The following is a 72,089-nucleotide window of genomic DNA, read 5'->3' on the forward strand; positions in this document are numbered from 1 at the left end:
ATAAGTAGATTTTGGTATTTCTAAGTCTTAGTTATAATGGCATGTATAAGTGTTTTGGTTGATGTTTTAGCCATTTTGTTTTGGCTTGTAATTATGTTTTTTTTTGAATGATTGAAATGGTGGATATGTTGATATATGTATGTGGCCTTATGATGGAATTATGGTTGTGTTTGGTATATATATATGTATGGACTTATAATGGTTGATATCATGGCTTATTGTGCTTGATTGATGGAAGATGGAATGGTAGTCAAAAATGAATGCTATGGGTTGTCCTTTGATATGCTTGAATGTGGTTATTTGATATAGGAAATTTAGTTGACATTTATGGCTATTTGTGCTAATGCTTGTTAATGAACATTGAATGGAAAAATTGGTATAATGAGTGTGACTATAATATGTGAACATGGAGATAAATGTTGGCTTGAAATTGTTTACAAGTTAGTTGTTTTGTGCCTAAATCATGCATCTATAAAGTACTTGTTAGTTGTTGTGATTGAGGTGCCCTTTGGGCATATTGGTTGTATGAATATATGTCATACATGTTTTAAGTGAAACTTGAAGGCTTGTTTATATGTGGAAAATTGATTGTAGGTATGTGCATGAAAGAGTGAGAAGAATGGCTTAGAAATGACCTATTTTTCGTTCATACGGCCAGAGACATGGGCATGTGTCTTAGCCGTGTGTCAGACACAGTCAGGAAACACGACCATGTGTCCCTTGTAGCTTACTAAAGGGTTGCAAGTCAGGCAGTTACACGGCCTGGCACACGGGTGTGTGAGGCCATTTCGATGGGTACACGGCCTGGCACACGGGCGTGTGGCTTGGCCGTGTGACCCAAGTCAGAGAGTTATACAGGCATGGACACGGATTGAGACACGACCATGTGTCCTTACTTCGAATGTACACACGGCCTAAGACACGGGCGTGTGTCTCAGCTGTGTGACCCCTATAGTTTGAAAAATTTTCACCTTTTTTTGAAAGATTCTATATATTTTCGATTTAGTCTCGATTTGTTTCTATTGTGTTTTTAGGGCCTCGAGGGCTCGTTTAAGGGGAAATATGTATGTTATTAATGGAACTTGTCATGATTGATGTTATGAAGTAAATGATTTAAATTTTTGAGTATTTTGAAATGTAATCTCTAGTAATGCTCCGAAACCCTATTTTAGTGACAAATAAGGGTTAGGGGTATTACAGCAAGTACCAGAACCAAAAGTTGAAGCCACTTACCCGAATATAAGGTGCATAGATTTAAACAAAATAATGCAGATAATAGACTCAAGGCACAAAGGAACTCACCATAAATCTTCACTCAGAGGTTTTCCTATTCAATGGGTTATTTTCCTTTATCACTGGGACCTTCTCCCATTTCTTTGGCTAAAATAATCAAGTAAATTCTTTAAATATAAAAACAATCAAAACTTAATGAAATAACATGATTCGATGAACATGCAAATAATTTTTGGGTGGAAGTTTCTTCCTACCCAGTATTCAAATGAAATCCCTACAAACAGTTCTTGCAACTACTCTTTCTATTTGGTAAACTTAAAAAGGGATTTAAGAATTTATCAATAGACAGCTTAAGGAAAAAAGCTTCTATAAGCTTGACAGAAAGCTCTTTCGTTAGCGATGAAGAACACCTTTGGTTTTCTTTGATGATAACGAAGGCTAGCAGAGAAAATGAATTAAAAATATTCTCTCCACTACTAGATTGTCCTATTTATAGTTATCTCTAACCCAAATCCCACTCAGGGTTAAACTCTAATCAGTAATCATACTCACATGCTTCCACTAATTAATCACATCCTACGAGGCTCTTCAGGTGTCCTATTTATGGACATGTTATCTCCATTAGGATTCTAGATTACTTAAACATGTCCCACTACCCACTAAACTCTCATCTATGGCAACACAAAACACGGGTGGCAAACTTATTTGTAGGAGAGTCCGCCAAATACGATTATCTTCAAAACAAGAAACTTACCAATCCGTGAAGTGAGATTCCGTAATCTCGGTGAAGTTCAGTGAAATACTTCACCAGGAAGCTTACCAATGCTAACATATCTAAGTCTCGTGACTTAGGCAATCTAGCTAGCACAATCTCCCGAAATAGTACTAGCTCGCCAAATGAGGGTGTGACAGGATTGACTCAATCCTTTAAGATTACAAAATCAAATCTTCTAAGATTACTTTCCATATTTACCAAGGTAGCCCTAATTTTTCCCTAGTGCTTCACTAGGCCACAAAGGCTTCAAGTAGACAGACATCTCTACATATTTCACAAATCAGGCCAGTTCAAGTAGGTCGAATAAGCCCCTTTTAATTGGTTGACCTCCATGGGATGCTCTTTATGCAATCGTCATGAGCTTTGATCTGTGGCCTGTGACATAAGTACATGCCAAACTAAGGTTCAAAATTTATATACCAAAGGGCTTGAACTTGAACCTTGAGGAGTGATGCGATCCAAACTGAAGGAAAAATCTTTGAAGTTTCATTTCTTTTGTCTTTCACCTATGTGTTTAAAATAAACACATTAAGCTACGTGAATAGCTTGATAAGTACCTAATTGAATTCAGTATCTTACCAATTCATTTATTTAAGCATATTTTAAATGATTCAAATTATTTAAATTAAAACAAATTAATAAACTACTTATAGTATGAAATAACATAATCTTACTTATTTCATGCAACCTACTATTAAACTTACAAAGTATTTAGCTAATTTCATTATTAATTTATATTATTTGGTCATATAATTTCTTACATTGTCATTTACATGTCATATATCATTTTTATCGTTTACAGATCATGAACATTATCTTACATAATTCATGTATTTTAGTTTTCAATTTTATAGATCATTAAACTAAATTCATTATTTTTCTTTTATATATTCTCACAATATTTTACATTTTCACTTTATAGCTTATCATATCATATAAATTTTTATTTACATGTCACATGTTACTTATATCTTTTACAGATCATGATCACGACCGGAATATCGATAACATAACTCCTAGAGTCCTAGACCAAAATAGAACACCTGACCTTGAACAGAACTCTGATAACAGAAATCTAACATCCAACCTGTACACCATGTTCCAAAGAACATAAACATGACATATCCTACCATAGCCCCTGTTTCACCAACCCTATTCCCAACCGAACCCCCAACCCCTTATCACACCATAACCATATCATGTATCATTTCATTTATTCATTTTAGTTCCTTGACATTTAGCTTCATATATAATCATTTGCTAACTTTTCAATTTCCTTTCAATGCTTGTATATGTAAACATTTCATTTCAATTTCACATGCACTTTCTTTTCTCTCTTACATTAGTAACTTATTTCTATTTATGTGTTTACCATTAAATTCATTATACATATTCAAATACCAAAGATTTTATTCACTTTCATTCTTACTCACTTATAAATTTTGACATTTATAGCTTACTTCTATTCAAACATAACTATTACAATAATTTAACTTAATCACATAACTTCTAAACTTCATTCATCATATTATACTTTCAAATTAATATCTTATTTAGTTATTTCATACTAAATTTAAATACTTAAATATCTAAATTAAGTAAGCAAACATAAATTCAATTAAGTACTTACCTATTCATTTCACTTGAACTTAACCTCTCTCTTTTCAATTCAAAGCTTTCTTTTTTCCTTTGCCAACTTATTTCTCTTCATACATAAATACATGAAAATCTCTACATGATTTCATTTCCAAGTAACATGAAAATCTTAGGAAAACCATAAAATCACATATTTCTCCTTGACTTTCTCATCACTTTCCTAAGCTTTTCCTTCACTTTCTTCTTTAACTAAGTAGTTCCCATGATTGAAAATATTTCCATAGCACTCTATGATATGAAATTAAGTTATGGTTTAAAGGAAAAACTCAAGAAAAATGCATGAGAGATTTTCCTTTCTTTTTCTCTCTCTTTCTTTTTTCGTTTTTTTTCTTTTATTCTCCTTTTCTTTCTTTCCCTTTTTAATTTTTTGGCCCCAAGCTGCTTCTATTCAGCCTTTCAGTTGTGTAGAAAATTCTATATTTTTCTTTTTCTTTCAATTTCATCCTTATCTTATTAACTAATCACATTTCAACACATTCATGCTTAATTGCCAATAATTTCTCTCTTTTGTGTAACACTTGAAACCCAACCTAGACATTATAGTCGAATCTGAAGAGTTACAATAATACGTTGAAATATTTACTTTCCAAAACGTGACTTGATACAAAACAAAAAATTAAAGTTTTATAAAACTTGTAATTCTAAATAAAATTTTACAATAGAAATTCTAGAGTTGATAATTTGGAAACTGTGGTCTTGATAAGTGAAAGAGTATAGTTCGTCAATTGGGCATATTTTAAAACATTTGTTATAAAATTTCATAAAACCCATTTTAAATTTGCAGCGGCAAATCCTTAGCTTGTTTTAGTTTTGAAAACAGAATTCTAATTTGTTAGCTAGTATGATTTTACAGTTTACGTTAAAACTTCCAAAAAATGACAAACAAATCAAAACCCAAAAACGAAACCAAATTCAAAAAAACATAGTCCAAAACCAAATGTCTAGAAATCTTAATTAACATAAATCAAACCATATTATTTCAAAGACCAATCCAAGCTCCCACACACCATCCAGTCCTATGTCCTGAAATGTATCAAACAAACGAGTAAGCTAGAAGCTCAATGTGTGATTTAACCCACGTATAGAATTTTCTTACTGCAACCCGCACAATTGCAAAAATAAAAACAGAGTTTTATTTTTAGTAATCACATATGCAAAAACTATATCAGCAGGTCACATCTAGAAACATTTTTCAGATCGAAATGTCATATTTTCATAATCATATATTGAAACGGTATTCTTAATTTCAGAATCAAAATCTTAAACACATTCTCTTATACATAATCAGATGTATTTCATATTCAGATACAAATGCAATCAAAGATCCTACCTCCATCCGCTACACACCAACTCCGTCTAACCAATAACACCAAATAAGACTATAAGAGTCCATCCATCCAATCACACTGGGTCGTGGAGGTATGCCACTCATAATAGTGTAGTTGAGCTGCCAGACAGGTATTGCGGTTTAACTGCCAAAATTGCAGTAAAATTGCTAGAAAACACTTCCTCTATCATATCCAAAACCCACCCCAATGCACATGCACAATCATAATAACGTACATACATATCATATAAATGGTATGACATGCATACCTAATCATATATATATTTTTTACAGATCATAGCATATCATTTTACATAGTTGAATCGAATAGCTTATCAGAACATAATAGAATATGTAAAACATACATGGTTTACAAAATACTTATGCTTGACTTACGTGCTTGTTGATTGTAAAACATAACGCATTTTTATACTTATCAGAGCTTATTTAACAAACCTCCTACACTTACCCATGTTTGGTTACTGAAACTTATGCTTTTCTGGGCCTACATAATGCCCGCGGACCTAATTTTCGAGTCCCTTAATCGGGCCTCAAAGTTGGTCCAAAAGGCCCACATGACCCAAAAAACTAGCTCGTATGGTCCACATGGTCTGCATGATTTCACATGGTCTTGTGGTCCATCCGGTCTACCCACACTGTCTGCATGATTTCACACGGCTGTGTGGTGCTGGGAAGTTTCGAAGAACAACCCAGTTTCACGATTTTCTCGAGTTTCAAATGAGGTCTCGGGATAAAATTACACACCTGATAGCGAAAACAATCAACCATATAGCTAGGAACTCACGATACCTACATTCGTTTAATAAATTGTATTAACTAACCAAAAAAACACCCAACCACAAGACATCCTAGCACCGAATTTTCAGACCATTAATATCAAATTCAAGCACTTCTTCAAAACAACGATCAAACCCGAATTTAATCCGTAGGAGGGCTTCGATTTCCACCCGAATCGACTAACCAAGAACCACAAAATTACTAATCACAACATAGAATGTAAATTATACTAACAGAACTCCATCTTAATCAAAGAATGAACTAAGAATAGAATATCATAAAAAGATAATTTAATGAAACCTGCACTATGAACGACCACTAGCAGAAAATGGAATGGCAGCAAGCAAAAATCAAAGAAGAAGGAGAAAAAAAACAAAAGAAAGAAGAAGAGAGAAAAAAATAGAGAAAAGGGGGAAAGTAGGAGAAAAGAATGTGAGAGTGGGAAGTGGGAGAGATAATTTCATAACTACCCACAACCCACAACCCACAACCCACTATATCCCACTAATTAACCACCCACCAGATTCTCTCATAGCTCAAATCAAAAACAATTTTCATTTTGCACATAAGGGGACACAAACACAAGATCAAAGGATAAAATGAAGCCTTACTACTGAATCAACAAGCTCATTCTTGTCTACGATCAAGTGAAAATAATTTATAAACTAGAAGTTCAAATATAGAGGTTTAGGCAAAAAGCAGCAAAAATTCAAGGGAAGGGATTTAAACACTAGACCTCTCACACACAAACACTACACTTAACCACTAAACCAAATCAATTCACTTGTCATAATTTTCATAATATTAACTCAAAAGCCGGACGTAACTACTCATGGTGTCACTAACGCAGTTTCTTCTAACCTAGTTTTTGGGATGTGACACTTTGCACCTCATTGTATGGAAATTTTAATCCCACCATTATGTCTTCAAAAATCTATTAATAATGGTAAAGTTACGTCTAGGCCTCCACAGAATGGGAAAATTGCACTTACTCTATGTATTTTTCCACTTTATTCAATTTAGTCCATATTTTGATTTTCCAACTTCACATATCAATATGCCTTCATGTCACGTCCACAAAAAAAGATTTCTTAAAATTTCTCTCTTTTCTTAAAAGGGTAAATTTACACTTTTAATCCTCAAACTTTAAAAAATTCTCAATTTAATCCTTATTGAATTCATTATTCATACTTCCTCTCCAAATACTTATTTCACATTCAATCTACTTATTGTTTTCAAAAACCAAAATTTTGAAGGATTACAAGTATATTATTTTTAATTTGATATTTAATAATTTTATATATTTTTTAATTAAAATTTTAAACACATACAACTTAAAATATTTTTTTTAATATTTATGTTTTATTTTATACAAAAAGAGAAAACAAAAAACATTCTAATAATTCTTTTACCGTATGCATCCGTCTGAAGTAAAGGAACAAGACTTGCCAGTAGAGTATCTTAGAATGACGGAAATGTGTAAGTGTACACAATCGAAACAAGTAATAAAGTGACAAGTAAATGTCGATTTATTGTACCCACAGGGACTGTGAAAAGAATTATTTATGAATGCAATTTTAAAAACACTTTGATGTAGAAAAATATTTTGATTTGAAGAGGTGATTAAAAACTAGGATCTTAACAAAGTAAAATAAATAAAAATAAAATAAAAGTTCCAATGCACGATTTCAAAAGATGATTTTAATCAAGATGACATAATTGTGTTAGATTAATTACATTTCTTAACTTAGAATAATTAAACTCATGTTCATGTTGTTACGAATAAATTCACGGCAACTCGGTAATTTGCTAACTTATGAACATACTCACCTACCAAAATCCATTTATCTTTTGACTATATCTCTACATCGATTCAACCGATTAAATAAATTTTAATAAGCAAATGTGTTAATGCACATACATACTTATGAAATTAAAATAATCGCTTGTACATATCTCTATGCCAATTCAAACAATTAATTCAATCTCATAAGCACATAAAAGATTACGCGAGGTAACAATGTATTTCTACCTTGAAACAATTTAATCACAATAATCTTTCAAGTTATGCAAGACTAATGTATTGTTAGATACCGTTGCTAATTTAACCCTCAGCTACCTTAGATGATTAAACATGCACTGATTAAGTATCGTGTCAATTAATTACAATTTCAATCCATTTAAATAATTAATTCATTAGTTACCTTACAACTGTAATGCAAGAATAACTTAGTCATGGATTTACTTAATCAAACATCTTACCGAGGCCTATAACAACACAAACACAATTTAATAAATTAAGTAGAAAAAATGCAATCAACCTAACACAAATTAAATTTAAGCCATATTAATTAAATTAACATATCAACATCACAAATATTCATAGACATGTTCATCATAACGACAACAAAATTAAAAGGATAGGGAACAAGAATCAAATCCGGTGTTTCTCCGAGGCTTGACTAGTTTGCTCTGCTCCTCCTTCTTTGCTTGTTCTTATGGAACTGAGGTTTCCATGAACACTTGAATGCTGCTCCATATGGTGGTTTAATAAATATTTTTCAAGAGGTGAAATTGGAAAGGGAATGGGGGAAAAAAAAATGAAGAACGATAGAAGGGAATGAAGAGAGAAAAGTGAGAGAGAAATGAATAAATGAATGGGTTTGAGATATGTTTGAACTGAGCAGCCAAGGGGGTATTTATAGGTTGAGAAGACTGCTAAAATTAGAAAAAATCAGCAGCCATAGAGTCCCCCCATGGCCGGCCACACATGTGGCAAGTTTGAAGGTTTCAAACTTGCTATTTTAAGGTAGGGGCAAATCTAGAAAGGCATAAATAGTGGAGGGGTTTGAATGCAATTTGAAAGAGTCTTCAAGGGCTATTTTGAAAGCCAAATAATCAACCAAACAAGCTGATTGGGTCAGCGTGTGGGAAGGTTTTGGGCTGCCCAGTGCTCGGTTGCATCGATTTTCTCGGTTCAGCTCAACTGGGTCACTTTTCATAATTAATTAATAATAAATTATTTAACCTAAATTAAATTAGATTAAAATTAAAATAAATTATATTATGAATTTATACAAATAATTTGGATCATCTTAGGCTGAAAAATTATTTCATCTTGATGCTTCAAAATTGCTTCTCAATTTTGCGCTTCTAGTAGTGTCTGCCGAGCTGTTTTTCGCCCTTTGTGCATATCTGTCGAAAATAATCAAAATTAATAAAAATTTGATATAAAATTAATTAAAATTCAACATGTTAATAATTTAAGGACAAAATAATTATTTTATAATAATTATATACTTTTCGACAAGAATTTTATCGAAACTGCATGAATTTAAGTGAAAAAGAGCATGAAAAAGTGTGTACATTTTCGTGTTTCCGCACCCCAAACTTAATTCATTGCTCATCCCGAGTAATGCACAAATTGGAAAGAATTTTTTCAAAAACTCCTTTGAAAAATTCCTTCAGAACAACATTCTTCCAAAAATTATGAATTTGATATACTTATGCTCAAGAACAAAAAATTTGAGATTTACGCTACTTAAGTATACATATCATTCAAATTAATCTCAATTATTCTTATGATAGCAAAAATAGAGTAAATGCTTTCTAATAAAGACATGTTAAATCCTTACCAATTTGATTTTATTCCCTTATTCAAGATTAAGCTGTAATCATTAAGTTTAACTTATGGCTTCATGGTTCAAATATGAATCTGGAAACTCAGGCACAAAAATAAACGGGTCATTGTATATTTTCATAAGAGCGTTTCTCATTGATTCATCCCGTATTTTTAAATATCTCTAGTAAGCTTGTTGCTACCATTGCATATGTTGTATGATGTCCATTAACTTTAATAGCTCATCTCGAAGATCTGGGCGAGGTGATTGAGTCCTAAACATTGAAGTTGCGACGTCAAGTTCGGTTACTAGTTCCATTGGTTCTGACTTATCAGGGATTTCAGCTTACTGCATTGGTTCAATCTCTGTGAGATCTTCTTCTTCTTCTTCTTCGGGATCCTCACACTCTTCAACTCGTTATTGTAGAACAAAGTCTCCAGCTATTCGGTAGAGGTCCCAATTTGTGATTGTGCCCTGGCTATAACCTGTCTTCTTTACGTTTGCAGGAATTTTAACTTTCAAGCACAAAATTGTTATCGTAAAGGGAAAGTAAGCTGTGCCAGAATGTCTAGCGGCACAATTCCGTATTTTTCTCAAGATGATTTTTCCCACATCAATGGTATTTCCAGTTAAAATTGAGTAAAATAAGACCATTCTCTTTAATGAAATTGTAGCCCCATGTGAAATAGGCATAAGGCTGAATCAAATGAAATAGAACCATACCTTCACTAGTTGTAACACCCCAAACCTGACCTAGACGTTATGGTCGAATCTGGCGATGTCACATGGAAGGGATTTGAAGACAAGATTATCGAGTTTAAAAATTGTTATAGTAAGTTAGCTTTTATTTAATTCGAAAAAAAAATTAGTTGATTTGCTTTAAAACTTATCTCTTAGCGGAAGCTTTTGTAACCAATTAATTTAAGGAAAATCGTTTCTATTTACGAAAAACCTTAGTTTTTAAAAAAAACCCGTGTTTTGTAGAGTTGCAGTTTTAAAAAAAAATCCATAAAAACAATATAAAGTCCCAAATTTAAAGCCAACCAATCCATAGTCCAGAAGATACATAAAAAACCCCAAATAAGTAATAAATTCCAGGCATTAACTGAAAATAGTCTAAAATTTACGTGTGGCCACTATCGAGTCCTCCGTTGCACCGACCCATCAAGTCTGGGGATTACCTATACAGATTAAACAGAGAAAGGGTGAGTTTTCGTAAACTCAATGTGTAATCCCACGAAAACATGCATCTGAGATAATCAATGAATTGATTAGATACGCCCGGGTCCCGTGCCCATCACAGAATCAGTTTGAGCCTTAGCCCATTTAGATACAGTCTCAGAAATACATTAGAGCCTTAGCCCATATTAGATATAGAATGCAGATACAGTAAATCAAAATCCTACCCACCATCCTCTACCCACCATCTCCGTCCAACCCTACACACCATGTGTGGATTCAATCAACCCACCCATCCCTACACACCATGCTGTATCGAAATGCGGCACATAATCAGAAGGTTGCAGTTGAGCTTCCAGATAACAGGCTTAATAGCATTTCAGACACTTCCTCCAAATATCATCAACCCACCCCGATACAATGCAACATACAAAATATGTCATGCCATTATGCAATTAATAGTACGTACATTCAGATATCATAAGTCATGTTCGGTATAGAAACCAGACAGACAAATCATACATATAGGGGTCTAAGTAAAGCTTACCAACCCTACAGTAGGTCCACAGTCGACTTGGATGACCTGTGCAGCCTTACAGAACTTTTCAAAAAAATGGGCTCACACACCCATGTGGCCCACCCGACCCAAATTAACCTTGGCCACGTGATCCATTTTTTAATGTAACCTGTGCTAGTTAATTATTCATATACATTTTCACTATTTACTTATATGTTCCTTCAAAGCTGTCTACTTTAGTCACTGTCACTAAATTATTTATATCTTGAGATACAAAATTCCGAATTAAGATCTGCTTCATGTCTTTGAAACTAGACTCAAATACCTTTCTACCATAAAATTTTCCGAATTTTTGGTTCAGCCAATAAGTAAAGTAAAATCTTCAAGCTTACCCCTATTCTGCTATTTGACAGCTTTGTCCCTTCTTTGCTAAAAATTAATTATCTCTTTGTACAAAATTTGGATGATGTTTACATTTGTTTATATTGAAAATAGACTCATTAATAATTTAAACATGTAAATTTTAACCCCTAATTATTTTTCTCCAATTTTTGATGATTTTCCAAAGTCAGAACAAGGGAATCCGAATTCATTCTGACCTTGTCTAACAAAGTTTATTATACCTCACGATTTACAATTCCATTACTTACACTGTTTCTTCAACGATAAACTAGGCTCAATAAGATTTAATTTTATATTTTATTCATTCTCTAATTCAATTTCCAAAATTTATGGTGATCTTTCAAAGTTAACCTACTGCTGCTGTCCAAACAGTAAGAAATTTCGACTTTTCGCCGATTTTTTTTTTTGCGTTTCGGGACACACTTGATTTTGTTTGATGCTAAAACAGTCCTCGAGCACTCCAAAGCCTATAATCAAGACACTCAACATCAATTTAACAGATTTACAAGTGAATTGACAACCAAGAACGAACCGAAACCCAACTTACCACCAACGATAACCCTCCGTTTAACTATTGTTATGACGAGAACAGTAAATTCACCAGTCCGAGCCTCCCCCTACGCCCAAATCGCAGAGAAAAAACTTTACCATTGCAGCCATTAAGAGATTCATGAAAGAAATAAATAGAAACACTTACTGAAACTAAGCGAGCACTAACCGCGTGTGAAAACGAAGGAAAATAAATAGATTAGAGAAAAATCAAGAAGAAGAAAAAAAGAGAAAGATTGAAAAACTTAGAGAATTTGGGCAAGAGGATAGGGAGAAGAATAGACGGCATAATTTTTTTGGAAAAGAGAGTCAAAATTCAGTTATGGGAAAAAAATCCCGATAACCCCCAAAATCTCTTAATCTTCTCCCCTAATTCCCACTACGCATCCACTACTCAGAACCCCCTATTACACAACTCTATCCCAAAATCTGAGCAAAAAAATAATACCCTTGCCTGCATAGGGATTCGAACACAAAACCTCCACCATAATAACACACCATTTAACCACCAGACCAGCAGTCCCATTCTGATGTAATTTACCCAAAAATCAAATAAAAGCATACTAAACAAGAGTAAGACCTAATTCATTCAAAATGCCAAAAATTGCCTAAGGAAAGGCTTGAACTTGGGACCTTCCAAACACTCTCAAAACACATAACCACTAAAGCTGACAAATATTTGTGTCATATTTTCACAATAACAAAATTAGAAATTTTGGGGGGTTACACTAGTGGTGTCAAATATTCTCTACGACAAGTGTGAATTCTTTGCTTTGACATAGTCCACTTAGAACTTGGAACTGTAAGTTCCTTAAGAATTTCTTGCAGATTTGGAGACTCAATATTGCTCATCAAGGAAGAATATTCACCGTCTTCGAAGTCAGGTAATTTAAAGAATTCATTAATAGTGTTTTAGGTTATTAGTACCTTGATTCCGTAAACAGAAATTTTCGTCAATTCGCTTGAGGTCAAATTTGCGTAAAATTTACTAACTAACTCCTCATCTGCACTAGGTCTTTTATCACAATATAACTCCCAATTGAGAGCTTCTGCAATTTGTTGAATGCGCGCCATGAAATCAATATAGTTGCTTTCTTTCAGCATAAAACCTTTTTTTGGGTGCATCTGTTGGTTATTGAAAACGCTTTCGTATCTTGCTTTGGCTTCTTCACAGTGGAATTTGTTTTGTGATTCGTCAATTTGGACAGAGGCACGAGTTCTCTTGCAAGGCATGATTAACCTGAACATAAGATGGAAATAAATATTTTCTTAAAAATTTAATAAGTATAAAATATTAATAATTTAATAAATTGGAAAATTAAATAATTAAATAAAATTAAAGTTTAGGAGCAAAATTTGTCTTACCACTTTTTTATAAAAATTAAAAACTCAAAGAAAATAAATATAAAGCAAAAGGGGTTGGTTTAGGGATGGTTGTAGGGTGTCTTGATGGTGTAGTACGATAGGCAAGGGTGTAGGTGCGAGTAGCAAGGTGCGATGTAAGTAGATGTGCAGAAAACAGGTGACACTGTCAGGCGAACAGCATGGCTGGTGTGTTGGCGCGTGTGAGTGGGTGCGTTAGTGTGTGTCCGCACGAGCGGCAAGATGGCGTGTGAGTCTTGAGTGCGTGAGTGAGTTCTTGGCCGAATGGGGCTATTGCTAGGCGTGAGGGTGGCATGCGGAGCTAGACGGTGTTACAGCTAGAGAGTACGACACTAGGTGATTTGGTACTTGGTGGGTTTTGGATGCTAGGATTGATGGAGGGATGAGTGAAAGAAATGGCAAAGGTGGGTGAAATTTATAGTGAAAGGAGTAGGAGTTTAATTAGGATTCTTAGAACAAATTAATAATTAAGATATTCCAAGTTCTAATTCTACATTGAGTTAACAACAATTAATAATTAATATAATGCATATTAAATTATTATTTGCTATTAATTTATTAAAATTAAATACTTATTAAATAAAATATGATCAAATTTAAACTAATCATAATTTATGCAAAGTTGATAATAATTAATATATATTATAATTGATATAATTATATATTAATGATTATCATCTTATTTATTAAATTAAATTAAAACATTCATTCTAGATGCCTTTTGAAAATATTTATAAAAGAGACATCTAATTTTAATAATACAAAAGAGCAACCAAATTTTGAAAAATAATTCAATTAAGTACCTAGACTTAAGGAAAATTTGAAATTGAATTGCAATTAAAACTTGGATCAAAATTGACCCTTTTATTTGAAATACTAAAAATTTATTTTTCCATTTAGGGAATAATTTCCCAAAGATTATGTTAAAATCAATTCCCAGGAAAGATTGGAGGGGTCACAAACGATCCCGCTTAAGTTCCAATCTCCTAGACGAATTTATTTAAACATAATAATCACAAAAATTTACCCTAAATCATTTATTTAAAAAGAAAAACAAGAAAAAATAAAAAAATAAATATATGGTAAAATGAACGAGATTTGATCCCGTTCAAATTTATATCCCCAATAATGTTTTAAGCGCTGAGCATTGACTTGAAAATTACCTCATTGACTTTGAAGTTCGACAATTCTATATGGGTAAACTTCGCGAATTGTAAATAGACTGGACCAACGTGATTTTAACTTACCTGGAAAGAACCTTAATCTGGAATTGAATAACAAGACTTACTGACCTGCCTCAAATTCTTAAACCTGAATGTGCTTGTCATGCCATCTCTTAAGTCTTTCCTTGAGTAATTTGACATTCTCATATGAGAACATTCAGAACTCTTCTAACTCATTGAGTTGGAGCATTCGTTTCTCTTTAGCAAGCTTAAGATCCAAGTTGAGTTGTTGGAGAGCCCAGTAAACTTTGTGTTCTAACTCCAAGGGCAGATGATAGGCTTTCCCAAAGACCAACCTATAGGGTGACATCCCTAAAGGTGTCTTGTATGCTATCCTGTAGGCCCATTAGGCATCATCCAGTCTTTTCGACCAATCTCGTCGGTTTGGACAAACTACCTCCTCGAGTATGCCTTTGATCTCTTTGTTTGCCAGTTCAGCTTACCCATTCGTTTGCGGATGGTAAGCTGTGACAACCTTGTGCTTCACTCCATGTTTGTCGAGTAACCTTTTCAACCATTTGTTCAAAAAATGGGACCCTTCATCACTGATGATAGCTCTTGGGGATCGAAACCTTGTGAACACATGCTTCTACAAAAATTTCATCACAACCTTAGCATCGTTCGTCAGATATGCCTTGGCCTCAACCCATTTAGACACGTAGTCTATTGCTACCAATATGTACTTGTGACCAAATGACGAAGGGAAAGGATCAAGAAAGTCAATACCCCAAACATCGAGTAACTCTACCTCAATGATGTTTGTCTAGGGCATCTCATTTCTGTTGGTGTCGTTTCCAACCCTTTGACATCGATTACAAATCTTTACGTAAGCATACGCGTCTTTGAATAGTGTTGGCCAAAAGAATCTGGCTTGTAATACTTTGGCTACAATATGTGTACCTCCGAAGTGTCCCCCACTCAGAGTTAAGTGGCAATGATATAGAATCTTATGTACTTCATCTTCTACCACGCATCTCCTGATCAGTTGATTTGCACACTTTTTAAACAAGTATGGTTCTTCCCAGAAATAGTACTTCATATCGTGAAGAAACTTTTTCTTTTGATGATACGTCTTATCCATCGGCATCAAACCACAAGCTAAATAGTTAGCAATATCAACAAACCAAGGGGTATTATGGACATTGATTTACCTTCAGTATGTGTTCATCTGGAAATGTCTCCTGAATGGGTATAAGTGGAGAATTCCCTTCTTACAGCTCCAATCTGGACAAGTGATCTGCTACTTGGTTTTCTACTCCCTTTCAATCTTGAATTCTAGATCAAACTCTTGAAGTAGAAGTACCCATTAGATCAGTCTCGGCTTAGCTTATTTTTTGGCAAGTAAATACTTAATTATCGAATGGTCTGTATAGACAGTCACTTTAGTACCTACAAGATAGGATCGAAACTTGTCAAAAGCAAATACAATAGCAAGTAACTCTTTCTTTTTTTACTATATAATTCAGTTGAGCTCTTGTCAAAGTCCAACTTGCGTAGTAGATGGGATGAAAAGCTTTGTTCTTCCGCTGGCCCATGACAGCTTTTATCGTGAAGTCACTTGCGTAACACATCAATTCAAATGGAAAATCCTAGTATGGTGTGATGATTTTGGGTGCCGAAACTAACCGACTCTTCAAATCTTTGAAAGCTCTTAAGCACTCCTCATCAGATTTGAATGTCGTGTCCTTCTCCAATAATTTGCATAAGGGTTTAGCAATTTTGGAGAAGTCCTTGATAAATCTTTGATAGAAACCGGCGTGGCCCAAAAAGCTCCTAACACTCTTTACAGATATTGGAGGTGGAAGTTTCTCAATAACATCTACCTTTGTTTTATCTACCTCGATTCTATGTCTTGTTATTCGATGCCCTAGAACAATACCTTCTCGTACCATGAAATGACACTTTTCCCAATTGAGTTCGAGGTTTGTTTCTTCGCATCGCATTAGTACCTTGGCTAGATTGGCTAGACAATCATCATATGTATCTCCAAATACTGAAAAATCATCCATAAAGATTTCTAAGTATTTATCAACCATATCAGTAAAAATAGACATCATACATCTTTGAAATGTAGCAGGTACATTACATAAACCAAATGACACGCGTCTAAATGCAAATGTACCGTATGGGCAGGTGAGTGTTGTCTTCTGTTGATCTTCTAGTGCTACTGTAATCTGGTTATACCTCGAGTATCCATTGAGAAAATAGTAATAGTCTCGCCCTGTGAGTCTATCCAGCATCTGGTCCAAAAATGACAAAAGAAAGTGATCTTTCCTAGTCACCTTATTCAACTTTCGATAATCGATGCAAATTCTCCATCCTGTAACCGTTCTAGTCGGTATCAACTCATTATTCTTATTTTCAATGACTGTAATACCTTCTTTCTTTGGCACGCATTGGACTTACCCACGAACTGTCTGAGATGGGGTAAATTATACTCGCATCTAACCACTTGATGATTTCTTTCTTTACCACGTCCTTTATGATGGGGTTTAGTCTTCATTGTCGATCAATCATCCCTTTTTCGCCATCTTCCAGGATGATCTTGTGCATGCATACAGACAGACTAATGCCGTAAATATCGGCTATGGTCCATCTGATAGCCTTCTTGAATTGTTTCAATACTAGGATGATTTTCTCTTCTTGCTCAATGGTTAATTCCACTGAAACAATCACAGGCAAAGTAGAAGCGTTACCTAAATAAACATATTTTAAATGTGAGGAAGTACCTTCAGTTCTAATTTAGGAGACTCCTCGATTGACGGTTTTGGTTGGGCATAATCCCTATTCTCTAACTACAAAGATTCAAAACGAGATTGCGGATTAAATCCCCTTTGATTAGCTTCTAGCAAAGCTAAGTATTCATCCTCCTCTTCATCATTTGGAGGGTCTGATGTCAAAATTTGTTGGAATAGGTCCTCAACATATTTGAGTTCCTTTTTCATGATTAATTTGTCTAAATCGGACACTACAGAACAATCATCAATTGTGTGAGGAAATTGCATAGACTTAAAAACATTAAATGTTACCTGATCGTCCTGAACACATATAGTAAGGTCGCCCTTCTGCACATCAATAAGGGTCCTTCCAATTGCTAGGAAAGGCCATCCTAGGATGATTGACACTTTTTTTTCTTCTTCAAAGTCTAGAATAACAAAGTCAGTAGGAAAAATAAATTTGTCTACACATACCAACACGTACCAATAAATTGAACTGTAACCGTAGTAGGTCTAACTTCACCTATCCCCAACTTCCTAAATATTGACATGGGCATCAAGTTGATACTCGCACCAATATCACATATTGCCTTACCACAATATGCAGCTCAAATGTTGCAAGGTATTGTAAAACATCCAGGATCCTTCAACTTTGGGGGTAGTTTGTCTTGAAGATATGCACTTCATTCCTTTGTCAAGGATATCGTCTCAAATTCTCCAAGTCTTTATTTTTTTGACAGGATATCCTTCATGAATTTGACGTAGTTCAGCATTAGTTCAAGTGCTTCAACCAACGAAATATTGATATGAAGTTGCTTGAGTACGTTTAGGAACTTCTTGAATTGAACTTCCTGCTTCTACTTCTGAAGTCTTTGAGGGTAGGGTGGTGGAGGATTCTTTATTGGAACTGGTTGATTTGTCTTTTGTGTCAATTCTGCATCTAATAGAGTTGTTAGTTTATCAGAATTAGCTGGTTTAGAAGTTACCTTATCAAATTTTACAGATTCAAGTTCCGGTGAAATTTAAATTTCAACACTCGGTTGAACTTCTTTTGAGTCTTGAGCATCAGTTGGCTTATTTTCAACTTCGATAGTGTTGGGCTTTAATGTCTTTTCGCTCCTCAATGTCAATGCTTTACAATGTTCCTTCCCTGAATTCCTCGGATTCTCCATATCACTAGGTAAAGCACCTTGTGGTCGGCTTCTGAGTTCAGTTGCAAGCTGGCCCATTTGGTTTTCCAGGTTTTTCAATGTAACTATTTGGATTTGGATTAAGGCATCATTCTTGGCTATGTATGCCTTCAACAAGTTTTCCAAGCTATTGGATGGTTTAGCTTGAGGTTGTTTATGAACTTGTTGGGTGAAAATAGGTGGCTAGTCTGGTCTAGGTTGGGCGTATGTGTTACTGGGTCTAGCCCTTTGGTTACTCCAGGAGAAATTAGGGTGGTTTCGCCACGATGGGTTATAGGAATTGGATTGTAGTCCTTACCTTCCTTAGTTTTGGTTCTGGTTACCTACGTAATAAACGGATTCTTAGTTCAAAGGATATTCTTCGAACAGATGTCCTTCCTCACAATAGACACAGGCTATATTTTCAAATTGATTCAGTGGTTGTGGTGCAAAACTATTAAACCCATTAGTGGTAAAATTTTTAAGCATTGAGGAAATCGAGGATACCTGAGATGTGAGTGAAGTGAGAACGTCTACTTCATGTATTCCAGCGACTTGTCTTCCTGACGCTGCTCGATTGGTTGGTCATTAATAATTGTTACTGGCAATCCTCTCAATGATTTCATAAGCCTCATTGTAAGACTTAGAAAGGAGAGCACCATTAGTAGAAGCGTCCACTACCATCCTCGTGTGAGTATTGAGACCATTATAAAATATCTCAAGTTGGATATAATGTGGGATTCCTTGATGAGGGCGTTTCTGTAATAATTCTTTGTACCTTTCCCATGCCTCATACAAGAACTCATTATCCATTTGTTGGAAAGCAGTGATTTCGTTCCTCAACTTAGCATTCTTGCTAGGCGAGAAATACTTCATGAGGAATTTTTCTGCTAACTCTTGCCTTGTGGAAATTGAATTTGGTGGCAATGAGTTCAACTAGGTTCGAGCTCTGTCTCTTACCGAATATGGGAGCAGCTTCAATCGTAGTGCATCTTCGGGTACTCCGGCTAACTTGAAAGAATAACTCACCTACATGAACAGTCTTAAGTGCAGGTGAGGATCTTCGGTAGGCATTCTACTAAATTGGCTCGCTGTCTGAAGCATCTAGAACATGACTGGCTTCAGCTTGAACTATTGTGCCTCGATTTCGGGTCTCCTAATACCCAAATTAAAATCATGAAACACTGGCACGACATATTGTCTTAGAGCTCTATCCCTATCATCAACAATAAGGATAGGATTTTGAGCAGGGTTTGCTCCGTTTTGAAGTTCATCTCTTCGGTCATTCTCTGACTTGCTTGTCTTCTTTGCTATCAAAACGTTCTTTCAAACTCAGGGTCTATGGGGAGTAAATCGATGATTCGATCAATACTCATAAACACCTGAAATAAACACAGAAAAATTAATTAAGTTAAGATTGATAGAAAAATAAACCAAAATCCAAAATTAACAAAATCACAAATAATGACTTTTTAAAAAGTCCTCGGTAACGACGCCAAAAACTTGGAACGATGAAAATGTGCAAGTGTACACAATCGCAACAAGTAATAAAGTGACAAGTAAATGTCAAGTTATCGTACCCATAGGGATTGCGGAAAGAATTATTTATGAATGTAATTTTAAAAACACTTTGGTGAAGAAAAATATTTTGATTTGAAGAGGTGATTAAAAACTAGGATTTTAACAAAGAAAAATAAATAAAAATAAAATAAAAGTTTCAATGCATGATTTCAAAAGATGATTTTAATCAAGATGACATAATTGTGTTAGATTAATTATATTTCTTAAATTAGAATAATTAAACTCATGTTCATGTTGTTACGAATAAATTCACGGCAACTCGGTAATTTGCTAACTTATGAACATACTCACCTACCAAAATCCATTTATCTCTTGACTATATCTCTATGTCAATTCAACCGATTAAACAAATTTTAATAAGCAAATGTGTTAATGCCCATACATACTTATGAAATTAAAATAATCTCTTGTACATATCTCTATGCCAATTCAAACAACTAATTCAATCTCATAAGCACATAAAAGATTATGCGAGGTAACAACGTATTTCTACCTTGAAAAAGTTTAATCACAATAATCTTGCAAGTTATGCAAGGCTAATGTATCGTTAGATACCGTTGCTAATTTAACCCTCAGCTACCTTAGATGATTAAACATGCACTGATTAAGTATCGTGTCAGTTAATTACAATTTCAATCCGTTTAAATAATTAATTCATTAGTTACCTTACAATTGTAATTCAAGAATAACTTAGTCATGTGTTTACTTAATCAAAAATCTTACCGAGGCTTATAACAACACAAACACAATTTTAATAAATTAAGTATACAAAATGCAATCAACCTAACACAAATTAAATTTAAGCCATATTAATTAAATTAAACATATCAAAATCACAAATATTCATAGACATGTTCATCATAACAAGAACAAAATTAAAAGGATAGGAAACAATAATCAAATTCGGTGTTTCTCCAAGGTTTGACTAGTTTGCTCTGCTCCTCCTTCTCTGCTTGTTCTTGTTGAACCGAGGCTTCCACGAACACTTGAATGCTGCTCCAAATGGTGGTTTAATAACTCTTTTTCAAGAGGTGAAATCGACAAGGGAATGGGGGAAGAAAATGAAGAACGATGGAAGGGAATGAAGAGAGAAAAGTTAGAGAGAAGTGAAGAAATGAACTGATTTGAGATGTGTTTGAAGTGAGCAGTCAAGGGGGTATTTATAGGTTGAGAAAGCTACTAAAATTAGCAAAAATCAGTAGCCATAGAGTCTCCCTATGGCCGGCCACACATGTGGCAAGCTTGAAGGTTTCAAACTTGCTATTTTAAGGTAGGGGAAAATCTAAAAATGCATAAATAGCGGAGGGGTTTGAATACAATTGGAAAGAGTCTTCAAGGGCTATTTTGAAAGCCAAATAATCAGCTAAACAAGCTGATTGGGTCAGCATGTGAGACGGTTTTGGGTTGCCCAGTGCTCGGTTGGATCGATTTTCTTGGTTCAGCTCAACTGGGCCACTTTTCATAATTAATTAATAATAATTTATTTAACCCAAATTAAATTGGATTAAAATTAAAATTAATTATATTATGAATTAATACACATAATTTGGACCGTCTTAGGCTGAAAAATTAATTTGCCTTGATGCTTCAAAATTGCTTTTCGGTTTTGCGCTTCTAGCAATGTCTGCCGAGCCGTTTTTTGCCCTTTGTGCATATTTGTTGAAAATAATCAAAATTAATAAAAATTTGATATAAAATTAGTTAAAATTTAACATGTTAACAATTTAAGTACAAAATAATTATTTTATAATAATTATTTATTTTTCGACAATAATTTTACCGAAACCGTATGAATTTGAGTTAAAAAGGGTATGAAAAAGTGTGTACATTTTCGTATTTCCATATCTACAATCACTGATCCTAATTCTTTGCTCTGGACAAGGTTTGCGAGATGATGCACACATTTGTTAGTTTCCCTGAAAATAAGCTTGACCGCTTTCACCAATCCCTTAGCCATTATTCTCGAACAATCATGCATTAAAGAGGCTTAGTTTTAAAATGAACAATCGTTAATGCATCCATTTCCAAAATTAGAGGTTGAATAGATAAACATTTCACTAACTTTAAACCTTTGCGAATGCCCTTTTAACTTCTCTTGCAAATTATTCATTCTACTAATATTAATCATGAAGCCTATAACCTAATCTACTTTATTGTCTCTTATTAATATTTATATTATATCATTATATATTTAATTTCATATAATATAATTTACATAATATATAAAAATAAAAATAAAATAAATAATATGCTACAAAAGTATAAAATCGGTCGAGCTAGGCTCGAGCCTTGAATTTTAGAGCCTAAGCCTGACTCATATTTTAAACAGGTTTTTCTTTCCTAAACCCATTTCTCAATTCTCTTATTTTTTTTAAACCTTCTCATATTTCAAATTGACCTTCGAGCTTGAGTGTGTATCTCGACCCTTGAACAAGCCTAATCACAACTTATATACATGTATCATGAAATTTAGGTGACCTAAAATTAAGTTATGAATAAAGCCACATCAAATATTTGCGACATAATTAAATTTCAATATTAATTTTATTTACAAGTTAATTATCTTACACAACATTAACAATTAAAATACAAATAAATTATTCAACGAATCAAATAAACCTAATTAACAAATCATGAACACGACTGTATGTAAAAATTGTGGTAAATAGTATTATGTTTTATGTTTGAAATGTGTAATCAAGAGAGTGTTGTTCCTTTCATCTTTTAACTGGTGATCATATGAATACATAGCAGATAATATGCACTGTTGTAAAGATGAAATCGTAGTTAAACCAGTTAGACCACTATTTTTTTTCAATCGATTGAACTGTCGACTCAATCATGAAAGATAAAAATTCTAAAAAATTCATAAAATGATAAAGAAAAATAGAAAATTCTAAAAGAAAAGGAAAAAAATTAAGAGCAAAAATAAATAATAATAGAAAATAAACATTAATTTTATTATAACAAAAAAATTAAATTCTTAAACTAGCTTTAACTTGGTCCAATCGAATATTAGCATCGGTTTAATCGATTTTAGTAGTTTAATCAATTTTATGTTTTAAAAAAATATATTTGATGTATAAAATTTTCATTTCAAGAAATAATAGTATTTCAAGAAAAATAAGGAACAAGTAGTGTAACACCCCTCGCGTGACTCGATTGCTAGGTCCGAGTTACGAAATACTACATTTGTTGTCGTAGCAACTACAGTCAAATATATGGTAAAACTCTCATTTTCACATGCATTCAAACATCAATCAAGATTAAATTACAATAATACATAAATTTTGAGTTTTAATCGAGCTTACGAAAGCTCTTTTGTCAACCCAAACACTAAATAGGATCAAATTTCAAAAATTTTAAAATGTAAGGATCAATGTCGCGATTTCATCTTGTCCTCGTCACGATGTGGCCATTACAGTATGTCACGCTGCAACGACAAGTCCTAGCTCGTCATGATGTCACTCACTATAATGAACCATTTAGTACCTATATCATACTTACCAATTCAACCATTCAAAGATGCACCTAAATACCATTTCCAATCTAATAAAAAAAAACATAACAATTGAGTTAAATTATACAATTTCAACTTCAAACCAAACATTCCACACTTATTCATCAATTAGGTTTATAAATTTCAGGTCTTAAACAATATACCAATCAAACCATTCAATCACAAGACTTTACCTATGCTAATTCATATTGTAACATACCTTATCAATTCATTTTCATGCGCATAAGTATACATTATACATTAATGGCTTTTAAATCTTAAACATGAACTAATTCAACCATTCAAGATTTCACATCTCAAGTGTACCATTCAAACATACCAATTCAATGTATTTTTCAACTTAACCATATCATGACATTCCATATGCCATTCACATAACTATAAATCATCACCTCAATAAACATGAAATGCATATATATATATTTACCACCACATATGAATCAAAACATCAAGCCATCATAAGTTACTAAACACATCAAGATATATACAATAAGGTATATACCAAAAAAATTATATACATGCCACAATCCTTGACTCAAGATGAATAAAAATCTCCTGAAATGAAAATAGTGTGAGCTTCAGAACGATTCGACTTGACGTGTTTCGCAATGTGACAATCTACAGGGAAAAGGGAAAGTAAATTGAGTAATATAAAATGCTTAGTAAACTCATATGGTATTAAAATTTACCTTGACCATTTAAGCATAAAAAATTATTATATTATCTATGAAATTACTTTCCTTGGAAAATTAGTACATATCTTTACACGAAACATCACCATAAATCGAATACGTTAGTTATATTCTCGAATCCTAAATACTGTCAACATTTAAAAATAGATCCATATAAAAATCTATAAGTTAAGTATCATCAATACCATTTAATTTTTAATTCATGATTTAAACTCCATTTCCAATCATTGAACATCACCCGATAGAACTATAGTAAAATAGACTCGAATATACGAAAATGTTATGCTCCCATAAGCTGCCATTTTAACGGTATTGCTTACACAAGCTGACAACGTATCAATGTTACCTGTTCGAGCTAAACCAACGATACATATAATCAAGGAATTTGTAATAAATTCTATATCTCGTAAATTTATGTAAATCTTTGATCAATTACGTGTATAACCCTAATGACATGCCATACGTATCTTAACCTTCTACTAAGTTCACTCGGGCTTCATTTTCGTATAAATGACATTATCAATTTCTGTACCAAGCTTCATTTCTCATATGAAACATATATTCAATCTATATTCTCATCTGCATTCTGTTTTATTTTCATATAACCAATATTCTCATGAATTTACAATTTAGTTCCTTTTTAGTTATAAGTGTCAAATTTACTAATTCATTTCAATCTAACACATATATAAAATAGAACACAAAATCAACATAACATAAAATAAAATAGTAAGTTCCATATGAACTTACGGTTAAAACATCAAACAACCAAATCTTTAGGGACTAATCGACAATTTTGCTTTTCCCTATTAACTTCATTTGATCCAATTCTTGATCTATTTAATTAGTTTAGACAATTCATCAGTACCAAACATTTTTATATTATGTCATGATATGTATGAACCTATAAAATTTCATTTTTGATGCCCTTAAAGTTTTACATTTTATTCAATTTAGTCCCTAAAATCGAAATAGTCATAACTTTCAATTTAAGCTACGGTTTGAAAATTGACCTCAAATACATTCATTATAGACCCTCTACTATTTATTATTACTACAAAATCACCTCAATTTCACAAGTTATTCACTTTAGTCCTTATGTACAAAACTAACAACCAAACATTACAATGTAGTACTTTTTCATAATCTAAGTTTAAAATCTATCAATTTAACTCCAATTTTTCAAGAAATCAACAATGGAAACTTTAAAAACTTTAACTGTAATGTCTCAATTTCGGTATTGTCAAAAAATTACGGTTCTAAAATTTCATTTTGCAAAACTTGCTCGTAGATATTAATATTTGATATTTATGAGACTAGTATAGAAACATTTTAAAGTTGGTTTAGTAATTTTTAATTGATAGAAAATTAAGGTACACGTGTAATGATACTAAAGTTAGTGGAGTTGAAAATTGAGGTATCGGAACCTCGTTTTTGTAAACTAACTCGTAAATATTTTTATTACATAGTTAATTTTTAGGAAAATTGAATTTTTGTTATGTAATTTTGTATACTTAGTGCTCAATTTAAGTACATGGACTAAATTACATATGAGGTAAAAGTGCTATTATAAAAGGGCTATAGTTTGAAAATTATAAAAGGGCTAAATGGCAATTTAACCATTAAATTTCATTCGAAGCAGCAGAGAAAGGGGGAGATCGCATAGCCTAGGGCTCAAAAAAGTTTGAGCTAATATTGGTTAGTGCAATTTAGTTCTTTTCTTGCAATCTTTATGTTTTTGGAATCCTAGTACTATAAGCTAGTTGGCCCATGTTGTAATCTTTGTTATTGTTAAAATTTCAGGATGTTACTTTAGTTGAATGCTTGAAGTTTTGGTGTTAAATGGTTAACTTTTAAGCTTAGATTTGGAAAATGGACTAATTTCAAAATGGGTATGAATTTTCTATAATTATTGATAGTAGAGGGCTGTAATAAGATGTATTTGAAATCTTTTTAAAAATTGGTGCTCAAATTTGAAAGATATAACCATTTTGGCTTTAAGAACTAAATTGATTAAAATGTAAAATTTTAGGGGAATTGTGAAAATGTTAATAGGAAGAAATATGTATTATATTGAATGTTATAAGACATTTGGGATATTTGAGCTAATTGGGGAATAGTTAAGGAAAAGTCAATTTTTGGCAGGTTAGTCCTCAGCGTTTAGTGTGTCACTATTTTTGACAAGTAAGTTCATATGGGACTTACTTTATTAATTAATGATGCATTTTTATTATATTGTTTTGCTTACTATTTTAATTTTTATTTATATAATGGTTTTGACATCAAAGGAATAAATCGAAAAATATGAATTAAATGATTATGATATGAATAGCTCAAGTTTATTGTAAGCAAATTCTTGGTTTGATGTTTATTAAATTTGTGTGTTATGATATTTACATTATTTATTGTTGTAGTCCAATGCTAAGAAAGAATTGATTTAACTTAAAGTAGTTATATGGAATTGATTTAATTTATCTTGAAGTATTTATATGGAATTCATTTAAATAATAAATCAGATTGAGATTAAGCACGAGCATAGTAGTATCTTTGTAACATTTGATATGCTTTAAATGCTGGCAAAAGCATGTTTCAAATGCTGTCAAAGTAGGTTTTAAATGTTGTCCAAAATATGTTTTAAATGCCATCCAAAGCATATTTCAAGTGTAGTAGGGGTATCGATATTTGGGTTTAAATATCGATACCTGTAATGCCTCAAAATCTTAAACTTTTGTTTTGTGGAACTTTGTTATTAGTTAGCACTTGCTTTAGTGGTTCAGTGGCATTAGTGTGGGTGGAGGTCATTAGTTTGAATCGCTACAAGGGTGTGGGTTGGTTTTATTTTGTTAGTCTTTGGTCAGTTATTCAAATTGATGGTGTTGGATTGGAAGTCAAATACTGGGTGGTTTTCAGGTTGTCGGGTTAGTCTTGTTAAGGGAGTTTATTTTATTTTATTTTGAGACAAATCCTCTCCAAAATTTTTTTCAACCACCCATTATTTCATTTTTCTTTTCAAAATTCTTTTTGTTTTTTCACGTTTTGTTTGTTTCAATTTGGGGGTTCTGTTCCTTTTTTTTCTTCTTTATTCTTTCTTTTGTTTTTCAACTCTTTCTTCAATTCTTCTTCTATTCATTTTGTAATTGCTCATGCTTTGAGTTCCATTCTTGCTACGCGAAGTGGTTGGGTAGGTGTTCGTGATTTTTGGATTATTATTAGTGGTTTTAGAAGTGAGGGTTTTATTTTTTGGATTAATTATTTAATGTTCTGATAGGAGAGGTTGTTAAGGGGAACAATGTATTACAGAAAATTAGGTATTTTTTAGGACTGTTAACATCGTTTGGGTAAGTGATCGAACACCCGAGGGGTTAATTTTTGGCATTTTTAGTGTGTTTATTGGCGATTGTGAACTAGAGTGTTATCTGGATTTTAGTAATCGTTAATGGAATTAATCATTTTGATGGTTATTCAAGGTTTTGGGAGTATCTTGGGAGAAATCGCATCTAAAAATACCCAGGTGTGTATCGAGAAACACAAAAAATAGTGGACGGTGAAACCCGAAAAAAAATCATTCAGTCGATGCCATATGGATGTGTGCCAAGTTGTGTGGTATGTGTGTGGGGCAGTGTCTGACACACGGTCTGGGCCATTTTGGCCGTGTGAATCATAGTGGTGTGTGGGCCCAAAATCCTAAAATTTTCCCTAGGGCTGTTCACAAGGTCTCGATCGATTGTGGCCCTTCTGTCGGGTCTGTATGTGCATAAATGCACTGTAAAACATGAAATCTGGACATCTGTAAGTATAATATCTGCTAGTTGCAAGAGTAACTAAGATGTCGAATGATAAATAAACCCGTAAATTTTTGTTAAATATATGATTCATATATGATATGTTGTGCATGTAAAACTATAGCATGTATAATTTATCCTCTGAATAAGTATGTTATTTAGTATATTCTGTATCTGCATCTGGGTTGGGTTGTAAATAACATGTGGAGGAAGTCATTTTGTAAAAAGGCGATAAATCGCCTATTGATCAGGCAACTCAGCTGCAACTATTCTGTAAAGTGTCCTATTGACACTAAGTGGTGTGTAAGGATGGATGGGTGTTTTGTACCCATATGGTGTGTTGGGATGGTCGAAGATGGTGTGTAGTGGTTGGCGGTAGGATTATATGTCATATCTGTTCTGTTCTGTTATAAATCTGTTTAATATGCATTTAACTATTTTAAGTTATTCGTTATACACTGAGTTAAAACCTCACTCTTTGTTTGACTGATATTTCCAGGTAATACTCGGACTTAGGTGGGTCAGTGCAAATGGGGAGCTCGGTTAATGTTATAATCCATTTTAATTGATTTGTTTAAGTTTTGGTATTTTGGTTTTGTGAATTTTTAAACTCTCTCGACTTTTTTTTGGACTGTTTAGATTTTTAAATTTATTCCCGTATTTTGCTTAATACTTCTCAAATGTTTTAGTTGACAAAAGTTGCATCCCTACCAAATTAAAGATTTTCAAACAATGAGCTGTGTTTTTCTAATATCCCTTTCTAAGGAGTCTTACGCTACGAAATTTATAAATTTTAGAAATATAAACAAAACAACGGTTTTAGTAAATAGAACGATAATAAATCATTTTAGATCAAACTGGGATTTTGAAAGTTTATGACGATTTTCCATTTACTAAAAAAACAAGTTTTCAATTGTATTAAGTAACAACTCTAGATTTGACCATAACGTCTAGGCCGGGTTTGGGGTGTTACAATACCTCCATGATTTTTGAAACTGCAGGAAGACAGTATTGTGTTTTGGTATCGATACCCTATCTCGATTATCGATACTCGGGGTGGAATAATCAATACTTTGGTAGAGGTACCGATAATTTTTGAGGTTTTGGTTTTTAAGCGAGAAACAGTAAGCAGTTTTGGTACTGCTTTTCCAAGCGGTATCGATACCACTTGAGATTATTATCAATACCTCACCTTCAGTATTGATACCTACGTAGCTAGTTTTGAAATTTTTCTAAATGGATCTTATGCATGTTTAACTATTATTATCAAACGCTAGATAAATATTTAGCATGTGGTGATGATAGTTAAAGGGCATGTTGATTAAAACCTATACGAATGATAATAATAAAAAATCTGTAAGAATGAGCTCTTAATTGTTATGTAAGACATGAGACAGTGGCGTAGCATCCTGATATTTAGGTTCGGTGTTCGAGCCTGGTATAGGGTGTTACATTTAAATGCTAGCAAAAGTATGTTCAAATGCTATCAAAGTATGTTTCAAATCTTGTCCAAAATATGTTTTAAATGTCATCCAAAGCATGTTTTAAGTGTTGTCCAAGTTGGACATTTCTATTATGTTTATGTTAAATTAAATGTTAGGATTAAATAAGTGTTTATGTCGATTTTAATGCTAATATTATAGGTGGATAAGTGATTTTGCAAAGCTGGACATTTCTATTATGATTATGTTAAATTAAATGTTAGGATTAAATAAGTGTTTATGTCGATTTTAATGCTGATATTATAAGAAAATAAGTGTTTTCCAAAGCTGGACATTTCTATTATGTTTATGTTAAATTAAATGTTAGGATTAAATAAGTGTTTATGTCGATTTTAATGCTGATATTATAAGCAAATAAGTGTTTTTCCAATGCTGGACATTTCTATCATGTTTATGTTAAATTAAATGTTAGGATTAAATAAGTGTTTATGTCGATTTTAATGCTAATATTATAGGCGAATAAGTGTTTTCCAAAACAAACTATATCTGATATGCTTCATGCCGATTGAATGCTTTACTTGATTTTTTGTTATATTATCGTTCCAATGGGAGGGATAAACGAGTGTAATTCAAGGTTGTTTAAATATTGTTGTTTTAACACTATTCAATTCTTAAAATATTAATGTTATTCAAGTGTCCATTGATATTGTAGTCAGAATATTATAAAGTTGGTGAATGTTATAAACTATGTTGCATGTATGTTCGGTTATAATGTTCAAAGGTTGGTGTCTCAATAACCCGACTATTTCAATTATTGTTCTTATATATATATACACGTTACTTTGGCATGTAGAGAAAAGCCGACCATTCCCCCCAAATCCACCATTGGGAAATAGACATTGCTTCCTTAAGAGAAAAGCCAAGTGGAGCACCACCTAAAATACCTTTTCCCATATCCGTTGAAGGTCCAACAGAGATAGCATAGGTTGAGTTACCTAAAAACTATTTAAACAGATTCTATAGCTTCAAGTTGAGCTCTCCGCAAAAATCATCCTTCAGTTTCTTTAGACGGGCATTTAGTTTAGCATCCCACTGAGAAAGTTCAACTTGAAGCTTAGCGACTTCCTATTAAAGGTGGCCAAAATCCTTTTGCAATCGAGTGGTGACTCCTTCTCCAGCGATTTAGGATGTACAGCTTTGATACCTTTGATATGATTTGTTCCAGAAAAAAAAGAGAAGAAATCTAAGAGAGAGAGAAAAGAATGAGAAAATAAAGAGAACCAGAGAGAAGAAGAATTTCATTCCATTCATTTCATAACTGCGTCTCGTTACAACCTTTGCTAAAAAGGAAAGGAAAGTAATTACAAAAAAAAATTATTTAAGAAGCTGTTACATGACAACTGTGATCCTTAGCCCCAAAACTCACTGTTTCATTAAATAGAAAACACAACATTTTCGACGCTCCTCAGAAATGCATCGTTTTACTAACATTTTTAACCTAAACATAGCGTTGAACTAACTTAACGTCTTATTTCTTGCTACTAATTCAAGCCATAACAAAGGAGAGGAAGCTTTTTTATAGCTTTTTTGACCGACGACGGTGCCAGTACGCGATGGTAGTGATGGTGAAAAGCGGTTGCCCTAGGTTAAAGTAAGAAAAAAAAAGGGAGGATTTCAGGGATTTTGAAGGAAGGAGAAGAAAAGGCCTTGAACATGTTTCTTGGTCTTAAAAAAAGCGGGCAACAATGCAAGTGACAGTAGTGGTTGTGACAGCCATTAGGATTGAGGAAAAGAAAGTTCTTTTTTCAGAACTAGAATGTGTATTTTTTTTTGCTAGAAGAAGAATGTTTTTAGGGTTTTGTTTGTAAGATAACTTTTTTTATAATTTTTAATTATTTTACAAAATTTTTCATGTGTTTTTTCATTTTAAATTCCCCATTTTTTTATATATATTTTTAATAATTAAATTTTTAATATTTTATAGATTTTCCAAAACCACATCAGTGCCGACAGGGCATGACATGTCACAGATTAAGTAACTGAGGTGTCAAGCCACATAGGACAAAAGTGTTGACTATTAGTTAAGTAACAAATTTAGTCAACTATGGCCTTATTTGAAAACTTTTTACAACGTTGTGGGTGAGGTTGAAAAAAAAAAAAAAAGGAAGCTTAGGTGAAAACAAAACCCGAAATATTGAAGGTAAATTTTACAATTATACCTTTTTATTATTTTTTATACCTGCACTACTCATAATTGCTAAAAAGTTATTTTATACAATAATAATATTACTTTAATTTTAAGAAATATATTTCATTTCCATAATCACTAAAAATTTATTTTTATACAATAATCATAAATTTATTTTTATTTTTATTTTTAAAATATAATTATATGTTGCTTTATTAATCTCATTTAATTAATTTGTGTTATAAAATAAAGAGAGATAAAGAGAGTAAAGAACCAATAAAATATGGGAAGCAATATAGAATGTATTTTATTGATCAATGGGATAATTACAATGCTTCTTCAAAGTCTCTATTTATAGGCATAAGAAGTATAAATGAAGTAGACATCTAATTCTAATGACTATTAGAATTTAAAGTACATCAAAACTTACCTTGATCTTTATAGACATCCACTTAATAAGATAATCATAACACCCTTGGCTGTCCATTGGTAGATAATGTGCCTCATTAAAACCTTATTAGAAAAAACCCTATGGGATAAAAATCTAATGAAGGAAAAATAGTACACAATCTTCTATTACAAGCCGACTCGTTAAAAACCTTTACCAGGAAAACCCAATGAGACGAAACCTTAGTTAAACGAAAAGAGTACAACTTGTTTTTAAACTTCCCCCTATGACAATATTACATTACATCTTTGAGTCGACGCATTCCAATCTTGTGTAGTAGTTTTTCAAATATTGAAGTTGGCAATGCCTTGGTAAAAAGATCTGCTAAATTATCACTAGAACGAATTGTTGAACATTTATATCACCTCTTTTCTCAAGTCATGGGTAAAGAATAATTTTGCTGAAATATGTTTCGTTTTGTCACCATTGAGGTAACCACCCTTCAATTGAGTTATACATGCTGCATTATCTTCGTATAAGATAGTTGACATCTTTACCTATAAAGGCAAATTACATATCTTCTGGATATGTTGGATCAATAACCTTAGCCAAACACACTCTCGACTTGCCTCATGCATTGCAATTATTTCTGCATGATTTGAAGATGCGACAGCTAATGTCTGCTTTGTTGAACTTCATGATATGGCAATACCTCAACATGTAAAATGTCTGCTTTGTTGAACGTCATGATGTGGTAGTACCCCAACAAGTAAATAAATATCCCATTTGAGATCAAAATTTATGTGGATCCGGTAAATAACCAACATCAGCATAGCCAACTAATAGAGATTTTGAATCATTTGAATAAAATAATCTCATATCAATGGTCCTTCTGAGATATCCGAATACATGTTTAATTCCATTCTAATATCTACGTGTTGAAGAAGAACTAAATCTTGCTAACAAGTTTACAACGAAAGTTATACCAAGTCTTGTAAACTTGTTAGCAAGATTATCAATGCCATTTAGATATGGTACTTTAGGGTTTACAAGATTACAAGTTTACAAGATTTTCTTGGTATAACGAAAGTTATAACAAGTTTATCAATGCCATTTAGATATGGTACTTTAGGACCAAGAAAATCTTCATCATTCTCACAATGACAAAATTCAATCTAACGGTCAGACAACCATCGAGGTACTCAATGGATGCTCTTTATCCATGTAAAATTTCTTCAAGATCTTTTTCGTATAAATTGACTGATGGATATGAATTCCATCTTTTAAATGCTCAATTTGTAGGCCAAGACAAATTATTTTTCCAAGATCTTTCATCTCAAATTCTTTCTTTAAATAATTTATTGCATTTTGAAGCTCTTCAGAAGTTCCAATAATATTTAGATCATCAACATAAATAATAATTATCACAAAATCCAATCTAGACCATTTTTACAAACACATAGACAAATTGGATTTATAACATTCTTTCAACAAATATTCACTAAGACGATTGTACCACATACATCCAGATTGTTTTAATCCAATAAACTTTTCTTTAGTTTGATCAAGTAATTTTCCTGAGAAACTCTATATCCTTCTGAGATTTTAAATCCTTCAAAGGTTTTCATATAAATTTCATTATCAAGTGTACCATACAAATAGATGTAACAACATCCATTAAACGCATGTTAATTTTTTCACATACTGCCAAACTAATAAGGCCTCTAAACGTGATTGCACCCACCACAAAAGAATGTTTCTTTGTAATCAATGTCGGGCCTTTGTGAAAATACTTGTGTTACAAGTTGAGCTTTACATCTTACGACTTCATCAATTTCATTTCGTTTTCGCACAAATACCCATTTATATCCTACCAACTTTACATCTTCAGGTGTTTGGGATACATGTCCAAAAACCAAAAAACCTAAAATCCTCATGTTTAGAAACTGAATTCAATTTTGCTCGAATTGTGTCTTTCCATTTTGGTCATTCTTTTCCATTTTCACATTCCTTAAAAGATTTAAGCTCAGGATCCTCATTTTCTTTTGTTATTCAATGGCAACATTATAAGCAAAATTGATGTCGAAAACTACATTTTTTTTTTGGTTTCATCTTTTTCTCGTATTGACATAACTTATAGAGATCTCTTTATTTTCATCATTTTCATTTTCATTTTCACTTTTAGGTACCTGAATCTCTTCTTGAGTTTTATAATTAGTTATGTCATGGGTCTCTTTAGGAACCCCACCTCCACTATATGACCATTTTGAATGTTTGCTCATTTTCTTTTACGAGGATTTTTATCTTTGGAACAGACCAGTCTTCCACACTTCAGGCGTGGATTACTTTCTATTGCATTAACTATTTGCCCTATTAGGACATCAATTCGTATTGGAGCATTTTCAGCTGATATGTGAGATTTAATGAATCTGACAGTTGATTTGTAAAATGAATTATCTATTGAACTTCTGGTTTACATTGCTTTCTATGAGGATCTTAGACTTTGATAATTCATTTCAAGAACTTTATTAATCCAGTTTTTTATTCTCTCCCCCTAATAATGGGAAAACTAACAACTCATGTCATAACTAAATCTCGAATTAATAGCTCAAAAATATTTAATAATATAAGAAGACACATATAAATATACATTCCCAATCTCTTATAATGACCCATCTTTGTACTTTGTGGTGAAGCAATTGGAACATATACTGCACATCCAAAAATTGTAAGATGGGAAATATTTGGCTCTTGACCAAAAATCAATTGTAATGGAGAGTATTTATAATTTATTGCCTTGATGCGTACATGTAAATCAATATAATCTCATGCTGAAATAGGAAATTTTGTTCTCATAAGTAATGGTTTAGCTATTAGTTTGAGGCATATGATAACCGATTCAGCTAAATTGTTTTGTGTGAATATGAGCTACAAGATGTTCAGCTTTTATCCCAATTGACATACAATAATTATTGAAAGCTTGAGATATAAACTCACCAGCATTAGCAAGATGAATTGTTTTAATTGCGTAATCTAAAATTAATAATTTAAACAAACAATCTTGCAAACGACAAGTTGCGAGTTGATAACGCATGTAATTATTTTGTAGATGCATCTACCAAAATCATATAATATCAAAATCATCCACATGGTGGATGAATGAGTCCATATTCATTTCAGAAATGCAAGACATTAAATCTCAACTTTAGTCAATGAGTTTGTAATAATCAATTATCATTGAGAACAAGCAATACATGAGAATTCTTTAAATTAAAGAATCTTTTGGTTCTTTAATAAATGTCTATATGAATTCTCAATTAATTTTCGCATCATATATAATCCAAGATAGTCTAACTGGTTACTCCAAATGGTAAATGTATTTGTATCAATAAACTTCGCTTACTTTAACATGTTTTTCAATTGTACTAATAATGTCAATATAAATTTTGAAAATTGATAATTTTATCGTTATTCTTTTATTTTGTATCCACATATAAGCAATATTGTGACATTTACTTCGAAATGTCTACATCAATATGAAGTCCATAATGTTATTAACTCAATAAAAGAAATATAATTTGCAAACAATTATTTGCAATATTCACTTGAGGAATGTCAAAATCTTCAAATGTTCAAATTGACATTAATAATTGAAAGTGGTTATACAATATGTTATATTTATTGCAAACATTCACTTCAAAGAATGTGCAAAAAATTGAACAATAATGTAAGCATATATCATATTCCTTACCAATAAGATTATATAGATATCATTCGCTTCAAGGAATGATTAATTAGTAAGAATCATTGGTCATCTTGTTCTAAGAATGAACAATTAGCAACATTTCGAATCATCCATCTTCTTTTAATCTATTTGTCGATAATGACAAGAGGTTCCATTTTATAATTGTTATCTACTGCTACATTCACTTCAAGGAATGGAGCAGAATCAGTGGAACAAATAATTCATTATTTTGTTTGGCCTTAAGAATGCATTAGATCAATCTAAAATACTTTTAAATCCTTTTTTCACAAGAGTTTTTCATCATCATTTAACTAGAAAGAAATAACAAAGTCATGCATGGAGTTTATTGCAAATCAAATGTACGAATAAAACTGACATTAAAAATATCAAACCTGATATAATGCTAGTGCCAACAAAAAAAATTCACAACCCATTGCAGACATGTATGAAATTTACTTCAAAATCATACATCTCATTTTCACTAAAACTTTTCCATTTATAATAGCTCATATAATTTATCCAAATAATTAAAAATATAAAGTGTATGAACTACTTTTAATAACTTTACGAAAGTAACAAGTTTCCTGTGGTTGTATAGTAAGAAAATATAAGGCATTTATAAAATCAAACCACACGAGTTATTTTAATGCTTCTTATCAAACAACAATTGGTTAATACAAACGGGATTCATATAAATGCAAACGATCAAATTAATATAGTAATTCTCATTTTGAGTTTATGAAAATGTTTTCAACCAAAATAATTCAAGAATTAAAATGACAACACTTAAAGTTGAAATTCAATATTTGAACCAACCCAAAAATCAATTTAGACATTCCTCAAAATTTGTCTTTAGAAATATGCATGTATGAGTATTGAAAAATTCAAATTGTATAACAAAAATAATAAGAGACACTAAAGGGACGTAACTCATTTTCGAACTAAATCAAATCGAACAATCATAAATTCCATAGGTTTATCAACACAAATGTACATACTAATATGTTTTCAGCCAAATACATTATTTAATTATAAAACCTACTATAGAAATATAAACCATAATACATTATTTAATTATCAACACAAATGTACATACTAATATGTTTTTAGCCAAATACATTATTTAATTATAAAACCTACTATAGAAATATAAAAAGTCAATCAATATTCATTTTCATGAACAAATAAGATGTTTGAAACCATAAGTAACCCCATGGAACCAAAGCTTAAAATAAAATCATCTCAAATATTTAAACCATATATCAAATTAATTTAATATCTAAATATGCTATTATTGAGAAAAGTGTAAAGATAGAGATCTAATTAAGTTGATGTACCTTTCTTGCTCAACGAAGTCTTGATGATTTTACCAACAAGTAAGCAAATTTAGACTCTAGTAGTAGACTTTGAATCCAATCAAAATTTATCAATAACAAACTTTGAGAATGGATCTTATTTCACAATTTCATATAGATAGCTATATCAATTTCTTCACCATCCTTAATAACATAAAAATAAAATAAGTTAATCAAAATAATTATAATTCATCATGAATTAGCTAAAAATAATCAAATATGAAACTTAAATAAAAGAAACTTCCTGCGAAAATTTTGCATCTTGCCATCTAAGATCTTGGAAATCATGGAGAATAAATTTAATCGTCGATAAAAGGTTTTATCACTTTGAGCAAGAAAAATGTGATCGTCGATAAAAGGAAGTATCATTTTGAGCAAGATCGTTCTGATAACGTGTTATAAAATAAAGAGAGATAGAGAGAGTAAAGAACAAATAAAATATGAGAAGCAAAATAGAATGTATTTTATTTATCAATGGGATGGTTATAATGCTTCTTCAAAGTCTTTATTTATAGGCATAAGAAATATAAATGAAGAAGAGATCTAATTCTAATGACTATTAGAATTTAAAATACATCAAAACTTATATTGATCTTGATAGACATCCACTTAAAAAGATAATCATAACAATTTGGTAATTTTATTGACGTATGATAACTTTTCATACACTTTTTGATACATTATTGCCTACGCTATACATAATTTCTTCTCCCAATCCTTAAAGTAGAGAATATTACACGATTAAACTTGTTTGAGCTTACGTCCTCTAGGTTGTTGCAACAAAAACAATGCTAATTGAGTTAAGATTCAATCAAAAAATTTCATACACTTTGACCTGCTAAAAATTTAATTTAATTACATATTATTTATTATAAATTATTTATACTAATTTTAACTAAATTAAAAAAATTCCATATTAATATTTATACTTAACCATTGATTAATAGATATGACAAAGAATACATGTTTAATGCTAGAAAGGGAATAATGCATCAAATATGGAATGCCGAGTAATTAGATAAAATTGCAATGTTTTTTTTTATTGGTAATCATATTGTCGAATATTTTCTTATACTATCATATTACATATGATGATTCAATTTTAAGTTTTGTTACTTTGTTTAGAGAATTTTTTCTAAAATATTATTGATAGTTTTATAATAAGTAATATTCTTTTTATCTTAGATTTAAACTTATATAATTGTGTAATTACAATTTATAGTGCCAAACATGAGATAAAATATTACAATGTAATTACACCTAATCAGATAACAAAACACATAAATTAGAATGCCTAATAATTATAAGAGGGTTTATACTATCCTACTAATTACTATTGAACACTATAGATTAATTAGATGAACGTGTGATTAGTAGATTGAACCTTAAACGAAGAAAAAAAGTTTTCTAAGGCTTATTTTCCTCATTTATAAGATCAAAAATCGAAATTTTACTTAAAAGTGATAACAAACTTCTTATCCAACAACCTGTAGGGTGTAATCTACAAAGAAGTCCCAATAACAAATATGTATTTTTTATAATCTTTGCAATTGCAACTTGAGATTGGGTGAAGACTAGTTTTTTTTTTTTTTACATTGTTTGTCAAGGAAAGAGCTGAGATAGTAGAAGCAAGGAATAAGGACGTAACCACAGGAGGAGCTGGCAATCAAGAAACAGCCACCAAGGACAATTAAGAATTACGCAGAAGCTTGAGAGAGAGAAAGGCACCCCAGGCCTTAATCGATTTTGTCCACTTCTAAGGATCCTAAAGATTAAGCATATAAATAATAGAGAATGTAGAATGTGAAATCTATTTGTATTCCTTGGATATTTTTCGAACTTCTTAACCTACCATCTATTCTCCTTTCTATTCATATATTCTCTTTTTCTGGTTACTGACACATAACATTTTGGTGCTTTCATCGAGATTGGACAATATGATGAATAACACTGAATCCATAAAAACTTTGCAGGAGACGAGTGCCCGTCATGATCAAATTTTGGTCACTCTCCAATCTCAGGTAGTGGATCAAAAGCAATGGAATGCGACCACTTAGCAAACCTTTCATGATGTAGTTCGCCAGTTAACGGTGATTCCTGCATAGTTGAGAGCTATGGCAACCACTTTTTGTGATGGTGAAGGTACAATGGAAATCATGGTTAACTGGGGCAAGGCAAAGATAAGAGCTGAATCCAATGTTGTATTTCCCTTCTCACCAAAACCAGTTCAAGCAGAGTTACCCCTATTTAATGGGACAGACCTAGAAGAGTGGCTAGCATCCAAGAACGACTTCTTTGAGTTTACGGCACTAAAGACCACCATTAGGTAACCATGGTATCCTTCAGAATGGAAGGAACTACCAAGAAATGGTTCTGTTGGATACAACGACAACGTCAGCTGGCCGGTTGGCACCATTTGTTCGGAGTGATTCAACAGCGTTCTAAGCTTATCCAAACAACAACAATGGAAGATTATCAAACACGTTTTGAAGACTTTTTCTTACGCACAACCAACCTATCTAATGAATTCCTTATACAATGTTTTGTGTCTAGGATCCGTTCGAATATAAAAAATGAGGTCCTGGGCTATCGATCCAATTCTATGAACGAAGTACTTGCTCTGGCCCACTTTCATGAAGCCAAATCCAACGAGACACGGAAATCATTGGATCAGGTACTGAGTCTGAAACTACCACCTCTATTATTAACACCCACTATGTTTCCTATTGGGCCTAAAGCACAACCCGAACGCCCACCTTCATCAGACCATCACACGATCTCTCCTAACCCTATGCAATATCAAGCACAACGAGAGAGTTTTGTGTTATTACTGTGATGCTAAATTCGTTCTGGGTCATAAATGTAAGGATCCTCAGTTATTTCTACTGGATGATGAACTTGAGGATGAGCACCTAGTTACGGTGATAAGGACGATGGTGAATGAGGGCAACGAACTAGAGGTTTCAGACGACACCGTGCAAAAACAATCTCTGGTCTCCTTCAATGCCCTTGCGGGCTGCTTAACTCCTAATACCCTTCGTGTTCTGGGGGAGATTCAAGGCCATCAGGTACATATTTTGATTGACGGCAGTAGTACACATAACTTTATACAGTCCTGAGTAGCGAAACATTTAGGTTTGACGGTGACGACAATGTCAAATTTTAGTGTTTTGGTGGGTAACGAAGACAAGTTACAAAATAAGGGTTGTATGCATAATCTTAAACTACGAGTTCAAGGTACTGAATTGATGACAAACTTCTATGTGCTACCATTAGAAGGCAATAAAATGATTTTAGGGGTTGCTTGGATGGCCACTTTAGGGCTGGTAACTATGGATTTTTCTACGCTCCAGTTTTAATTCCGTCAAGTGGAAAAGGAATATCGCTAGAAAGGGGAAACAGGGTTGGCACATCAACCAATACAATTGCAATCCTTTCGGTATTTGAAAGACACTAAGGCAGTGACTGCATATTATTGTTTGCAAACCGATACGAGACCAGCGATGGAAGGTACAGTCGAACCAGAGGATATGAAAAGTCTATTGGCTAAGTTCAAAAAGGTTTTTGTTGCACCACACGGTTTACCCCCTGTTAGAGAAACCGACCATGCTATCCATCAACAACCTATGAGCAAACCGGTTGATGTCAGGCCATACAGATATCCCTATTTTCAAAAAGAGGAAGTTGAACATCAAGTTCAACACATGTTAGACCACCAATTGATTCGCAAGACTAATAGTCCATTTTCTTCTCCGGGGCTGTTGGTAAAGAAGAAGAATAGAACGTGGTGGTTTTGCATTGAGTACCGTGCCTTAAATGCAGTCATCATTAAGGATAATTTTTTTATTCCCACTGCCTAGGAGCTTTTTGATGAATTGGGTAATTCTCACTTCTTCTCCAAATTGGATTTAATTGCTAGATATCATCAGATTCGAGTCAAGGCTGACGATGTCCCAAAAACAACGTTCCAAACACATGAAGAACATTACAAGTTCCTCGTAATGCCGTTTGGGTTAACCAATGCGCCATCCACTTTCTAAGAAACAATGAACGATCTCTTCCGACCATTTCTACGTAAGTTTGTTTTAATTTTTCTGGATGACATTCTTGTTTATAGTTGGAATTGGCAGGAACACCTAAAACATGTATGATATGTGCTACAAAAGTTGCAAGAGAATGGTTTTGTCGCAAAGCGCATAAGTGTACATTCGGACGGGCCACAGTTGAATATCTGGGTTATATAGTCTCAAGATAGGAATTGGCAGTGGATCCCGTAAAGGTTGAGGCAATCCGAGCTTGGCTGGTACCTACCACGATCAAGGACGTGCGGGGGTTTTTAGGCATTGCATCATACCATCTTAAATTTATTAAGGGATTTGCCACTATTGTAGCTCCTATATCTGATTTTCTTCGCAAAGGCCAATCATTTGAATGGACTGAATCAGCTCAATATGCCATAGAACACTTGAAATCACGTCTTTGCTATGCTCTAGTGCTTGGACTGCCGTAGTTTGATAAAGAATTTTAGGTCAAAACCGATGCTTCTAGAACAGGGATAAGAGTGATTTTAACTCAAGAGGGTAAAGCATTAGCCTATTTTAGCTAGAAGCTTAGTCTACGAATGCAAGGTGCTTCCACTTACAACTGAGAAATGTTTTCCATTACCCAGACAGTGGGCAAGTGGCGTCAGTATCTTGTGGGTCATAAATTCATCATCATCACTGATCAGCAGTCGTTGATGGAATTGAACCAGTAAACTATACAAACTCCGGAACAACAACGATGGTTGTTGAAATTAATCGGGTATGATTTTGAGATCCGTTACCGATCGGGGAAACTCAACAATGTTGCTGACACATTATCCAGGGATATTGAAGCATCTTTCATGGCTTTTTCTTGACCACTGTTTGGTATCATTGATGATCTACGTGCAGCAAGTCAACAGGATGCTGATATTCAAAACATTTGAGCTAGCATTTGAGAGGGACAAACCGATTTTTCTGGGTATGAAGAGCAGGATGGTTTGATATTGGTGCGAGGGAGAATTTTGGTACCTTAGAAAGCTGCACTGAAATCACTGTTGTTACGAGAATGTCATAGTTCGATAATGGGTGGACATGCTGGTATTACACGTACCTTTTAGAGATTAGCTGCAAAATTTTATTGGAAAGGTATGCGGAAAGAGGTTCGACAGTTTGTCACTAAATGCCAAGTTTGCCAATGAATGAAAAGTTATAGCTTGGCCCTGACGGGACTTCTTCAACCCCTCCCCATTCCCAACCAGCTATTTGAAGACATTTCTTTAGACTTCATAGTGGGCTTGCTGAAATCTAAGGGGAAGGAGACTATCTTGGTAGTTGTTGACTAGCTACAGACATTTTTTTTGCACATCCGAAGCATTTTGACAGTAAATATTTAGCCAAGGTCATGGTACAAGGGTTTGTGAAACTTCATGTGATACCGATAACAATTGTCAGTGATAGAGATCAGATTTTTTTAATGAAATGCGGACCGAAATAGCCAAGCTGCAAGGAACCGAGTTATGTTTAAGTTCATCTTACCACCCACAGACTGATGGGAAAATTGAAGTTTTGAATCGATGTCTAGAGATGTATCTTCGTTGTATAGCAGGCGATGATTCGAGCATGTGGGAACAATACTTGGCGTAGGCGGAGTGCTGGTGCAGTACGACCTATCAGACATCAGCAGGGATGACCCCTTTTCGAGCTTTGTATGGACGTGACCCTCCCACCATCTTCAACTACTTAAAGGGTTGTTCTTGTAATGCTCAGATAGATCATGATTTGCAAGAACGTGATGTGTTGCTTCGGGTATTGAAAGACAATTTAATTCAAGCGCAAGGATGTATGAAAAATCAAGCGGACAAGCATCGACGCGAACTAAAACTCGAGGAAGGTAGTTGGGCTTTTGTGCGTTTACAACCCTATCGAAAATTGTAGTTACGTCTAATGAGACATCAAAAGCTTGGACCACGATTATTTGGCCCTTATCAAATTTTAAAACGTATTGGTCTTGTGGCTTACAAGCTGGAATTACTTGATTCCACCCGCATACATCTCATATTTCATGTGTCCTAGCTCAAACCATGTAAGGGTCAACCTCTTCAACAAATCACTCCTATGCCTTTGATGATGGAGGATTTTCTTCAACCTGCACCTACTGAGAACCTTAAGGACAAGGTCTTTCTTTCAGAAGGGGGTAATGTCAAGGAAAGAGCTTAGATACTAGAAGCAGGGAATGGGGAGGTAACCACAGGAGGAGCTGGCAATCAAGAAATGGTCACCAAGGACAAATGAGAATTACGTAGAAGCTTGAGAGAGAGAAAGGCACCCCAAACCTTAACCGATTTTGTCAGCTTCTAAGGATCCTAAAGATTAAGAATATAAATAATAGAGCATGTAGAACGTGAAATCTATCTGTATTCCTTGGATATTTTCCCAACTTCTTAACCTACTGTCTATTCTCCTTTCTATTCCTATATTCTCTTTTTCTAATTACTAACACATAACATTGCCCATGACCAAGATGTTACTTTTATAAGATAGAAGAAGAACAATGAATTTGATTTGGCCAAGCAAGACATTAACATGTTTCACTTTATGTCCTGATATCATCTTTAACATAGTCCAATTTGTTCTTATTTAGAGTTCATTGTCAGATAATTTGTCTTCAAAATTTAAAAGGGTCACTTTCGTGTCATTTTTACATGGTTGTACCAACTATTGCTGCATACTTGAGTCCCTCTTGAATAATTTATAAAATAATTTTTTTACATGTACCCATTTTTTCCCTATTTTTTGAAATTTGATGGGGTTATTTATGATTAGATTGGATTGAATCAAGTTTAAATTTGATTTAATTAAATAAAGCTTTGAATTTGAGTAAGAAATGATGGACTAGACAAAATGATAAATGGTGATTTAATATCCTCAAATTCACCCACCATTACAGTATAGAAAGAACAGTGAAAATCCTTTTCCTTTTGTAACTAGTATGTGCAACGACCTGAAATAAGTTCTGCTAATATCATCCCAACTCACCCAAAAAAGAACAATATTAAGTTAGACTAAAAGCTTTTTCCTTCATTGCTGTATTTATAAGCATTTCATATGCTATTCCCTTGCAAAGACAAGTCCTTTTCAAAAACCCACCATCCATGAACCTCCCTCGGAAGGCTAAAAAACCTTTTCTGATATGTAAGTACTACTTTCAATCTTGAGGCTGATAGTATACTATGACCCCGGACTGAAATAACTTTCTTTCTCCTAATTTTTTTTCACCAAAAGAGGGGAAAAAAGTACTGAAAATAAGGCTCAAGTATTTCCTTTTATAATGGCTTCAAGTAAATATGATCTCAAAGGAATCCAAAAATATTTGTTGGAAGTTTACCACTAGCTAAAACTTAAAAAAAAAAAGATGTAAAGAATAAGAAGAAATGGTAAGTTTTTAGAATCGAAAGTATCATTTTCTCAACTTAAAAACACCTTTTTTTTCTTTAATGGAAGGAATATATTTGTGAAACAATCAACTCAGAAGTCAGAAATGAGAGGACAATAATGAAACACTATGTCTGAGGAGGAAAATAACACCTGATTCTAAGAGTTGAAAAAAGGTGTAAAATTGGAAGGAGGGTCCCCATCGTCCTTCCATACTCAACAGTGAGGATGAACGCGACCCTCCGTAGTCCTTATATTTGGGTAGAAAATAGTGATGGGATACCTCTATAATCGCTCATGGTATGTCTAGTAAACAGTTGGTAGCTTTTCGGCAGTTGCAGCGAACCATTTAAGATCAGGCAATGGAGAAAAGATGGCCCCTAGCCCTAGGGCAACCAACACAAGAGGGGACTTTGTATACCAGCCACCATTAGAGAACGTTCAATAAGGAAAAACAATAAACCCATTTATCGAGAATCAAACCAGGCAGCCATGGACCACGCCATGCCATGAAGTGGCATTACTACCAATGGAAAATAGGCTGGCCTGTTTCGTTTCCCTGTTCTTGATATGACAGACAACAGCACACCATGTACCCCCCAAAAAGTAGTGTAGTATAGTACTAACAGGAATTAATGGATACATTAATTATGATGATGCATAGCAGGTTTTAGGACCTCCCGGCACCCCCCCCCTTGAGAAATCCATGTGAGGCAAATTTCCCAAAAATATTTCTGAAGAAAAGTGTGCTCAGTTAAGGAAATCATAGCTTGCTATACCACAAGTAGAGGGGGTAGATAATGGTAGTGGAAGCATGGGGTTTCATCATGGCCCAACTTTCAGTTTTTTTCTTTTACAACATTCAACTATCCTATCCTAAGGGTTGCAATAGGTTTCACTTAGCCATTGGGCAGGACATGAAAATAATAATGAAAAGAATGATGGGTTTTTAAGGCATTTTCTTTTTCACTACTTTTGATGGCATCAACTTAGGATTGTTGGCAATGGAATATCATTCAAAGACTTGCAGAATTATCACCGTCAAAGTTATGCAGAAGCAAACGTTCCACTTTTGGCCCCACATAAGGAATGAACCAAAACCAAATATCACCTTAAATTTATTAGAAAGTGGAAATATAAAAGGTGGGAACTGAGATGGAATGATTGAACCAGCACTAATCTCTAGGAATAACTCTCTTTAGAGATTAGACCTAAAGGTGACCCAAGGGTCAAGGCCATGTGGTCCAATGGCATGTCATTTTCATAGCCAAATATTGTTAAAAGATGTATGAATCAGCTGTCAACAAGCAACTTTACCCTATGCCCCCCATTCCCATCACTCAGTAAATGTGAAAATGGTTTCCCTCTCCTTGAAGAAATGCCCTTATAAAGCCGGAATTTGCCTTTAAATACCTACAACTATCAACCAAGATACCCTGTCAGTTTTTTAACGTTAACCCAATTTTTGTAGCTTGGGGTTCTTTAACTTTACTGCTAAATTAATAAGATGTCCCCAGCCTATGGCACCTTATCCACCAAAGATAAGGCAGAGAGGGGCCATCTCACCATACCATAGAAGATTCTGAATGAACTTTTTTGCATTGCAAAGTACTTTTGTCTTCAATATGTAGTAAATAGTAGTAGATTCAGCTTAATAGGAGTAGAGAAAACATTTATGGCAACTTAGTTGGCCATAAGTCAGTGCATATCTGTAAAACAGCTAAGATGATTTTAGTAGGATCAAATCCCTTTTTTATGGTGATAAAAGTACACTGGTAAACGACCAACATGTGGCCCATCCAAAGAGAGTTGTCTAAGATTATGAATCACATCAGGAATCAAAGAGGTAGAAACCTACCAACAAAGCTTCATTGCGCATTTAGTTGATTGGGATAATCACCAAGTTGCTCCATCTGCCAGCTTTCTTGAGGAGCCACATGTTCATGGCAAGGTGTGTATTGCTGCAAATTTTAACTTTAAATTTTAGATCATTGTTATCCAAAGGCCTAGGTTGGTTAATTAATCCAAGGCCTCATTTGGTTGGTTAAAGTAATGACAATTGACAACGTAAGGCTTCCGGAATGGTTCTTGGAAAGTTTTGAACTGCTGAGATTGGCAGGCTAGCCATTTCTTTGATAAGATATCTTTTAGTTTCTTTGTTTAAGTGAATTTTCTCACCCAAGGTACAAAATCTAACCGACTAACCGCATGATACCGAAAAGAAAAAGTTTTGATTAAAGTTCATACCTCCATCTTCTCCATGAGTTCTTTGGCTGTTGGAGCAGAGACAATTATATGCCTAGCACTTGGCTTGATAAATCCCTCTTTAACCCCGTTGTCAAATAAAGCAAGCAAATTATTGTAGTAACCATCAACATTTAGCAAACCAACCTGCATCAAGTGTAATTGCACATTTTACATATTAATAAATATTAACATAGCAAGCTGAATTCTTCGATCTTGAAGAACGATTCCTTACAGTTTTCTTATGTATTCCAAGCTGGGACCATGTTATCATCTCCAACAACTCTTCCATAGTTCCATATCCACCTACAACACCAAATTTTAATGTTGGAACTAGCTATATTTTTCAAAAACATGACCCTGTCACCAAAATTTCCCTTTTCTGTTCTCTACTATAGCAACAAAGGCCAAGGTACTTTTACCAGGAAGAGCAACAAAGGCATCGGATTCTCGGGCCATTGCAGCTTTGCGCTCATGCATGTCTAAAACGGTTCTTACTTCCCCAACTGTTTCTCCTGATATCTGTCAATATTTTCCAGAAACTATGCATTAACAGCCAATCTATCTTTGTAGTAAGGAAAGAAACAATTGACATTAAAGATATTCCCGATAATATAAAGTCTTTCACCAATGAGCAACATCAAGTATTAGTAATGTACCAATTGCCAAATCCAGTGAGGAAAGCAGAAAACCATATTAGCATTTTCGAAGAAAGACTAATTAAAATGATATTATTTCACCCAATATTCAATAACCAATGTGTGTGTGTGTGTATATATATGATGCAGGTACAGATACCTCAAGAGGCATGAGAGCTTTTGGAATTATCCTGCATGTAAACAACAATTATTTACTTAGTAATACACCTAATGTGAAACAAGAAGGAAGCTGCCTGCAACTTGGAACAGGTTCTTCAGAGAGAGAGAAAAGAAAAAAAACCATTAAACATAGGCCCTTTAATGCAAGTTTCTTACATACCCAAGAACATGACAGCCTCCATCATATACTGTCTTGGATATCAAACCCATCAACCCAACACTTCCCCCTCCATACACCAAGTCTATCTTCCTCTTAACCTGTGATCAAAACAGCCACACATGAGTAAAAGTAGAAGTCCTCAAGTTGTTGGAAAAAAAAAACAATTTAGGCATAGAAGTCAAGCTAAAGAAAGCTAGAAAAGACCCTTTTTTTTGAAATAACTCAATTGCATCAAAAACCTAAAATTCAAGTCATGGATATTCATATTACTCGATACTCACGTATAGTAAAAGAAGAGCAAATACCCTGTCAGCAAGAAAACAACCTTTGATGGTCAACAGTGCCATGACAGCAAACAGAGCAAACCGCAATCAGTACATGAAACACCAAATGTACAACTCCACCATCATAGAATTTTAAAAAAACCAGTAAAAGAATCTCATCTTTCTCACTATAAACTAACACCCAATAATCTAAAACAACAAACCCAGTTTCCAGAAAAAGACAAACACCCACCTACCACCACCCCAAGACATATACTAAACCATTACAAAGTTCATCTTTTGAAAACCAAAAACACAAACTTTATTAGTATATATATTTTCAAACTAATGAGATAGTGTTGAAGGTAAAAGAAAAAAGCAAACCAGTTCATTGCCCAATTCAAGAGCAGCATCACTGAAGACTTGTCTATGTCCAGAGTTGCTGCCACAGAAAACACACAACCTTTTGAACTTGCTTCTGGCTTTCTCGTCTTCCATTAAACGATATATGATGAACTCTCTTTGTATATCGGTTTTTGTTTTTATTCAAATTCTCAAATCATTGAGTTTTTACTAAAGCAAACAAAAAGCAATAGCCTTTCCCTTTGAAGGGATATAAATTGTCCTGCTGACACTATAAACTTTCTGAGAAGAAAGAACACAATTAATTATTAATTTTATTATATACGAGAAATTATGGAATAGTTTAGACTTTACAAATAGGTTAAAAGAGTAACGACACCTATGAATACGTGAGTTTTTTCTTTTCTTTTTAATTTTATTCGTGAAATTAAAAATTTTAAGATGGTTTCATAAAATATTTTCTTTCAATATTTCTTTTAAAATAATCAATTTAATTTAAAATATGTGATAATATTTTAATTTAAAATTACAAAATAATCATATATAAATCTTCAAATTATGATTTTGGTCATTATATCATATTCAATTTGAGGATATAGTTTTGCACTTTTAATAATGTAATGTCTTAATACCATTAAAAAAATTTGTAATTGACTTATGCAAATTTTAGAAAAGTCCAATTCATGAGGCTAAGCTGATACTTTTAAATTGACAATTTAGTTGAAAGCAATTACTTTAATAATAATAATAATTTCATCATTTAGATGACGTAAAATATTTCTACTTTAATATTTTTTTTAAATTCCACTTCAGTCTAATAACATATATTTTTTTTAGGAGTTTGGATGTGCGATTAAATGCAGTGCGATGCGTTTAACTTGTTTTTTGTCTCATACTACAGTGTTGTTATAATATCTAATCTCAATATTACCGCAGGTAACCGTCCATTCAAACCCACCATAATATTATTAATAATATTTATTATGATATGATAATAATAAATTGTAAAAGAGTATTTATAATAGTAGAAATATTGAATTATATTAAATTAAAATATATGGACGGAATACTGAGGTTGAGTATATCAAAGGGATCAAAGTATAATTTAATCTATATAAACGTGAAAGGTAATTTCAAAAGGACATTATTATCAAAAGAGGACAGATAATCGACCATGGGTTGAGTTATCCGTCCAGACTCGAAGGTTCGTCTAAAAAGTGAGAGGGTTTGAGCAAAAATGTAGATTTGAAAAATGGGCTTGCACAAAAAATAAGATCCATTTTCTAAACTAGTCAGACCTCGGGTAGGATTTTTTTGCCCCGAGCCTAGCCAAAATCAAATGCATATACTTTTAATGTATTTTCAATTTATTGGGAAACATTTATTTTAATGTTTTTAGTGTATTTGATGTATTATATTTTTTAAATTTGTTTTTATATAAAAAATAATCTAAAAATTTTATTATGGGTGGGTCGAATCGGACTAGGTTTAGCATTTTTAATCTATATCGAACTTAGGCAAAATTCTAAGCTAATTTTTAGGGTCAGGCCAAGCCTTAACCTAGAAAGTGAGCCTAAAATTTTACATTGACCTAGCCCATGGTCAGATCTAATAATAATTCGTTCGGATAGAATGATTCAATTTTAAATTATTCAAATTAATATTAATTTAAAATATTTTGTATAGTTGTGGATAAATAAAAATTATTATTTAAGAATTAGAAGGAGAAACCTAAATTTATAGTTTGTTATTTCGTTGTTTTGTAACATTTTGCTTTTGTTTTATTATTGTTTATGAGAATTGGGAAATTTATTGAATTCATCATTTAACCAAAATTTTATTTTTGATTTTTTATATATTTTAATTTTATTATGCACACTTTATTTTTTAATTTTAAGATTGTACATATTTTATATGTTATTAGTAATAATTAGTTTTAAACCAAACGTTTCATATTAATACTCCTTGTATATTCCTCGATGTTTTTGCATGCAAAGTAAAGCGGAAGCAAATAATAGATCATTGGTTATCTAACCTTTAACTAATACTAAGCGGTATTATGTAGATGAATCATAATATGGAAAGACAGGTTGTGTTAGTAGATGAATCTAAACATGTCCTTAGTCTAATTGGAAATGAGCAAACCGAGTAAGAGTCTAATATGTCATCTATCAAGTCCAATTTGGGAGATACTTTATCTTGTGCATCAAAGCAGACGACTATTAGAAGATAGAGACATAGATGTGACTGACTGGACTGATAGTACATCGAACATGACCCAAGTAGAATAGATCTTAGATACGTTTATGTTTTTATTTACTTGTGACGTTCATAATGTGACATACATTAATCCTGAGTGGATGATGGACTATATATTTGTGAATCATATACTTTGATGTAAGTAGTTAACTTTTCATGAGGAAGATGTAACAGTTACTACGAGATAAAATAGAATCACATTGGAAGAACATATTTATCTCAAAGAGATTAAAGATATCTTATGAGGGTAATATACTTATGATAAGGTCATTGGACCGGCATTGATTGTAGCTTTCATAATGATATGTAATTAGTGAGAGCTCAATCACGATACTATAGTGGAATAACTTCGTGACTAAATAATATTATAATTAATAGGTGAAAAGCTAGAACTTAATTATAAATTATATAAGCCCTAATTATATATGTCCAATTGGCCCTCCACTAGCTCATTGAAACTAGAAATGAATTGGATGTAAAATGAAATGAACATAAATGAATGAAAATGATAAAGTTAGAGAAATGGGTCGCATTCACATATGAATATGCTTTCTCATTAAGTGTAGAAATGAATTGAGAATTAATTTAAGATTTTCAAATTATTATTTAATTAATTGTAATTAAATAATTAAATTTCAAAATGGAATTAAATTAATTTGTCATTGTGAATCCGTTGAAAATGAAAATTAAATGTATTTCCTCTAGGTTCTTTTACAGTAAAGTTGCTATAACATTAAAAAATTAGAATTGGGTTGAAAATTTTGTTTAATTGGAAAATTAATTTAATTAATTTGATTAATTAAATAATATATTTTATAAAATAGAAAACAAGTATTATGTTAAGTTAAATTATAAAGTGTTGGGTCAAAAGTTTAGGAAACATATATATAATTGGGCCTAATACATGAGAAGCCTAAAACTCCTCATATAATATAAGAGGGGCGACAACCCTAGTGTATTTATCTAGGGTGTGTTGCCCACTCCTATTCTACTTAAAGTATATTTGTGTTTTCTATTAAATAAATATTATTTGTCCAGTCTTATTCAACCAGGATTCTCTTATCTCTCTATAAATAGATGACACTGGTAGAGCTATTCACATAAGTTTTTATACACAAGTTTTCAATTTTGTTATTGTAACATCCCCAAAACCTCATTTGTCGAAAATAATATGAGATAGATTTTAGTGAAATAAGATATAAAAAAAGTAAAGGATAAGGGATGTTAGAGAAAATGAAATAAGAAGTATGTTGTGAAATATTAATTTGAGTTAGAGACTAAATCGTAAAAATATGAAAAGTTTAGTGGATCAAGTGTAAATATTTAAAATGTTAGGGTTAAAGTATAAATTGAAAAAGTTGAATGGCCAACAATTGCAAATATCTTAAGGGTGGAAGGATTTAGAAAATAAAGAAAATGGATTAATAAGGACCAAATTGAACAAATAAAGAAAAGAGAATGACTAATTTGTAAATTTTACCCAAAATGTCATGAAAAGGATGAAATTGTAGAGAAAGTACAAGGGTAAAATAGTCATTTTCTAAATAACATAATTATAAGAAAATATTTTGGCTATGGAAAAATTTGGGCCATTGGATTCAATTGAAAAGTAAGAAGAAATTATGACCATTGGATTGAAATCATTAAACTTAGATTATTTTTTTAAAGATATTTTTATAGAAAAAGGGAAAACAATCTCCACTTCTCCAAGCTTCAACCATCCAACACCAATGTAACTAGCAGAGGAGTTTTGCTTTTTATGCAATTTAGTCCATTGTCAAGAAATCTCACTATTTCACCCAAAATTCTTAAAAATTTCCATAGACACCGAAGAGAAGGATAGTGAGGAAAATAAGAAAGAAAAGAGAAGGATAGTGAGGAAAATAAGAAAGAAATGGAAGTGAGGAAAAAGGGAAGAAACTCTTGAAAAAAAAAGAGGTAAGATTTCATACAAACTATACTTGTATTCAATAAATTAAATTAAATGTGTCGTGAATAAAATGTATGAAAAGCATATTTTAATCTAAATTGTTGAAATAGAAAGTATGTAATTAAGCATGACATGTAGAAACTTGAAATACTAAGCTTTCTATGGGAGAATACCTCTTATTTTGACCAAAATTTATTTTGGCTTTTCTTCTCCTAGTTAAATTCTATTTTTAGTTTTCCACTTAAACTCTAATTAACCTAGAGTTGTTGTAGTCATATATGCTATGAACTTCAACCTATAAATAAACCTTAGTTACTCTAGGTTTTACATAACAAAAATATTTAGATTGAGAGAATTTTGTTCTTTGTTTCAAAGGGTTTTTCTTGTGGGGCTTCGGGTTTTTCTTTTAATTCTCTCCATCTTTTATACTCTCCTTTATTATAGTGAAATCTCCTTTTCCCGTGGTTTTTTATGCTCTAGTGAGGAGTTTTTCCACGTAAAATTTACGTGTTCGATCTTTTCGATTCTTATTTTCTTCACTTTGTTTGTTGTTTAATCAGGTTTATCCGCTACAAACTGGTATCCGAGCTAGTTCGATTTCCGTAGTCAACTCATTTAAAGATGGCAACATCAAGGTTCGATATTGAAAAGTTCAACAGAATTGCAAATTTTAATTTGTGGCAAGTTTGAATGACAAAAGTATTGATTCAGAACGGTCTGAAAAAGATCGTTACAGGGAAGAAGCTCGCAAATATAGATCAGCAGAATGGGAAGAACTCGATGAAAAGGCTCTATCCACTATTCAATTATGCCTCATGAATAATGTGTTACAGGAGGTTCTGAAGGAGAAATCAAAGTCTGCGTTATGGAAGAAATTGAAAGCCTTATATATGAAGAAATCTCTGGCCAACAGGTTAGTATTAAAACAATATCTCTACACGTTCAGAATGGCCGAAGGTGAATCTATTAGAACTTATACTAGTGAGTTTGTTACCCTTCTTATTGACTTAAAGAATCTCGAAGTAGAGATTAGTGACGAGGATCAAGCTATGTTGTTGTTAAGCTCTTTGCCCTCTTCTTATAAAAATTTTAGGGAAACTTTGATTTATGATAGAGATCATCTCTCGTTCGAGGATGTGACAAATATTGTGGATATTGTAAAATGGTGGGTCATGTTAAGGCAGAATGTTGGAAACTTCAAAATAAAATCAAAAGGTATGTTGAAAATGATGATAAAGATAAAAAAAGCTGAAGTTGTTGATGCTAGTGTAGCCAAGGACAGAGGTGATGATTTCTTGTTTGTGTCAACGAGCGAAAGCTCTTATCTTACTTCCGAATGGATCTTAGATCCAGGGTGCTCCTATCACATGTGTCCCAATAGGGACTGGTTCTCCACGTACAGTTCAGCTAAAGGTGGAGTTGTGCTGATAGGGAATAACTCTACATGTAAAACATTTTAAATCAGAACGGTACACATTAGGATACACGATGGAATTATTTGGACACTGTCAGATGTTAGGTATGTTCCTGATTTAAAGAAAAATCTTATCTCATTGGGAATTTTGGATTCTAACAGTTGCAGGATAGTCATTGAGTCAAATGGCTTAAAATTTTCTCGTGGGGTTCTTGTTATGATGAGAGAACAAAAAAAAGGCAACCTATACATTCTACAAGGGTCAACGATTACTGGTGTGGCTGTAATTACCGAAAAAAGTTAAAATTGCCACCACGTCGCAACAAGAATAAACCTAACGTCGTGACGACATAATATGACTCTTTCTCCACTGATTCTGATTCAACCAAACTTTGTAACATGCTACTAGGTCATATGAGTGAGAAAGATATGACAAGCTTGTGCAATATAGGTCTTCTCAAATATACTAAAGTTGGTAAGTTAGGATTCTACAATCATTATGTTTTAAGGAAACAAACCCGAGTCAGTTTCAATTCAGCAGTGCACAGAACAAAAATGACTCTAGATTAAATTCATTTTGATTTATGGGGTCCATCTTCTGACATCTCAAAAGAAGGTAATAAACATTTTTGAACTTTTATTGATGATCACTCCAGAAGAGTTTAGGTTTATTTCTTGAAACAGAAAATCGAAGTATTTGAAATCTTCAAATAGTGGAAGACACTATTAGAAAAACAAACCGAAAAATTCATGAAACGGTTGAGAACAAATAATGGTCTTGAGTTTTATTCATTAAAGTTTAATGATATCTGTAAATGAGAAGGAACAGAAAGACATCAGACCATTGTTGGAACTCCTCAACAAAACGGAGTTGCAAAAAGAATGAACAGAACCTTGCTGGAAAGACTTGATGCGTGATTTTTAATGCAGGCTTAGGGAAGGAATTTTGGGCTGAAGCTATAAATATGACAAGTTATTTGGTAAATTGATCTCATCAAGCATTGAACAATAAAGTTACAGAGGAGATATGGTTAGGTAATCCTCCCAATTATTCTAATATTAGAATTTTCGATTGTCCTGCTTATGCTAAAATTAGTCACGAAAAGCTCAAACCAAGGGCCTTTAAATGCGTCTTTCTAGGATATTCTTCCGGCACAAAAGGTTTTAAGTTGTGGTGTTCGAAATTTGACAAAATAATTGTTGTCAGAAATGTTATTTTTTATGAATATGCCATGCTTCGATTAGAAAAGGGAACTTTTACTTGTCACATCCCAAAAATTGGGTTAGTAGAAATTGGGTTAGTGAAACCCAGAGTGGGTCACGTCTTGATTTTGAGTTAAGATTGTAAAATTTTATGAAGAGAGTTAATCTGGTTCAGTGGTTAAGTGCTGTGCTTGTGTGTGAGAAGCTTTGGGTTTGAATCCTCTCTCTTGTATTTTTGTGAAATTTTGGTCTAAAACCCTAACTTTGAGAATCTGGGTTAAAAGCTAATTGTGTGCATTTGTTAACAAGAATGAGTTTGTTGGTTCAGTGGTAAGGATTTAGCTTACCCTTTGGTCTTGTGTTCGAGTCTTTGTGTGTGCAAACAAGAATTTATTTTTGCTAATCTCTCCAGTGAGTTACCCATGTATTGGTAGTGGTTGGCTCAAATTCAATTTTTAGATAATTTGATAAGCTATCAGGAAATTAGGGTTAGTTAGATATGATTGTGCTTTTTGATTTTTTTTAAAAAAAGAGAGAGAAATGTAATATAATAATATTATTATCAAGAGGTTTATTTTATTTTTATTATATTATTTTCCCAAAAAAATCCCTTTCTTTCTCATGTTATCCACGTTTTTCCTTTCCCTTCTCTCAACCATTTCATTCTTTTTCTTTAATAAATTCCATTCCTTTCTTTTATTCTCTTTTACTCTATTTTGTTTCTGTCACTTTCATGTCTGTTCTTTTTTATATTGTTTTGTCTTATGATTTTCGTTTTGGGTTCGATTTGGTGTGCAAAATTCAAAGAGCTTGAGCGTGAGGATTTTCAGACGAACGTCCTTCCGATGACTTAGTACTATTGGGCTACTAATTTGTTTGGGGTCTAGATGTGTGATGCTATGTTGGGGTTCAAAAACAATCAGGTTTGCAATGAAAAGCTCGAAAAATAGCGAACGCCAGAAAGTTGAAAACTGGTATGTTATTGCCACATGACTGTATGCTAGGCTGTGTGTGACACACAGCTATGTGCCAGACTATTTGTGTCACATGGTCTGGGCTAATTGGGCTATGTGGGACACACGGGTGTGTGTGAGGCTGTGTGGGCTGCACAGGTAGGCTAGTTGTGCCGTGTGGGCCTATTTACTGAAAATTATTATTTTGGCCTAATTTGACCTATGATTTATAATTAGACTATTCGTAGGGTCCGTACTACTGAAATAAGACTTAAAATCGTGGTATATGTTAATATGTTTTTTATGTACTATGTTTAAGGTATGGAATTCATACATGCATGTTTCTTGTTCCGTTAGTTCTGATGGTAAGTCTCCGTGTTACTTTGTTTTGGATGTGAGCATGTGATGCTAGAATAAGTTAGCGTGTATGTTTCTATGTATGTTTCTGAATCTGCTATATGACCATGCTTTTGACTTCATTGAAAAACTGATGTGTTTTCAATTAGATATGATAAATTTGTACTGCAAAGCATGGATTCCCATGCCTTCTATTTCTGCTATTGTATGTCAGCATGTACCACATGTTTGTGATTTTGACTCTGTATATGCATGCCATGACACGTTGCATGGGGTTTAGGATAGTGTTGAAAGCAAAAAGTTTCTAGCAGTTTAACGATTCGCACATTCTGGTGGTTTAACCACATTTTTGTAAGGTAGCTTGTTTGCAATTATAGTGGCTTGACAACTCACATCTGTTCTGGTAGCTTTACTGCAATATGGTAGCTTCTCCACGTATATTATGATCTTACAGTTTTAACTGCAGTTTCTGGTAGCAATGTCCACAATTTTCTGTTGGTTTGATCTGGTTGGACGAGTTCTGGGGAACTCTATTTTGGTGTGTAGCAGAGTGGGTAGGAAGTTTTTTTTGAAAAATCTGCATTATGATCTTCTAAAAAATATTGCATTGGCATACTCATCCATTCTCAGTTCTGTATAGTTGATTGATATGAAATTTTCTGTGAACCTCTGATTTGTATGTTGTATTGTGTGTGATCTCAGTTTGATTGTTAGTTACACACTGAGCTACATAGCTCACCCCTTTGTTTTGTTTCTAACGTTTCAAGTAATCAGTAAGTTTAGTATCGGACAACGTGCGGGTACTCGGATGGTTTTATCAGTTAATTTAAAAATGGTGATTTTCATAATTATTTTGGACTTTTGAGATTGTAATTTGTTTTTCAGTTTTTTTTTGTTTATGTTTAGTTCGTCGGTAGTGATATTTGCAAACGTGATACTGCAAAACCTCGTGGGTTAAAAATTTAAAAATTCGATTTTCAAAATTAAAACTCTGGAAGTTTTCTACTGCAAAATCAAGCAATCACTTAAGAATTTTCTATAAATGAAACACATGGATTTAATGAATGATTGTTTTAATACTAGAAATGAACTACCAACGTTAGAATTTTCAAAACGTGCAACTTTGAATTCGAATTCTAGGTTTTAAATAAGTGTTTTCGTAGTTTGGCTTTTCTAATAATATATAAGAGTTTTTGCCAAAATTTCATGTTTTCAATACGCGTGTTTAGTTTGATCGAAACAAAGGCTTTTAAACAAGTTAATGTAATTCCTCAACATCCAGGCATATTTCTAGGACGGGTTTAAGGTGTTACATTTAGTGGTATCAGAGCTAGGTTACAAAACTCAGGCTGTGATTTCTTTTAGGTTCAAATATATCAATGAAATATGTTTTAAATAAGTCGAATTCTTGTTTAATTTTGATATTTGGTGTTTATAAAAAGTGTGTATTCATATTTTGGATTTTTTTTATATTTGAGTCTATAAAAAGAGCATTCGAGACTACGATATCGATCTTGTAAGTATCTTCACTTTAGCTATACGAGATAAACTAGCAAAATTGTAGTGCTAATATTACTCTACTCTAGCTAAAGACTGTGGTTATTCTATAAAAACTCTGCTAAAACTTTGGACTTAGGGTTTTTAATAAACCTAAGCTAATTTATAAAACTTTTAAAACTGTAGATTAGTATAATGAGTAATCATGGTTAAGATGTATGAGAGCATGGTTGACAAGCTGAACGATGCGAGCCGAGTTGTCTTCTCAGCCAAGTAAGCCCAATTTAGAAATTAGCAAGTCTACTAAGACACTCGAATTTGAGGGTGGTAATCAGGAAGTTGAGGATGAAGTTATACCCCAAGATGTGTTTAGAGATTTGCAAAGGGTTGATGGGACCCAATTAGAAACTATGGGTCAAGACTCTATGATTGAGCGATCGCTGACATTTCAAGTCAAGTTAGTGGAAGAGAGTAAACGCTTAAAGGGCGAGAATAAGGAATGAAATAAAGTGCAAAATAAGAGGAGTGCTAGTTCTATTGACCTAAATCTGCGACCAAGGAAACGAGACAGAATAGACAGGCCTTAGTGGGGTGAGGCAATTGTGAATGTGGATTAGGTTCTGATTTGTACTTACTATGATAAATGTCATCTGGGCAATTGTTGGAGGAAAATAGAGGCATGTTTCAGATGTAGGTCCGTTGAGCATCGAGTTAGGTATTGCTCACTACACTCTTTTAGTTGGATGCAAGCTTCAGCTCAAGATTAGAATCAAAGACATGTATATGCCACTAGGCGTCGAGGGAGTCATGGTGCATTTGGCAACAATACAAGTACTTTTATGATATGTTCCAAATGTACTCTGCATTGATAAGACTTTTTTGTACCTGCATGTTTGTGGTAAGTGACGTTTTTGAGAGTTTAGGTAGAGGGTCATTAGTGATATTTCTATGGAAAGCTTTTTAAGGCAATTCGAGGTAGTGAACAGGAAATTCATCAGAAACATTTTTTGGATCGAGTTTGCATGGAGATTAGAGTTGCACAACGATAGCTTGGGGGTCAATTTAAAATAGGAATTTTAGATTTATGGTTATGTGTATGGTGTGACAACGGGAATTTCATGGACAAAATTGTTTTAAGGAAGGAAGAGTTGTCACATCCCAAAAACTGAGTTAGTAGAAATTGGGTTACTGAAACCTAGAGTGGTCATGTCTTCGTTTTGAGTTAAGATTGTAAAATTTTGTCAAGTGAGTTAATCTAGCTCAGCGGTTAAGTGTTGTGCTTGTGTGTGAGAAGTTCTGGGTTTGAACCCTCTCCCTTGTATTTTTGTGAAATTTTGGTCTAAGCCCCTAAGTTTCAGAATCTGGGTTAAAAGCTAATTGTGCGCATTTGTTAACAAGAATTAGTTTATTGGTTCAATGGTAAGGCTTTAGCTTACCCTTTGGTATTGTGTCCGAGTATTTGTGTGTGCAAATGAGAATTTATTTTTTGCTAATCTTTCTAGTGAGCCACCCATGTAGTGGTAGTAGTTGGGTCAAATTCAACTTTTAGATAATTTGATAAGCTATAAAAAAATTAGGGTTAGTTAGATATGATTGTGCTTTCTGATGTTTTTTTAAAAAAAAAGGGGAGAAAAGAAATATAATAATATTATTATCAAAAGGTTTATTTTATTTTTATTATATTATTTTCCCAAAAAAATCCCTTTCTTTATTAAGTTACCTACGTTTTTCCTTTCCCTTCTCTCAACCGTGTCATTCTTTTTCTTTTATTAATTCTATTCCTTTCTTTTATTCTCTTTTACTCTATTTCGTTTTTGTCAATTTCATGTATGTTCTTTTTGCTATTATTTTTTCTTATGATTGTCGTTCTGGGTGCGATTTGGTGTGCAGAATTCAAAGAGTTTAAGCGTGACCATTTTGAGATGAACATCTTGTCGATGACTTTGTACTATTGGGCTGCTAATTTGTTTGGGGTCTAGAGGTGTGCTACTGTGTTGGGGTATGAAAACAATTAGATGTGTAACAGAAAGCTCGAAAAATAGCGAACGGCAGAAAGTTGAAAACTGGTATGTTGACACCACACTGCCATGTGCCAAACTGTTTGTGTCACACGGCCTGGGCTAATTGGGTTGTGTGGGACACGCAGGCAGGCTAGTTGGGCCGTATGGGCCCATTTACTAAAAATTATTTTTTTGGCCCGATTTGACCTATGATTCATAATTAGACTATTCGTTGGTTCCATACTACAAAAATAAAATCAAATCATCAAGAAAGAATGAAGCACATAGACATTCGTTATCATTTTTTTCAAGAAGTGATCATTCAAGGGGATATTCATATTCTTAAAATTGACACAGAACACAATCCGACTGACATGTTGACAAAGAACCTTCCAGTTTCAAAGTTCGAGTATTGCTTAGACTTGGTAAGTATCTAACGAAGAATCAACTAAGCCCATACCAGGGCTTGGCAAGGGAGTTGGTCCAAATACAAGTCAAGGTGGAGATTTGTGGGAGAATGCCTCTTATTTTAGCCAAAATTTATTTTGGCTTTTATTCTCCTCGTTAAAATTTGTTTTTAGTTTCCCACTTAAACTCTAATTAACCTATAGTTGTTGTAGTCATATATGCTACAAATTTCATCCTATAAATAGGCCTTAGTTACTTTAGGTTTTACACGACAAAAATATTTAAATTGAGAGAATTTTGTTCTTTGTTTCAAAGTGCTTTTCTTGTGGGGCTTCGGGGTTTTTCTTTTAATTCTCTCCATCTTTTGTACTATCCTTTATTATAGTGAAATCTTCTTTTGCCCATAGTTTTTTATCATTATTTGAGGATTTTTTCCATGTAAATTTTACGTGTTCGATCTTTTCAATTCTTATTTTCTTCACTTTGTTCGTTATTTAATTGGATTTGTCCCCTACACTTTCAAGTATGAGAGAATATGATGTGTGTTGTAAAAAGCATTAAGAGTAAGAAATGAGTATGTTTTCTATACATAAAATGATTGATTAAATTGAATATAAATCAAAGGTATAATGACTATGTATAATTAAATAAGAGTAATGTAAAGAACCATGGAAAAAAGTTGAGAAATTTACTAAAAATAGTGTTGAACAGCAGTAGTGACTCTAGTTTGAAAGTTCACCAAAATAATAGAAAATGAGTTAGAGGGTGAATAAAATATGAAATTAAAGCTTATTGAGCCTATTATCTTATGGAAAAATGGTGTAAGCAATAGAATTTTATATTTTGAGATATATTTGTTTTGGTGGGATAAGGTCGAGAATAGATTTGGGTTCTCCTATTCTAACTTTGGAAAATCATAAAAATTGTAAAAAATTATTATGGGATGAAATTTATTATTTTAAATTATTAATGAGTCTATTTTAAGAGACTCAATCGAAATAGCATCCGAACCTGTAGTATGAGATAATTAATTTTAGTAAAGAAAGGTTGAAGTTGTCAAGCAAGAGAATAGGGGTAAATTTGAAGAATTTATGTCTTGATTGGATAAACTAGAAATACTGAAATTTTATGGTAAAAATATATTTTATTCTAGTTTCAAAAACATCAAGAGGATCTTACTTTCAATTTCAGTAGCTCAAGATATAAATAATTTAGTGACTATGACGCAAGTAGACAACTTTGATATGACCACATAAGTAAATAATAGAATTATAGTTAATGTTACATATAAGCATGTCATATTAAAAGCTAAAAATTCTAAATTATATACACATAAAGGATGAGGAATGGAGAGGAGGAGGAGGAAAAAAAAATAGTAGAAGAATTTGAAATGTTACGAAATGATTATAGGTGACTAGGGGTGAGCATTCGATCGAATCGAATCGAATCGAAAATTTTCGAGTTAATCGAGTTTTTGAATCTCATTTTATCATCTTAACTTTATTTGAAGTTTTCTCGAATCGAATCGAATCGAATATATTTGTTCGAGTTAAATTTTAAAAAATAATTTTGGGTCCTTGTAACCACTGTCACCCATCGTAATAAAATTTGTCCACCTTAATCAAATTTTTTATTAACTTTCATCACCTCATAATTTATTTATTAATTTTTTATATACTGGTTAGCTTCTTTGCTTGCTTAGTTGTTTCAATTATCTTGATTCTTGTCACTATGTATTTTGGAATTAAAAATATATTAAATGTAAAAATATGATTTTTAATAAAAGTTATTTTAAAATAAAATGTGAAATTGATACCAATATAAAATTTTAACACGAATAGTTTATGGCATAATTAATAATTCAATTTTAATATAAATATTCAATATGACTAAACAATTCAATAATATAAATAATATAAAATGTGAAATTTAATTTAGTAATATAAATAGTAGATATAAATAAAATTATTACTATTTATGTTTAGTGATTTTTTGGATAATTTTGATTTTTATTTTAGAGTAAAGGGTGAAAAGTAAAAGTTTAGGGCGAAAATAAAAAGTTTTAGGGAATAAAAGTTTGAGGGAAAGAAAATAGGGGGAGTAAAATTTTGGAGGGAAAATATTAAAAAAAATTGGAGGGGGGAGGGTTTGGGGTAGATGAGAGGTGTGATGGGAAGGGAATAAAAGTTTTAGGGGAAAAGTGGGAGGGACTAAAAATTTTGGGGGAAAATAAAATGTTTTGAGGGTTTTTGGGAGTAAAATTTTGAGAAAAAGTAAATGGGAGAGTAAAATTTTGGTGGAAAATAGATTTTGGGTAAATTGGGGGGTTGGGAGGGGAGGGGAGTAAAAGTTTTGGGGGGAAAGTGGGAAGGAGTAAAAGTTTTGAGGGAAAAGTAAAAAGATTTGGGAGTTTGGGGTAAAAATGTAAAATATTATAGTTTAATATTCGAATTATTCGAATTATTCGAGTTATTCGAATTATTCGAGTTATTCGAATTCGAAAATTCAACTCGATTCGAACTTGAAATTTGAAAAAAAATTGAATTGATTCGAATAACTCGATTAGCTCGAATAACTCGATTCGTTTAACTCGAAATTTGAATTTTTTTTGAGTTTTTCGAGTCGAATTGAGTTTTGCTCACCCCTATAGGTGACGGAATGAACATATAAGTAAGTAATGGAATTATAGTTAATGTTACATATAAGCATGTCATACTAAAAGCTAAAAATTTCAATATATTTACACATAAAGGATAATGAATGGAGTGGAGGAGGAGGAAAAAAAATAGTAGATGAATTTGAAATGTTACGAAATGATTATAAGTGATGGAATAATACATGTGAGAATGTTTAAATGAATTGATAAAATAATAAGTGAATAATTGTTAATTGATGTGATTTTAGAATCTTGGCTAAAAGTTTATGAAGAATTAAATTAATTGGCACAATTTAGAAATAAAATGAAATATACATACTACTTTAGAAAGTACAAGTCCTCCAATGGACTTATTTGTAAAACTTTAATAATTGTGTTAATTTTATAAACTTTATTATCTTTGATTGAATATCATGTTTTAATGAGCTCCTTTAACTCATAAATAGTTCTATCATAAATTCAATTATTACTAAAATGAGTAAAATGGTCTTCAATAATCAAATAATAAGATAAATCAATCTGAAAATTTTCTAGTTGCTTTGATAATGAATGTGACATCCCAGTACCTTGACCCGACGATCGGGTCGGGTATGGGGGTGTTACAATTATTCTACCAGAAAGTAGCGGAAATTTATTTTCTAAGAATAAATTATATTTTCCGGGAACTATAATTTCTATTTTTTTTCTATTTAGAGAATTGCTTTCCTATTGAAAGTAATAAATTGTTTATAGTTCTATGTTTGGTTCGTGTTGCTTAAGCTCACACTCGACACAATTCGAGGTACGAGGATAGTGGAGAAGGTTGTTCGATTGAAAGTCGGGAATAACATATATCTGTCTCGCTCAAAACACAAGTAATTTTTGGGAAAAAAATTTATTACTATAAATATAAAAAATCGGCTCAATTTTCAAAATTTTAATTTTCAATTGTGCCTAAAAACCATTTTCTAAACCTGATTTTTCCAACAATTTGTATCAGAGTTAGGTTGTGCTACGTTTATAGTATAAACCGATACCGATTTTTCTCACTTCTTCATGTTTTTAAGAAATTTTTTTTTTGCAAGATTTAGAATACCTCCTGCTCTTGAAAGTGATAAAGGATCCCACTTCTGCAGCAAGCAGTTTGAAAGGCTCTTAGCCAAATATAGCATGAGACACCGAATAACTATAGCATATCATTCGCAAGCTAATGGACAAGTATAGGTGTCTAATCGATAGATTAAGCAGATACTGGATAAAATTGTCAATCAAAAAAGAAAAGATTGGGCACTAAGATTAAACGATGCATTATAGGCTTATAGACCAACATACAAAACCCCTTAAGCATGTCTCCTTACAAGTTGGTTTGTGGGAAAAACTACCATTTGTTAATCGAGCTGGAAAAGAAAGCATATTGAGAAATAAAGGAATTGAATTTAGATATTGATTTGGCCAAGAAAGATAGATTATTCCAGTTGCAAGAATTAGAAGAATTCAGATTTTTGGTCTATGAAAATGCAAAACAATATAAAGAAATGAGTAAACTCCGGCATGCTGCTAGAATAAAGAAACACGATTTCTTACCAAGACAATAGGTACTCTTGTTTAATTCAAGATTAAAATTATTTCTCGAAAAAATTAAATCAAGATGGACAGGACCGTACATTATAAATCAAGTGACACCTCATGGCGTGATAGAACTTATTGGGAATAGGGACAATCATCTCTTGTCAATGGTCAAATAGTAAAACATTATTTCGGAGGAACAACTAAAGAAGTCATTGAAACATAAGTTTTTCAATGTAAATTCAAATGAAATCAACAAAAAGGGAGAAAAGACTATGGAAGAAAATTGAGAAACAGATGAAGATGTCAGAAACTTCACAACCAATGGGGAAAGAATTGAATTAAGGAAAAAAGGCCTAGCTGCAAAAATAAATCAGGTCAGAAACTGCTCAACATGTCGTGACACCAACTTTATATGTCACAACATTGAAACAAATCTAATATAGGTACACTGCTCTCGATGTTGTGACAACAAATGGGGTGTCGGGACACCCCTACGTAACTTTCTGTTCTGAATCTACTAACTTAAGATGTATTTGTAGTAGAATCAGGACTGGTTACTTAGTATTTCTTTATAAAAAGAACTTATAACTCATCCTTAACCCTCGACTTCTGTTTTCATTCATCCATAGAAATTTTTAACCTTCAAAAACTCCTTCCCCCTATCAAACTTGTGAAATTTGTAAATATTGAACCCAGAATTCATCACAAATATTCAAAAGCAGCATTATAAGCAATTCACCAACAGTAAAAGAAGGATTTATGTCAGATTAAGGTTTAATCCTATTACAATTTTTTTTTGAAATTATGAATACATCTGTTGAATTCCAGGTAGAGGATGTAGACAAATACCTACAACATTTGCAACCCAAAACATTAATCCAAGAATAGGGCTTTGACCATTTGATGAGAAATTGCAAAGGAATATGGGAGATTACAACCAACGTGAATGGGCTACCTTCTACTTAACACCAGAATAACCGAAAATCATATCGGTTGTGCAGGAATTTTATGTAGTATTAAAGGAAAGAAAAGTAACACGACCATATTATGAGATGCGATCGCAAGTTACAGTAAAATGGGGTAGATGTTTTGGTAACTAAAGGACATATTTTTTTAATTTTATGATGCTTCATATTATTACTGTGATTTCATGTTCAAAATAGATCCAATCAATTCAAAACTATAGACATGGAGGAAGTAATAATGTACTTAATTGAAGGAAAAGAAGAATGGACATACCAACCAAACACTAATCTCCTAGTAACATTCAATCAAACACTTATGACTCCGATGTCAAAAATCTGATGAAGTTTATTTGCTCAAGAATTTTGCCTACATCAGATATCTCCAAATCCTTTACAGGCTGGTATATGCAATCTTACATAAAAAAAATATGCATTGGTACATGGATTTATCAGAGTATGCTTGAATGTGTACGTGATCAATCAAAAACGACATTCTTTCTACATCTAATAACGACATTATGCAAAGAAGTAGGAGTACCTATAGAACCAATGGAAAAGTGGATGAGTCCTCCAAATAAATTATTAGGAGATATGATATACAAACAATTTGTCATACTCCACAAAAAGCAAATTGAAGAAAGAAGAAAGTGGGGATTACAAAAGGGATGAAGTGGGGATTACAAAAGGGATGAATGAGTTAGTTCTTCTTAAAAAAATCTCTATATTCATATAGGAAAGAGGGATGAAGTTGTAAAACAATTAATTAGAACAACTTTTATTTTACTTTAGGAATAAGATTAACAATAGATTTATATTTTCTCTATTTTGAATTTTCGATGTAGAAACCTCACATGAAAGAAGCACGACATTTACAAGCTTATAACAAACAAGGAAGGAAGCACCCACCATAAGACCACAACAACGTCATGATCAATTGGGTAACTTTGTTCCTTATCTATTTAGGGGCTGCACATTAGGGACAATGTGCTATCTAAAGTGTGGGGGTAACATAGGAAATTTTTCACATTTTGTTTTATGCTTTTTCTTTTATTTTTCTTGTCAAAGTGTGCTTAAGCTTGTAGAAATACAAGCGATTGCTTAGGAGCATGTATATTGGCTGATTTTATTTACTATAAATTTGGCATGATAGTGAATGCTTTTAAATTTTCGATCATGAGACTATTAAGTTCTATATATTACACTATAAATAAGCATTAATTAATTAAATATACCAAATGACATAGAAAATACAGGGAAACGAGCATGCTATTATGTATGAAAAATAGTGAATTTTGTGATTACTCGATTGATTAAATTTGTGAATATTGAAATACCTAGGGATGACCTAAGGCATTGCTGGTATAACCCAGAGCTAAAAATCTAACCTTATTCATTGAACCTTAGTACCTAGTTTGAGCCAGAAAACACTTCTTGATGAACCTTCATACAAAACCCGAGCCAAAATATCAAGTTGTACTTACCCTTTTTCTTTAGTCCTAGAACTACAAGAATTTAGACATCTGGCCATATGTATTGAGGAATAGGTAGATACATCATGGTGAATTTTGTAAAAATCGAAGTGACATAGGAAGAAACAATGTGATATAGTGATTATTGGTTTAGCCAAAATGTGCAAAATAAGAGAAAAATTCAGAAAAAGTCAAAACGAATAGAAAAAGTACTTGAGCAATGAAAAAACAAAAGCATTGTGAGTGAAATGTATTGAAAAAAAAGAGTCAAATGTAAAAAAATCACAAATTTAGAAGACTCAGTCATTAGTGCATAAAAACTCGTCAGCTAGACACAATTATTTTATTATGTTGTGGCTTCTTACGTGGAGAAATAAGGAAGGTGAGAGAAGGAGAAATAAGGGGGTGAGTAGGCAAAGGTTATTAAGGGGGAGAATAGGGAGCAATATGATGTGCCAAATTACTTTCATGCTTGAAACTTCTTTGATGCTTCTTATTCTTGAATTTCACACCTATCCCAAGCCTCAAAATGTTACAAGCCAAAAAACCCTATGTGATCTAGGTAAATCTATTTATGAATTGACATTATATTAAGTAAATACAATAATGGGTATTTGTATTCTACTAGGATAATCAAATTACCCATATGATTTATGGATGGATCCATATATTTGAAGATTTTACTGAAAGATAGTGATTTTAGTTTGTAAATTCAGCTCAATTGTATTCGACTATTGATAGCAAATATATACAAGATTACATCAGAATGTTATCTACAGCTATTCACAATTTGAATTTGAATTTTAAGTAGAATAAGATCCTAAAGAATAGGAGTGATAACAAGTCTAGTTTGACTTGGTTAACTCTCAACAGCCCCCCACAAACGGATGGGGGAAGTCACCATCAGTTTGTCTCGAAGCGTAAGAAATCGAGTTGTCGATAAAGGTTTCGTCAAGACATCGGCTATTTGATCAATGGTCGGAACATAGGAGACGAGAAGATTCTTCTAGCGTACTTGGTCTCGGACAAAATGAAAGTCCAACTCAAGGTGCTTGCTACGAGAATGAAAAACGGGATTCGCAGCTAGATAGGTAGCGGAAACGTTATCGCACCATACTTTCGGCGTTGTTGGAAGCTTGTAATTGAGTTCTCGAAGAAGGCACTGAAGCCAATAAACCTCCAAAGCAACTGATGCTAAAGGTCGATATTCTGAATCCGTGCTTGAACAAGCGACAGTCTTTTCCTTACGAGAAATCCAAGAGATCAGATTGGAGCCAAGAAAGACAACATATGCAGAAGTGCTCTTTCGATCAAGCTTGCCGCCACCCCAATTAGCATCTGAAAAAGCAACAAGTGAAGCTTGGAGAGAAGACCGAAGCACGAGACCATGATCTATTGTGCCGCGGAGGTAACGTAGGATCCATTTCACGGCTTGCCAATGATGGAGGCAAGGAGAATGCATAAATTGTGCAGCTTTGTTCACTGCCATGGTTATGTCGGGGCGAGTGAGTGCCAAATATTGAAGAGACCTAACAACCTGTCGATAAAGCTTAGGATCATCAAAGGTAGAAGAAGTAGTGCGGTGAGGTAAACTGCGGCGTTGAAGGAGTCGAAACCGACGAGGCATCTTGCATATTCGCACGATGGAGCAAATCTTTGATATATTTGGATTGCGTGAGCTGCAAGCCACTCGAGAACCACGCAACTTCAACACCCAAGAAATAGGATAGTGGTCCTAAATCCTTGAGCGCAACAACCTTCCCAAGTTGAGCAATAAACCGTTGTAACAGCGAAGAGGATGATCCTGTCAACACCAAATCATCAATATAGACCAAGCAATATGCATACTCGTCATTACCGGAATATATAAATAGCGAACTGTCAGCCTTGGAACCGTGAAAACCAAGCTGTTGTAGTGCATTCGAAAGGCAAAAATACCAAGCTCGTGGCGCCTGCTTTAAACCATATAGCGATTTCTTTAGAGCACATACAAAATCGGGTTTAGAATGATCAACAAATCCCTATGGTTGTTCCATAAAAACAGTTTCATCAAGAGTCCCGTGAAGAAAGGCATTCGAAACATCAAGTTGCCGAATGGGCCAATGACGATTAACGGCAATGGAAAGAATTAACCTTATGGTGGCCGGCTTTATAACAGGGCTGAAAGTCTTAACGTAATTAAGGCCTGGTCGTTGATGAAACCCTTTTGCAACCAACCGCGCACGATATCTATCGAAGGAACCATCCGCTTTTGTTTTTACATGGTATACCCACTTGCAACCAATGATATTCGAAGCTCGAGAATGAGGAACAAGATCCCATGTGCCGTTTGATAGAAGAGCATCAATTTCTTCTCCCATTGCAGCACGCCATACTTGCTTTGCTTTCTTTGCTTCGATTATATGACGAAGGGGCTGACAGTGTAGTGGACGTAGCAGCATGAAAAACCTTTGGTTTAAGTGAGCCAGTATGGGAGCGTAAAGTCATTGAATGACGCACGGTAGGTGCCTGAACAGTGGTAGGAGAAGCATTGGGACTGCTAGAACCTATCGGGAATGTGATAGGGTCATTGGGAACAATGGGAGCAGGTTGGGAGGACACGGTGGTGATGGTAAGAGATTGATCGGCAGTCGGTGGGGGGGTACTTGGGACAGTAAGGAGCTGCTGGTTGGGGCATGGGGCTGTAGGCAGTGGGACGGCAGGTAATGGATTAGAATCGGAGCGATGGCCAAGAGAAAAAATGGTTGTCGGGGAAGGTGGAGGACCGAGAACCGATACGTGCCCACACTTGACTTGAATGGAAAAACCTGTTCATCAAAAATAACATGGCGTGAGTAAAACACTTTATTGGTGGACAAAGATAAACATTTATAACCTTTGTGAAGAACACTGTAACCAAGAAAAACACATTTGGCAGACCTAGGCTCAAGCTTATTTTTGGTGTATGGATGCAACCAGGGATAGCAGCAACAACCGAAAATTCTCAATGACTTGTAATTAGGGTCACGATGAAAAAGGGCTTGGTAGGGTGATTTATGGTGTAATCAGGGTCACTTACTATTTGTACACTTTGTAATATACTGAACTTAGGTGTTTGAAACTGAAAATGGTAAGTCGTTTATATATCATGCCAGAATTACGTGTAGATATGATTTCTCCTAGTAGTGTGTTCCAAAACTTGTCCTTGTATACTAGTTGCTCAAAAGTCATATTTCATGTTTTGTTTTTATGCTTCTTTGCTTGAGGACAAACAATGACTTAAGTATGGGGGAGTTTGATCTATCACAATTTGTTGTAGTAGATTAAACTAGTTTTTATACTTAAGGAGCTTGAATACGAGCAATCTTAGTATGTCTTATTTAGTTTTTCGACTTTAGTTTCAATTTAATAAAAAGTGTGATTTGAGCTAATTTTATGACCTATGGTGTAACACCCAAAACCCGACCTAGACGTTTTGGTCGAGTCCGGAGATGTCACAAAGAAGGGTTTTGAAAACGAAGTCAATACGATAAATTATTCCATCTTTATAACTCATACTCGCTTACATCAATTATCGAGAGCATCAATTAATTAATGGCCAAAACGTGATTTACAGCAGAAGTTATAGTAAACATTGTTTTTAAAAATTCCACTCGTAATTTTGAAAAAAAAACCTTTGTTTTCGTAAAAACCATGGTTTTGGATATTCTTCGCAAATAAAGATTTAAAACGAAAATCCAAATCCCAAAATTTAACCAAATAGTCTGGAGAGTCCAATTATTACAAAACTCCAGAAATAATCTTCATATTAAAATAAAACCATAAACTTAAACAGTTTACGAACTCGTGGCACCGTGAGGCTCTGTCACACCGATCCGCCTAAGTCTATGGATTATCTGAACAGAACAAACAAACAAATGTGAGGTTTCGTAAACTTAGTGTGTAACCCAATAGAAATAGACATGCAATGCATACAAAAATCTCATATCCAGTCAGTTTCAGATTCAGACTTATGTCCATTTCAGATACAGATAACATAATCAGATAAACAGTACAGATATGAAAAATCCTACCCCCATCCTCTACACACCATTTCCTACCATCTCATCATACCATGTGGGGTTAAAAACACCAACCTATCCCTACACACCATATAGTGCCGGTGCGACACATTACAGATAATATGCAGTCAAGCTGCCAGAATATAGGCAAAGTGTCGCCGTACAAATCACTTCCTCCACATATACAATACCCACCCCAGTCACAGATACAGAAATAACAGACACAGAAATATCATGCATAACATGATCATAAATAGAGGTAGTATATATACTTAATCAGAACAAATATACTCATCAATATCCTACATAAGGTGGACTATTAGAATATCAGATCACATAGTTTAGGGTTTGGTTAACCCTTACCTACCCTACGGTAGGCCCACAGTCGATCGGAACAAACTGTGCGACCTTAGGGAAATTTTTAAAATTATGGGCTCACATGCTCGTGTGGGCTCACATGCCCGTGTAGGCCCCTATGCCCAGATTGGCCTCACCTGTGTGGCCCACACGGCCTAGCCCAAACCCCACACGCCCGTGTGGCCCATACGCCCAATTTGGCCTAGCCCGTATGGCCCACACAGCCACACCCACACCACCGCACGATCGTGTCTTTCCATGCGGCCATGCCCTCGTCAAACACACGGCCAGAAACACTCCTGTGTGGCTTCAACAGTAAGGTTTTTTGGCTTTCACTGAAGCTCGATTTTCTACATTGTGGGAGCATACCTTGTTCGATTCTGATGCAAAAACACCTCCGAGCCACATAGCACCTAAAATTGACCAATAAATCACCGAATTAGTCGCTTAAATCGATACTAAACCAAACTACATTGAAATAAACAAC

General features: G+C 33.2%; 1 protein-coding gene and 1 non-coding gene across 2 annotated transcripts; one reads left to right on the plus strand and one right to left on the minus strand.

Annotated features, from left to right (window-relative positions):
- The first annotated feature begins 19,287 nt into the window (after positions 1 to 19,287).
- On the plus strand, positions 19,288 to 19,394 carry LOC128042049 (small nucleolar RNA R71). Its single transcript, XR_008197257.1, has one exon. It is a non-coding gene; the product is annotated as a small nucleolar RNA R71 (small nucleolar RNA).
- A 26,930-nt stretch (positions 19,395 to 46,324) lies between these two features.
- LOC105773850 (cytokinin riboside 5'-monophosphate phosphoribohydrolase LOG8) lies at positions 46,325 to 48,834 on the minus strand. The gene is made up of 7 exons (XM_012596004.2): positions 48,568 to 48,834; positions 47,921 to 48,018; positions 47,741 to 47,771; positions 47,365 to 47,464; positions 47,178 to 47,248; positions 46,946 to 47,089; positions 46,325 to 46,659 (listed from the first exon to the last, which is right to left on the minus strand). The coding sequence occupies exons 1-7, from the start codon at positions 48,679 to 48,681 to the stop codon at positions 46,567 to 46,569; spliced, it is 651 nt and encodes a 216-aa protein (XP_012451458.1). The 5' UTR covers positions 48,682 to 48,834; the 3' UTR covers positions 46,325 to 46,566.
- Between the last annotated feature and the right edge of the window lie 23,255 nt (positions 48,835 to 72,089).

Source organism: Gossypium raimondii, chromosome 6 (genome assembly GCF_025698545.1).
Source record: "Gossypium raimondii isolate GPD5lz chromosome 6, ASM2569854v1, whole genome shotgun sequence".
NCBI classification, from domain to species: domain Eukaryota; kingdom Viridiplantae; phylum Streptophyta; class Magnoliopsida; order Malvales; family Malvaceae; genus Gossypium; species Gossypium raimondii.

Excerpts from the sequence above, each read along its gene's own strand:
- LOC105773850 (XM_012596004.2), bottom strand. The coding sequence starts at position 48,681 with ATGGAAGACGAGAAAGCCAGAAGCAAGTTCAAAAGGTTGTGTGTTTTC. Across the intron at positions 48,019-48,567 it reads TTGAATTGGGCAATGAACTG|GTTAAGAGGAAGATAGACTT; the intron begins GTTTGCTTTTTT and ends TTTTGATCACAG. Across the intron at positions 47,249-47,364 it reads TGCCTTTGTTGCTCTTCCTG|GTGGATATGGAACTATGGAA; the intron begins GTAAAAGTACCT and ends TTGGTGTTGTAG.